This window comes from Triturus cristatus, chromosome 7 (genome assembly GCF_964204655.1).
Source record: "Triturus cristatus chromosome 7, aTriCri1.1, whole genome shotgun sequence".
In the NCBI taxonomy this organism is placed as follows: domain Eukaryota; kingdom Metazoa; phylum Chordata; class Amphibia; order Caudata; family Salamandridae; genus Triturus; species Triturus cristatus.
Window position 1 is genome coordinate 27,469,369 of NC_140590.1, and position 72,089 is coordinate 27,541,457.

Below are 72,089 nucleotides of genomic sequence, written 5' to 3' on the forward strand. Positions count from 1 at the left end.
TAGAGTAGAGTAGTGCAGGTGTTCATGGACAACACCGCCGTCATGTGGTACTGCAACAAACAGGGCGGGGTGGGGTCATGGACCCTATGTTAGGAGGCCCTCCGCCTCTGGACATGGCTGGAACATCAAGGCATATCCGTGGTGGCTAGAGCGGACGAACTCAGCCGCAGGTGCATGATGGATCACGAATGGTGTCTTCACTCAGAGGTGGTGCATGGTCTCTTTCAGCAGTGGGGAGAGCCTTGGTTAGATCTATTCACCACTGAAGAGAACACGCAATGTCAGCAATTCTGCACGTTGTAATTCCCCAGGCGGTGCTTGCTAGGCGACGCTTTCCGTCATGAGTGGAGTTGCGGACTTCTATACACCTTTCCGCCTATACCACTTCTGCCCAGAGTGCTGAAGAAGATCAAGCATGACCGGGCCCAAATCATTCTCATGGCACTGGATTGGGTACAAAGAGTCTGGTATACCGAGCTGCTCAACATGGCCATTGATCCTCTGATCAGACTGCCTCTTCGGGAGGATCTTCTGTCGCAGCAGGAGGGGACGGTCCTCCACCTGAACCTGTCCAGCCTCCACCTCCTTGCATGGAGATTGAGTAGCGGCAGTTGACGCCATTTGACTTGCCCCCCAAAGTCTGTGATTTAATCTTGGCAGCCAGGCGTCCCACCACTAAAACGGTATACGCCTGCCAAAGGAACAAATTTGTGGCATGGTGCGCAGCAAAGGCTGTGGATCGCCTTTCTGCCCCTCTTTCTGAGGTTCTTTTGTTCCTCCTTCATTTGGGCCAGCAGGGCTCTGCTCTGGGCACTATCAAGAGCTATCTCTCGGCCATTTCTTCCTTTCTAAGCCTTCTTTCTTCAAGTCCCCCGGTAGTAAATCGATTCTTAAAAGGCATTATTCATCTCTTTCCTCCTACCCCCTTCATAATACCTCAGTTTGGTCTTGACTTATTTGATGTGCACTCCCTTTGATCCGCTTCACAACTGTCCTCTATGACTCTTAACTCTTAAGACTGCATTCCTGGTAGCCATCACATCTGCCATAAGAGTGAGTGAGCTCCAGGCTCTGTTACCCAAGCCTCCTTTTCTGGCTGGACATCTGGATAAGGCTGTCCCAAGAACTCAACCATCCTTTCTTCCAAGGTGGTCACCTCCTTTCATATCGGGCAAACCATCACTTCTTTCCGCCACCGCATCCTTCTAAAGAGGAAGAGAGGCTCTACGGTCTGGACCCAAAATGTGTGCTTTCCTTCTATCTGGATCGCACCAAACAGTCCCGGGTGGATGACCAACTCTTTGTTGAAACGTGGGCGCCAAGAAAGGTCGGGCTGCACACAAGCGGGCCATCTCCAGATGGGTCGTTTTGTGTATTAAAGCCTGCTATTCTCTAGTAAAAAAGGAGTCTCCAGTGGGGCTACACGCCCATACCACCAGGGCGTCGGCAGCCACTACTGCTTTGGGACGAGGAGTCTCTCTACATGACATCTGCCAGGCAGCTACGTGGGCATCGCTGCACATGTTCACAAAACACCACTGCCTGGACAGCCAAGTATGGAGAGACAGCTTCTTTGGCCGTTCTGTGCTCCAGGACTTGCTGGTGTGAACTTGGTTCGCAGACCCACCTCCGGGGTTGGTATTGCTGAGGTATCCATTCTAAGGTAAGGAATCTATAATTAACTGTTTCTTTCAGATGAACAAGTTACTTACCTTCAGTAATGATATAGCTGTAAGAAACAGAGGTTGGTTATAGATTCCTTACTGCCCCACCCATCCTCCCCGTTCTGCGAACTGATTTCTAGGGTTAAGGACCTCCTTTCAGGGCCCTAGTTTTGTGCACCAGTGCTCAGTATCTTGCATGGCTCTGCGTTTCTGGCACGGAAAGTCGAGTACAGAACTGACATCAGTGTGTGAGGGCGGCATCTAAGTAGCTACTGCAACATCATCCCATTGATCACGACGCCAACGATGGAAGCGGAGCCATCAGACGCCACCTTCCGACGCTCAGAGGTACTGCTGACAAAAAACTTTCGGGATGCAGTCTGACGCCTGGGGGTAATTGTAAGGTAAAGAATTTATAACTAACCTATGTTTCTTACAGATATATCATTACTGAAGGTAAGTAACTTGTTCAATTGGGTCAGAGCCTTCCGAACCTTCAGGTAGACCATGTATACGAAGGTTGTTTCTTCTATTTCTGTTTTCGGGGTCCTCAACCGACTTCTGAAGAGAGAAAACCTGAGACTAATAGTAGTTGATCCAATTGACACAACATTTTGTTCAGCAGTTTTACGTCTTTCCTCCATCTGTGACCATCTATCCGTAAGGTGTTGTAACTTAGTATCAGTCTTGTCCATAAAATGGCGCATAACACATTTCTTTTAAGAAATGATCCATGGAGATCAATGGTGATTTTGGAGGAGATGGTGGATCTTTTTTCAGGCGTTTTGTAGACGCTTTCCCAGTTGCAGGTGGAGCTGAGGTCCCATTTGGACCACTCAAAAAAAGGTCTCACTACTGCTGATTCTGGAGCATTAAGTTGACTTGAAGAGTGAGTATTCTTTCACATTCAGAGCACAAAGGGGTTAAATGATTGAAGAGAGGAGCCGCTCAGAACACAATAGAAATTCCAGCTTCCCAAAATGTCAGGCAGGATTGTGAGAAGAGCCGGGCATCGTAGAAAATGCCCACTTCTGGTAGCAACAGAGGGAGGATAACGTAAGAGGAAGTTACCTTGGGCATCCATGGTGCTTATACCGCAAGTTCCTCTGTCGGCTGAAATGAAAAGACGCCGTAGTGCTGTCCGCACCAATGCTGTCCCGAGGAGTGTCACTCAGGTGCCGTCATCTTCCCTGGGCGAAAGCCACGTCCCTCCTTTCAACCATTTCTAAGCAGTAGGATCTGCAAAATTGTCTGCTGTTTTTTTAAATATTGTGCATTCATTGTTTGTATTACTTGTTTTTAATTTCTACAGGATATGATCACATTGTTGTGATGACCATCCCCTTATGTGAAGGAGTGGGGTAATTGGTCTGTATGAACTCCCTATCCCTTCTCTGATTATTGTCTCATTTCCTTGCCTGAATCATGTCTAGTAACATCTATTTGAACCCAGCCTGAATGTCTTTTAAAAGAATTTGAGAGAATATGTTGGCTTCAATATAAACAAAGACAATCAGATAATAGTTATATACACTGTGATCACCCTTCTTGAACCCGGGAGGCAGGACTGCCCCCATGAATTAGGAACAAACGCTGATTTAAGAAATGCACCAGCAGCAAGTCTATTGGGACTAGGACCACTATTATTATGCAGGAGTGGCCCGTGCAAGTAAGACTGGAGAGGCCAGGTTGGGGGGGGGGGGGCAGGGATTCCAAAGACAATGATGAGGAAAATGAATTATTTATTTAATTTCCCTCCGTCATCTGTCGAATCTCCCCCATCAGGCCCTACTGTCTCACCGCTCTTACCTGCACGGGCCGCTTCTGTCATTATGTAGTTATCAGCACTTTAATGTTCCAAAAGGAGGTCCCTCAGTTTGACAAAATCTGATAATGTAATTAGGTGGTCTCTCTCAATAAAGCTTACTTTGAAGGCTAGAATGATGTGCTTTACCCATAGTGTTGGGAGAACATTGTCTGATCCTAAAAATTGTGCAAGACTATATTCCTATCTCCTTTCCTCCAAATGTCAGTAATTGACACTTCCTGCACTCCCGAACAAGTTTTTTTGCCCTGCACCCAACAATGGTGTTGAGGAGTGTGGTAGTTGTTAATAAGTGTATCAGCAACATTTTTGCCAAACTTGCTTTTTAGCAGAAGCAAGATCTCCTCATTTGAACCCCCTGAGTCGGTCGGGCCCCTACAATTCCCAAAGTTTTAAAATAAAGAATTTCAACATCGGGGCACAATTGTAAAGTTTGTGTGTTAGCAATGATTGGTCATGAACAACCTGTCTTGGAATAGATGTGTGAGTGAATTTGATAGGGTAGTAAGATGGGAACCTTTATTTGAGAGAACAGAATTTGAATTCAGTAATTGATCTTATTAGGTCATACATAATGTAATGTCTGCTTGTAGCAGTCTGGGAGGAGACATTGCAGAATATCAAGTTCAACGTCCAAAGAACTGTAGTACTTTAAATTAAGTGAGATTTACATTAAAATCTCCAGCAAAGGTGATCTTATCATGGTGATATTTACTCATCAAATCGTGAGCACTTAGGCCAAAAGCCTGACACATTTCTAAACCATTTTGCCTGAGTTACATCAAGGCGCTGCCGTAGCATTAATACATGCACAGGATTCAGTGACCTATCATTAAAATGGCATTTTGAAGATCTCAGCTATGGATGGTGTGGGAGTGAGATATCATCTTTGCATCCCAGTTTTGTCTAGTGTCTCTCAAGGTTGTATCAGCAGTTGAAAGAATGCAGGGGCATATTAGCAACTCACAGCGATAAATATCGCTAAGCGCGCTTAGCGCGATTAAAGTTATCGCCGGCTATCGCTGGGTTGTATCGCTGAGATAGCGCGTTATTATCATTGGCTATCTCCAACGCGATAAAAATTCCAGCGATAGCGGCGGAATGCTGGGATATCGCTGGTAATCCAGCGTTAAAATGTCAGTGATAGGGAATTCCTTGCTAATAAGCTATGGTGGATTTAGTCTGGCAATCCACCTCCCATAGGGCAATATGGCTAAGTCAGAAATTTACCTGACGTTAGAAACCAGCGTTAATTGGGTCTTTGCGCGACTTTCATAGTCACAACGTGGGTATGGGGCATGCTTGTAAATAGCGCGTTATCGATGTTTTGCCATGTAGGGAATGTGAGGAATGCCTACTTTGCATCTCAGTAGGGATGAGATGCAAGGCGTTAGTGAAATGGGTGATGACACAAGGAAACACACGCTAAAGCCTGTTAGCGTGTCCTTGTTAATGCCAAGTTATAATTATCGCCGCTTTTCGGCCGAAAACGGCCACTAAAGCAGCGATAATTGTTTTGATAATATGCCCCACACAGTTTTGCTAATGTTATTGGTTTTACCAGGAAGGAGCTGTTACACGCATGTATGTTTCCTTTTGCTTGGGAAGTAAATTGTAAGCACAGGCTTTCCCACAAGACAACCATCAGGCGCTTAGGTTTAAAATGACAGTATGTAGAACATTACATCTGGCAAAATGTATTTCTATTTGTGTGGAAGCAAAGAACTGTAGAATAATATTGGTGTTAAAAAGACAGGTGACAGTTGCACTGTCAAGCCAGACCTAAACACCCATGTAGGTTAATGGCTGCCCTCCTGCCATCTGGGCTGCTGCAGAGAAATACATTATAAATGAATTAGTTATGTAGGACACTATAATTGCTTTACAATGTCATGTGTGCACCCTTGAATGTTCATACTTAGGCAGCTGGATAAATAAAAGGATTACATCTGTGTGGAGGGCAAGCACTTTTTTGTGGAAGCACACAATGTCTTGCCAATCAAACATGTACTCCTAGCTCCTAACACGTGAGTGGAGCCAAAGCTGCTCTCCTCTTGATTCTCACATAACTGACTGATGACAACGGCACTGTCAAGCCAGACCACAAAAACTACTATGGTAATCTGTGAGCTTCCATTAAAAAATACAAAATACCTGCCCCAGGCTTTACCATAGAGCAGTAACTCCAATCCACCATTGGAGGCCCATTGGATTTTATGTATGCTTTTACGAACCAGTATGTCTGTCCCTGCACCTTTGGTATAACTTTTCATAGTAAACAGATAAACAGGTCAGAGCTATGGCCTCTAGCCTACTTTTCCCAATGAACCAATCTGGCCTACAGCGATAATCATTTGCTTGTTACCATAAGCAACCCAGGCCTATTGCATTCCACACCTAAGCTCTCCCACAAGGCAACCATCAGGTCACAAAATTAGAAACATCTAGAAAGTTACATTGGGCAAAACAGCATAAGTTCACTGTTGAGAAGGCCTCAAAGTGTTTTTACAGTGAAAATCTTCTACTCTCAGGATTTGTCATAGGGCATAAGCAACACCCTTGCCTACTAATGTAACCTATGACCTTTCATATAACACAATACCCATCTACAGGCTTTAAGGTGGCGTAATACAAATATATCTTATAGCCACATTGACTTTACAATAATATTTTCAAAATACATAACTCATGCGTACTGCCTTGGTCATAATCAGACCTCTATCAATAAACATATTTGTTCCCCCGAACCAATATGGCCTGCAGCCTTTATTCCTTGGTTGCCACCAAAACCAACTCAGGATCGCTGTTTCAACCATTTGCTTCCCAGAAGGCAATCCTCAAGTATACAATCAAAAAAATACAAATGTGTATAGAATTCCAGTTGGCAAAGCAATCCACAGATACCTCTCCTCCCCGCAAGAGGGCCCAACAAGGAATCCCACAGTGAAATACTTCTATCCCAGGGCTTTTGTAGGGATAGCCAACACCAAACGATTGTCCACGGTAATCTGTGGCATTTTATCGAAAAAATACCACTATTTAGGCATTACCCAACTGTGAATGCCATCCACCTTCAAATGCCGATCGGATTTTTGATTTAACACATTTTTTGCACAATGAGTAAGCCAGACCTACTGTATTTTTCATAACCTTTCATCATAAACAAAGCACACATATGACATCTGACATAATTTTTCCCAGTGAACCAATTTGACCTATGGCCTTTATCGCTGTCATGTCAAATTAATGCAACACGAGCCTATTGCTGCACACCTTTGCTCTCAGGAGGAAAATGTGTCTTTTTTGCATAGTTGCCCCTTAGTCGTGAACTGATGCCGCTGCTGGTTTTATCACGGTGTGTATTGAGACCGCTAACTAGGCTCCACTGCAAGTGCTCTGACCCCTAAAATATGTCTAAGTTGGAAATTCTCCAAATTGCATATTTAGCTTACTTATGAATACCTAGGGGCAGATTTACAAGCCCCTTGCGCCTCTTTCACGCCGCTGTTGCGTCACTTTTGTGACGCAGCGGCAGCGCAAAGACAGGGCCATGGTGTGGGGTACTAACAACGTGACGCATCTGGGAGATGCGTCACGTTAGAAAGCCCCGCGCCACATGTAGGCGTTCCGGCGCGGGGGAGGCGTAACAACGCAGGAACGCCTTCTAAAAGTGGCTGAGTGAAATCAACAAGATTTCACTCAGCCACTTTTAAGGCCATTCTGAGTCAAAACCCTGAGCCTGCTTGAAGCAGGCGTAAGGATTGACACAGCATTTTAAAGATAGGGCACCCCCGAGCCTTGCTGGAGCTGCGTCACGCTTGCGACGCAACTCCAGCAATTCGCCGCCTTTACAGCAGCAGATGCGTCACGCATCTGTCAATTTTTTCCCCATGGTGCGCCACATTTACAATGCGGCGCATCCATGGTGGCGGAGCCGTGACGCACAATAACTGGTGCATCACTGCTTATATGCAGGGATGCGCCAGTTATTGTAAATCTGCCCCTCAGTATATGGTACAGAGTGTATCTGTATCCTGGTCCTGTAAGTTAAATATCACTAATAGAGTGAAGTGACCCACTACACTGGCAGGACAAAGATGACTACAGGCCTTCCATTACAGACTGTCTGTGCAGCTTTAAATCTGCATTTCAACCTGCCAAAATAACTCCTTTTGAAAAGCATAAACCCTCCTTTTAAATATTAATAAGTGAGACCCAATTGAGCTGAACTGCCCATAAGGCAGGGTGCATGGTATTTAAAAGCAGGATATAGAAAAGTTCAATGTCAAACTTTTCCTTTCAATATAGCAGGGTTAACTGTTCCATAGGAAGGCATTGAGATACAATATTACATTAAAAAATGCTATTTCCATGTAAGAAATATCTAAAAGCATAATTCTTAGACATTTTAAAATATTTATAGCAAATCCATTTTAATTATAAAGCCAGATTTGTAATAGATATTCTCTTCCAGGGGATCCTCATCAATAGTCATAAGCACTGAATATTCCCGCCCATGTGCGGTGACCCCGGAAATAATAAAAATGATATATGAAAAACACATATATATACAGCTCTGTATATGTATAAACACATATATTATTTTTTCCAAACCAATGCAGCCCCCATAGTAGGCTAGACAATGTAGATACAAATATCTAAATAAACACCATAGGTATACAAATGCACCTAAAAGATCTTTTTTTTACTGAGACAAAACTCATGAGAAAGAAAAGAAAAAACTGTGCCAAACACAGACAATGTTAGCCTGCAGGCTGCATTGTAAAACAATACCATAGAGACTGAAAAGCCTTGTACAGGTAAAAACTGGTACCGTGCCTTTAAGGCAGCTCTGATTCCAATATCCCATCATGCCTCAGGGGTGACAGTTGGGTCAGTTGTTCTTTCCGGCTCCTTCAGTCAGGACCCTGGAATTCAGCTCTCTTTATTTTTGACTTTCTAGTCAAGAACTTGCCAATTTTTGGTGATTTTGTTGCTTCATTCAAAATATTCTCCTGTTTGGTGAAGCATTTACTGAATTTCCTGACAGATTTCTAACTTTTTCCTGTCAGAAATGCCTTACTTGTTCATGCCCTGTCCATCCTGTGGTAAAAAGAAGGCTTCTTCGGACTCACATGATGTGTGTATCATTTGTCTACCTGACACACATTCTCCTGCTTCCTGTCGTCATTGTAAAAACCTTTCAAAGAGGACTTTGAAGGAAAGGGAGAGGATTAGGCTTTACGGCCTTTCTGAGATGCGGTCGACGTCGAAGCAGTTGATCCCCGTTTGTTCTCCATCGGTGTCGGGCTCGGCGTCGAAGACTCCAGCGGCGGGATCGTCGTTGAGAGGTGAGGAGACAAGGGAGAGTCACGCTTCCAAAAGAAAATCAGCGTCGAAGCAAGATCCGGCGGCGAAGCGCAGACGTTCGTCGTCGAAAGCATCGCCGTCGAAGAAGCATCGATCAGCGTCTAGAGAGAAGCATCACCGTTCGGCGTCGAAGTCAACATCTAGATGGAAGTCGACGTTGAGGGAAAGGTACAGACGGTCGCTGTCAAAATCAGCAGCGACGGTGAGACGAAGATCGACGTCGAAAGAACAAAGGCGATCGCCGTTGGAGAGAACATAGCCGTCGAGGCGCAGATCGCCGTCGAGGGAAAGACACAGGCGATCGTCGTCAAAGACATTAACGACGTCGAGGCGAAGATCGTCGTCGGAGCATGGATTGACGTCGAGGCAGATGCCTCCGTCGGTATCGACGTCGAGGCAGCCGCCTCCGTCGTCAAGAGTATCCTTGACGCCAAAACAACCATCCACAGCGAGGATACAGACGTCGAGGCGAAGTTCCCCGTCGGGTTCTAGGCCTCCGTACAGGATAAGCCCTCCGTCGACGACAAGGCTCTCGACGTCGAGGCACGACTCATCACCGTTTATCCAGTCGGCGTTGAAGTCTAGATCTACGGCGATAGGCTTATCGCCGTCGAGGCAGTCCTCCGCTCCTGGGGTTTCAGGAGACGTCAGGACGTAGATCGACGTCCAGGTCAGCGTCGAGTCGGAGGTCTCCGCATAGAGACACGTCAGGACAACGATCTCCACCTGATGTGGCATCGGAGCATGGTTCAGCGTCTAGGTCTCCACCTATTTCCACTTCTCCATCGGCCTCCACAGGATCAGGATCTCCTCTGTCTTCTTCAAGATCCAGATCCCCAGAAGTGATAAATTCTTCTCCAGCTCCTCTTTCCCCAGTAGAGCATCCTCAACCAGCAAGTCCTCAATTGAGAGCGTCACCAACACTCCAAAGGCAGGAAAAGGGACATCTACAGGGACAAAGGTCCCCCAGATTTCTACCTGAGTCCATACCTCCACGAATACCTTCTATGGCGCATGCAGTGAGCATCTCCTTGACTAGATTGAGGAACCTTGCCCAACGAATGAGACCAGCAAGATCTCATTCTCAGGAAAGAGATTATGGGCGACGCTCTCGTTCACGTTTGCCCAGGAGAAGATCCAGATCCACCTCTCGCAGAAGGAAGTTGGTGCGATCTGAGAAACGAAGGCGGAGGTCTCCTACATTTTCTTCATCCAGCCGATCCTCCAAGAGAAGTGACTCTCCCACACTGTCAGATACGCCGCAATCTCGAGTTTCTTCAGTGGATGACATCAGCACATTTCAAGAGGTTTTGTGCAGGGGAGCGGCCAAGTTGAACATTCCTATGCCTGTTCAGGAAACCACTTCCTCAGTCATCTTTGAGACCCTTCATGAAAGAATGGTGGCTCGTCCACTATTGCCTCTGGTCCCTGGGTTGCTTAAACCAGTGATGGACGTCTTCCTTACGCCGGCTACCATCAAGTCAGCTCCGGCAAGAATCCTTAAGAAATATCGTCCCGCTCTAGAGGATCCTCTGTTTCTCAAGGCAGTTCCTCCTCCTGATTCTGTAATCACGGCGGCCGCTAGAAAAACTCACTCAGTGGCGCTGTCGTCTACAGTCCCTCCTGACAAGGAGAGCAAAACGCAAGATTCTTGGGGAAGAAGAGTATGCGGATCGGCCGCTTCCAGCTTAAAGGTTGCCAGTGCCTCAGCGCTCTTGGGGCGCTACGACAGAGCACTTTGGGATTCTCTCCAAAGATTCGTAGACAGACTTCTTCAGGAGGATAGGAAGGATTTTGAGGAGATCCTGCAGGAGGGCAGTTTGGTTTCCAATCAGGTGAAAAGTGCGGCAGCAGACGGAGCTACTCTGGCAGCTCACTCCTACGCCCATGGCATTTCAGCCAGAAGATCCTCTTGGCTGAGGTTAACGGCGCTTAAACCTGAGTCTCAAGCTAGGATTCTCAACCTACCTTTTTGTGGAGCTTCTCTTTTTGGCTCACACACCGACGACAAGATGGCTCGTATGAAATCAGAGCTTGAAACCATGAAAGCTGTGGGTCTGGAGAAGAGGAAGGAGTTCCGTCGTCGTAGGGGATCTGACAAGCGTACCTTCCAGCAGAGGGTTCAAATCCATCACTGGCAAAAGAATCAAGACCAGCAAGGGCAGAAAAAGCAGCAATTCCAGTCTCATAGATCATCTAGAGGATGAGGGAATAACCACCAATCCAACAGCGGTAACAAAGCTCAAGGCAAGCAATGAGCAATCGCTTCCTCCAACACCGTCCACCGCTCCAGTGGGGGGAAGTATTTCGCGACATCTTCAAGAGTGGCAAAACATCACCAGAGACAAGTGGGTTCTAACTATACTGCGACATGGATACTCTCTTCGTTTCCGGAGTCTTCCTCCCTCAATCCACCCAGTGCATTTGAATCATCAGATCAAGATGCTACGAGAAGAGGTGGAGACCCTTCTTCTCAAATCGGCCATAGAAAGGGTTCCGAGAGCACAGAGAGGGAGAGGAGTCTACTCCAGATACTTTCTGATACAGAAAAGAAGTACAAAATCAGAGTTCAGACCCATCTTGGATTTACGAACGCTCAACAAACATATCAACAAGCATTGGCATAGCCAATAGGTCTCGCTTTTGGGATCTTATAAGTGTTTAGCCAAGTAACAGTTGACGTTTTTGCACAAAGGATATTGTGCTGCATAACTAAATACGTATAAGGTCCCAAAAGCGACACCTATTGGCTATGCCAATGCTTGTTCTCTCTCTTGCTCTGGGTCTAAGTCTGATGAAGAAAAATAGGTCCCGGCAACCAGTGGCACAAGTTAGGCACTGTTTTTAACTCATTAAGGGATATTATCCGAGTATCTTTTATTCAACAGTTGATGGACAGAATGCAGAACAATGTCATACATTCACCCCAGTACAGAGATCTGGGCCTAAATCCATCGTTTTTTTGCTCACCATGCCATTCCACTTGGAACCCAGCCATATGCAAATCAGTCTTGACCCTGTGCCTCATGGGAACAGTCCAGCCTGAACTGCCAAGCCAGGTCCTCCCTGGACTGGAAGCAAGCATCTTAGGACCGGTTTCAGGGTTTCACCCCTCTTCAGCCAGGATAGCTTGATTCCAGTGGCATGGAGAGCACGGGACTCACGTCTGAGCATACCCGTCCCACTCGGGGTGACAAATGCAAAAACAACAGTTGATGGACAGAATGACTGGGGGAGAATGGTTGCACTGTCAGCATTCCGTCCATCATTTGTTTGCTGTAACACTTTTCGCCCTAAGTGGAATGGGTATGCCCAGACGTGGGTCCCTTGCTCACTGTGCCACTGGATTCAAGCTAGCCTGGCTGAAGAAGGATGACATACCCTGAAACCGGTCCCAGGATGCTTGTTTCCGGTCCAGGGAGGACCTGGCCTGGCAGTTCGGTCTAGACTGTTCCCATGGGGTACAGGGTCAAGACTGATTTGCATATGGCTTGGTCCAAACTGGTGTGGCGTAGTGGGCAAAAGAACGATGGATTTAACCCAGATCTTTTGACTGGGGGAGAATGGTTGCATTATCAGCATTCCATCCATCATTTGTTTGCTGTAAGACTTTTCGCCCTAAGTGGGATGGGTATGCCCAGACATGGGTCCCTTGCTAACTGTGCCACTGGATTCAAGCTACTCTGGCTGAAGAAGGGTGACATACCCTGAAACCGGTCCCAGGATGCTTGTTTCCGGTCCAGGGAGGACCTGGCCTGACAGTTCGGTCTGGACTGCTCCCATGGGGTACAGGGTCAAGACTGATTTGCATATGGCTTGGTCCAAACTGGTGTGGCGTAGTGGGCAAAAGAACGATGGATTTAACCCAGATCTTTTGACTGGGTAAGAATGGTTGCATTGTCAGCATTCCGTCCATCATTTGTTTGCTGTAACACTTTTCGCCCTAAGTGGGATGGGTATGCCCAGACGTGGGTCCCTTGCTCACTGTGCCACTGGATTCAAGCTACCCTGGCTGAAGAAGTGTGACATACCCTGAAACCGGTCCCAGGATGCTTGTTTCCGGTCCAGGGAGGACCTGGCCTGGCAGTTCGGTCTGGACTGCTCCCATGGGGTACAGGGTCAAGACTGATTTGTATATGGCTTGGTCCAAACTGGTGTGGCGTAGTGGGCAAAAGAACGATGGATTTAACCCAGATCTTTTGACTGGGTGAGAATGGTTGCATTGTCAGCATTCCGTCCATCATTTGTTTGCTTTAACACTTTTCGCCCTAAGTGGGATGGGTATGCCCAGACGTGGGTCCCTTGCTCACTGTGCCACTGGTTTCAAGCTAGCCTGGCTGAAGAAGTGTGACATACCCTGAAACCGGTCCCAGGATGCTTGTCTCCGGTCCAGGGGGGACCTGGCCTGGCAGTTCGGTCTGGACTGCTCCCATGGGGTACAGGGTCAAGACTGATTTGCATATGGCTTGGTCCAAACTGGTGTGGCATAGTGGGCAAAAGAACGATGGATTTAACCCAGATCTTTTGACTGGGTGAGAATGGTTGCATTGTCAGCATTCCGTCCATCATTTGTTTGCTGTAACACTTTTCGCCCTAAGTGGGATGGGTATGCCCAGACGTGGGTCCCTTGCTCACTGTGCCACTGGATTCAAGCTAGCCTGGCTGAAGAAGTGTGACATACCCTGAAACTGATCCCAGAATGCTTGTTTCCGGTCCAGGGAGGACCTGGCCTGGCAGTTCGGTCTGGACTGCTCCCATGGGGTACAGGGTTAAGACTGATTTGCATATGGCTTGGTCCAAACTGGTGTGGCGTAGTGGGCAAAAGAACGATGGATTTAACCCAGATCTTTTGACTGGGGGAGAATGGTTGCATTGTCAGCATTCCGTCCATCATTTGTTTGCTGTAACTCAATACTTTTAGTGGCAGAGTATGGGCTCCTCTCATTAGCAAATGGTTATTCTGCGATAATGGGTATGTTGAATTTCATATTTCTATGTCAAGAACTTATAAAATAACCAGATATATTGGCTTTGCTAGTGCTTGTTTCAGTTCCACATTCTTGAATAAGGGTCACGAATTACCAGTGGTTGAGAGGAAACATTTACTGACATATGAGTGAATGTAGACGTTTCAAACTACAGTTTCAGTTTTCCTCTTCTCTTCCAGCCTGGCTCTGCATCTGGGCCCAGCGGACAGTGGAGACGCGGCCCGGGGCAGAGGTGGTGAATGGTGCGTTGGGACAGATGGCCATCCTAAATGCCCCGTTCAATACGGATATACTGACCTTCGCCTGGTACAGAGGGGAAGCGGTGTGTAACCCACAACTGATCATCAGTCACGTGGTGCCTAGCTCCACACACGCCACTGGACCCCTGTTCATGGACCGGGTGCGCGTTAGCCCCAACGGGACCCTGCACATCCGAGACCTGAGGATGAGCGACACTGGGAACTACACAGTGAATGTGGCACTAAATGATGCAAAAATAAGAACAGCCTACAGGCAGCTGAGAGTCTACGGTGAGTGGCCACGCTGGACAGTGGCATTTTTTCTTCTCCCATTATTTGAATTTATTTTTGTGTTCCCTATTAAATTGTAAAGGAAAACTAAGCAGCAGTTTTACAGTAAGAGTTTGAATAAATCACTGCAGCACTAATGTCATGTTACATGAACATATTTAATAACACTTTTTCTTAAATGCAGTTGTTTGGTGCAGAGTTTGAGCGTTAGCAGTGCGCATTTCACAATGCAGAGCCTGCTGCAGAGAATCGCCCGCTCTCTTTCTACCACATGCTTACTTTTCTAACATTAGCCAGAGTCACAGACTGTCTTTACCTCATGGATTGGAGGGTTGCATTTGCTTGCGGTGATACTCGGTGAAATAGTTCTGGAAAAGATCCTAGGTTGCCTTTCTACCACTAACTTGGTTTCTTATCTTCACAATTTTGGTACACTGGCGACAAGGGTGGGATAGTTTTAAATAACTTGTAGGGCTGAGCTACAGGTGAACTGGCTACAGAGATGCTTATCACAGATGCCACCTGACCTGGAAGGGAGGGAGGAGTTGAGATAAGTGTCCAGAGCTTGATGCATGGAGGGTCGGTGCAACTTTGGATAGAGACAGTTGGAGGAGGCTGCAGGGGTGCCTGGTTACATGAGGAACAGTTATGTTGATGCAGAGCAAGTTGGGCAGTTCATGAACACAGAAGAGAGATTGTTTTAGGCGAGGACACACCGTAATGTTGCCACGGGTCATTGATTGGTACCCAATGAGGAGGTTTGGTGGACTGGTCATAGATAACTGGACACCTAGATTTTCATTATGAGTAAACATACATTTTTAGCTTAATGTGCCTGACAAGGGAAGGACAGTTTTGCTCGCATTCAGGGACACCAGAGGATACATTTATTCTCTGCAGGAGAGTCAGTTAATCAGAATGGATTCAGGTCTGCTGAACCTCATATGATTCCCACAAGTATTTCTGACATTGTGAATGGTGAAAAAGTGGGTGTGGCTGAATGAATATGTGGCACACACTATTTTGCTACAGGTCTTTTGGTGCAAGCAAGGCCTTTGGATGCCAGATAGGGCGATGAACATTGAAGTTGATCAATAGGGGTGATTGGTTCTGCTGAATCTAGAGGTAGGACTAACAATGTTCTGTGATATCACTTTATCTGCCAAATTTGGACGGGACTAATTCCTTGGGGATACCACCGTGGAAATTGTAAAGAGTGGCAGAGGACAGGTTTATTATAGAGACAGACTCTAATACAGGACGTACGCAAGAGCAAGTGCTTCTGGAAAGGGGTATGCAAAATTGCATTTTTTTTCCGGACATTTTTGGGAAATTCCATAAAAGAATTATACTTTTAGAATTAAATGTGAGTTTCATTACAAAATTGTGAGATACCGATAGAGGTTTTTAAAATGATAAAATATTCTCAGCAAGATATTTTGCTTGTGAATGAGCCTCCTGTAAGCAAACGTTTTCCAAAAATGTGTAATGTGAATTTTGCATCATGTAACAACTGGGAATTTTGCCAACTTTGCTCTGGGGAAGTATCACGGGCTGGAAGTGACTTGTTAAGTTTATTCAGGCTCCCTAATGCCTGGAGAGACACATACGGTGATGAGACATGTTACGGTTCATTCAGCAGCATGCAGGTTTTACCTCTGCCTGGATCACTTTCTTTTAGGTGTCTCTTTGCGGGGTGAGACAGTAGAGAAATTAAATGGACAGTTGACGCATTTGAATTACTTACCTGCCACTAGAAACTTGATTTGTAGACCAAGTTTACTAACATAGAGCATGGAGACTTAAATCAAATTTACTAAAGGAGTCACTGATGTCAGCAGAGGTACATTAACAAATTAAGTTTTATTTTCCTAATGAATGGAATACACAGTCTTAACATTAGCTCGTCCTGGGATGTTGTCAAGGAGGTGATTGGAGGTAGGTTTTTTGAGGTATCAGCGCAGTTAAGGTGACGGTATTAGTCTGCATAATGCTTCAGACTGGATTGGTTGGTTAAGAGGTGCAGCACAAGGATACCCTGTTCCCGAAGCATGTGAGAAGGATCTGAGTAGGACTGAGCAATCCATAATCCTTTATGAGATTATGTCCTGCCTGGAATACTGCAATGGTGTCCATACAGGCCTCCCCCTAAGTACCCTTGCCATGCTCCAATAAATAAAAAGCTATGCTGTTCGGACTAAAACTCCATTATAATATCTCCTGCACTTGGATCTTTCCACCAGCGTCCGGGGTAAGTGAGGATGTCATTTAAAACAGTTTTGTCTACAAAGCACTAAGGGGCCTTCATGTGGAGTGCCCAGTGATCGTGCACCCGAAGCTCAAGGAAGTCTCAGCAACGCTGTGTGTGTGTGTGTGTGGGCCTTGTGGTAGCCTGAGATCTTTGTAACTGTAGCATTCCCAGACCGGCAGCCCCGGAGGAGCTGAGCCACCAGCCCTAGCCCGCCGTTGCCAATTCACAAAGATTGCATTGGAGGCCCAGCTGCTGGACAAGGGGAGGAGAGTGAGTTCACGCCCCTCAGGTAACCTGTGTCGACTCCTGGGGCGGGCTCGGAGGGAGACGCTCTCGGCCTCTCTCTCTCGTTCCAGTAGCGCAAGCCTCTGCTTCGGCTCGTATTGAGGCCCGTATAAGCCAAGGGAGTGGCAGTACAGGGACCGGAGTGCGGAGCTGCACTTTTTGATTACACCGTACCCGTGTTGGGGGCAACTGTTGAGAGGGTGACTGCAAGTCAGAAGGAGAGGCGGAGAGACCGCCTTAGGCAGAGGGATCGGTGTCTGAGTGTATCACGCATTATTCCATTTCTGCATAATGGAGTACCTGACTGTCGTAATACACATTGCATCAGTTCTGCATAACGAAGTACCTGATTAGAGTATTACGCATTGCATTATTCTCGCATAACAAACTACCTGATTAGTGTATGACGCATGGCAATATTTCTGCATAACGCACTGCCTGATTGTTGTATGACGCATTGCATTGTTTCTGCATAACAAACTACCTGATTAGCGTATTGTCCATTGCATTATTCCTGCATAACGAAACACCTGATTAGTTTAATACGCATTGCCTTATTTCTGCATAACGACGTACCTGGTCGTTGTATTACGCATTGCATTTTTTTTACCTTGCAAAGTGTCTGATTGCTGCATTACTCATTGCATTCTTTTTACATTGCAGAGTGTCTGATTGCTGCATTACTCATTGCATTCTTTTTACATTGCAGAGTGCCTGATTGTTGCATTACTCATTGCATTCTTTTTACATTGCAGAGTGCCTGATTGTTGCATTACTCATTGCATTCTTTTTACATTGCAGAGTGTCTGATTGCTGCATTACTCATTGCATTCTTTTTACATTGCAGAGTGCCTGATTGTTGCATTACTCATTTATTTTTTTTACATTGCAGAGTGTCTGATTGCTGCATTACTCATTGCATTCTTTTTACATTGCAGAGTGCCTGATTGTTGCATTACTCATTGCATTCTTTTTACATTGCAGAGTGTCTGATTGCTGCATTACTCATTGCATTCTTTTTACATTGCAGAGTGCCTGATTGTTGCATTACTCATTGCATTCTTTTTACATTGCAGAGTGCCTGATTGCTGCATTACTCATTGCATTCTTTTTACATTGCAGAGTGTCTGATTGTTGCATTACTCATTGCATTCTTTTAACATTGCAGTGTCTGATTGCTGCATTACTCATTGCATTCTTTTTACATTGCAGAGTGCCTGATTGTTGCATTACTCATTGCATTCTTTTTACATTGCAGTGTCTGATTGCTGCATTACTCATTGCATTCTTTTTACATTGCAGAGTGTCTGATTGCTGCATTACTCATTGCATTCTTTTTACATTGCAGAGTGCCTGATTGTTGCATTACTCATTGCATTCTTTTTACATTGCAGAGTGCCTGATTGTTGCATTACTCATTGCATTCTTTTTACATTGCAGAGTGCCTGGTTGTTGCATTACTCATTGCATTATTTTTACATTGCATAGTGTCTGATTGCTGCATTACTCATTGCATTCTTTTTACATTGCAGAGTGCCTGATTGTTGCATTACTCATTGCATTCTTTTTACATTGCAGAGTGCCTGATTGTTGCATTACTCATTGCATTATTTTTACATTGCAGAGTGTCTGATTGCTGCATTACTCATTGCATTCTTTTTACATTGCAGAGTGTCTGATTGCTGCATTACTCATTGCATTCTTTTTACATTGCAGAGTGCCTGATTGTTGCATTACTCATTGCATTCTTTTTACATTGCAGAGTGCCTGATTGTTGCATTACTCATTGCATTCTTTTTACATTGCAGAGTGCCTGATTGTTGCATTACTCATTGCATTCTTTTTACATTGCAGAGTGCCTGATTGCTGCATTACTCATTGCATTCTTTTTACATTGCAGAGTGTCTGATTGTTGCATTACTCATTGCATTCTTTTTACATTGCAGTGTCTGATTGCTGCATTACTCATTGCATTCTTTTTACATTGCAGAGTGCCTGATTGTTGCATTACTCATTGCATTCTTTTTACATTGCAGTGTCTGATTGCTGCATTACTCATTGCATTCTTTTTACATTGCAGAGTGTCTGATTGCTGCATTACTCATTGCATTCTTTTTACATTGCAGAGTGCCTGATTGTTGCATTACTCATTGCATTCTTTTTACATTGCAGAGTGCCTGATTGTTGCATTACTCATTGCATTCTTTTTACATTGCAGAGTGCCTGATTGTTGCATTACTCATTGCATTATTTTTACATTGCAGAGTGTCTGATTGCTGCATTACTCATTGCATTCTTTTTACATTGCAGAGTGCCTGATTGTTGCATTACTCATTGCATTCTTTTTACATTGCAGAGTGCCTGATTGTTGCATTACTCATTGCATTATTTTTACATTGCAGAGTTTCTGATTGCTGCATTACTCATTGCATTCTTTTTACATTGCAGAGTGTCTGATTGCTGCATTACTCATTGCATTCTTTTTACATTGCAGAGTGCCTGATTGTTGCATTACTCATTGCATTCTTTTTACATTGCTGAGTGCCTGATTGTTGCATTACTCATTGCATTCTTTTTACATTGCAGAGTGCCTGATTGTTGCATTACTCATTGCATTCTTTTTACATTGCAGAGTGTCTGATTGCTGCATTACTCATTGCATTCTTTTTACATTGCAGAGTGTCTGATTGCTGCATTACTCATTGCATTCTTTTTACATTGCAGAGTGTCTGATTGCTGCATTACTCATTGCATTCTTTTTACATTGCAGAGTGTCTGATTGCTGCGTTACGCCTTACAGTATTTTTACATTGCAAAAGTGCCTGATTCTAGTACTACGAACTGTATAACATTATATTAAAATTACTGGAGATTGTTTAAAAGTGCTCATTAATACCACCAGAATTTACAAGGGCTGGCCGGCCGAACAACCGGCCAGGAGAAATAGTACACATACTCATGTGTTGGATTTATATTGTGTGGTCTTATCGTATATCTTTTCATATAAAATGTATACTCGTTTTTATAAAACTTGTGTGGAGTTTATTTGTGTTGTCCTCATTGGGTCACTGTTAGCGTGGTTGCAATTACTTTACACATTTGCCTTGAAGATAAGCCTGGCTGCTTGTGCCCAGCTACCTAGGGGGTGAGCGAGGCTATCTCAAAAGGTGACCTTCCTTTCCCTGGCGTTGGAACGCGGGTCCCTACCCGGCCTAAGGTACCTACCTCAGCCAACCAGGGATCCCGGGTCTAACACTGATGTATAGGATTAAGCATAAAAGTGATACTTTGTAAGTGATTCATATTATTTGCACTAGCAATTTTTTATATAAATTTGGCATGGTATATATTTTGTGATCACTAAAGATTGTTATAATAGAATTACAAAATTATTTAAAATGTATATTTTATTATTTACGTTGTTTGATTTCTGTCATTGTGATTTTATATATAAAATTGCAAATTAATGTTCACTTTATATTTTGATTGTCACTATTACCTAATCATTTTTTATATTTTGTGGAATTCTTTTTTCCACATAAACGTATTGATTTCCCATAGTGCCGCATTGTAAAATTATTAGTTTAATAATCTAGTAGTAAAGGGAATTCCTAATTGTTGTTGATATATAGACCCCATCCCTGTTCCTTGTAGAAGGGTAACTTCCTTGTGGTTTTATGAAGCAAGGTAATATTGAACCTCTTCCTGACCCCAAGGAGTGGGATGGGTCAGTGGAGCTTGTCAACCTCTACCCTACCCTGACCCCAGAACATCAGATGTACTGTCACCATTTTTTTGAGAACTTTGCCTCACTGTTCTCCCTCACCCCTGGGTTCACACATTTATGTACCCATGGCACTGGCACAGGGGACAGTATGTCTGTGTAGAATAACATTGCCAGGTTATCTGATAGTTGAGGCTTGGCGTTAAGGAGAAAGTTTCCAACATGCTTAGATTGGGGGTAATTGAGCACTCTAATAGTCCCTGGTCCAGCCCAGTGATGCTGGTACCCGAAGCTGCCCCAACAGGTGCCACCCCAGAACTCAGGTTCTGTGTGGATTATAGGAGGGGTTCAAATCATTTACCAAAACCCATACTCACCTCATCCACTGAGCTGAGGAGCTTATATGCAGGCTGGGAGCTGCCAAGTTCCTGAATACCTTTGATTTTATATCAGGGTACAGGCAGATTGCCCCTAACAAGGGGGCTAAAGAGAGGGCTGCATTCTAATCTACCCCAGGAAATCAAAGTGCAGACAGATGCTTCTGAGCATGACATAGTACTGGCACAGTTAGGTGAGGATGGCTTAGGCCAACCTAAAGCCTTCACCAGTAGGAGTTTACTTCAAAGGGATGAGGTGGAGTGCTATTGAGAGAGAAGCCTTTTCTGGGGTCTGGAGTCTGATGAAGCAGACATAATGCATGTTTGGGGCTTACTTATGGTTTACACAAACCACAGGCTCCTTAGATGGCTGATGCAGATGAGGGGTGGGAATCCCAAATTGTTCAGGTGGTCCATCTCCTCACAAGGAATTGACTTCATGGTAGAACACTGCCCTGGGTCAGACCACTCCAGTGCTGATGGTCTATTCAGGTTCTTCCACCTTCTTGATGAGAACTCCCAAGAGGATGGATGATTCTCCCAACGTTCAGCTGGGGAGTACACATGTTGGACCTGTCAGAGTTTAGAGTGCTCTTCCCCCAAACGTTTTGCCTTCTATCCTCTTGTTTGTTGAAATTCATTATCTTTGGCTTTTAAGTCCCTAGTAAATTGGCTCTGTATGTATTCAGGGCCTGCTAAATTAAATGCTATTAGTTGGCCTGCAGCATTTATTGTGCCACACACTTCAGTAGCCCTTCAGAACTGATCCCAAGCCTTCCATTGCAGCCTGTGTGCAATGTTAAACTGCAATTTTGATCTGGCAAAATAAACATTTTCCAGGCCTAAACAGGCCCACATGGAAGGGTGTTTAAAAATTGTGACATATGTTTTTATGTGTTATATGTCTTTTTAGTAATAAACTCCTAAATTAATGTTTCACTACTGAAAGGCGTATCTCTTCCAGTAAATAACAATGGGTTACCTTATTACATGTAATAAGTGGACACATTTGATTAGGAACAGGTCGTAAAATCGTGTTTACACTGAAATGAATTGCATTTTAAAAAACCCTCTTCAATGGTAAAGTTGGATATTAAGTCACAATTCTTAAAATGCCACTTTTGGAAAGTTGGCTTTTTCGTGTCCGACCCATTTGGTGCCTCCAGTCTGTGTCCTGGGTGTAGATGGCATTTGTGTATTCATTTTGGAAATCCCTACACACTGTTTACCCACAATCAACAACTGTATCAAATTATACCAAATTATCAACTTGCATACAGGATCACAATTAATGCTCCACTCAGGATGTATAGGCACTTATACACGTATTTAATAAATCTTGCAAATAATTTTTTTTTACAATAAAAATATATATCACCATATAAAACAGCACATAAAAATGTTAAAAACACATTAATTTACAATAAGTACAAATTCATAATAAGACAAAATCCTTGGAAAGGAAAACTAAAAAAGACAATGTAATTGGACTTATGGTTGTTAATTTGAACCAATAATGGGCAGCAATCCGCAGGGGAATGGCTTCCCTGTCTTTGTGTGACCGCTGACTTTAATAAAAATTTAACAGAAGTACTCAGTGTCGGCACGTTTCGATGAAGCAATAATAATTAGGCCACCTTCATCAGGGCTCAAATTTTTCTTGCATCCTTTTCTTATTCACATAGCGTAGTGGTACGTATTTACACACCCAATGTCAAAAAAACAAAGGTAGGTCTACACATATAAAAGAGAGGGCATTCCTGTTTATAGAGACCCATTTCCACCCCCTTTCTACTCTTGATCCCTTGCTACCTCAAGCTCTAAAAGCCTCCCTACAACTGTCTACCATGCTTCACTGGACCTGTACGGACCTGCAGCTGGACGAGCCTCTGCTCGAGTGAGTTCCTGATTACCAAGAGATGCCTCCCCAGGTCCTCGTCCCTCGGCTGATATTAGTTAAGCTCCTCCTATAAAGAAAGGAATAAATCCGATGGACCCAAGTCTTCGCACTACAGCGACCACCAGCAATAACCAGGAACAGCATCAACAGCCTGTGATGAATGTCAATGCAAAGCTCCAGCAACGACTGCTGCAACGCCTAGCCTGCTCTTAGCGCTACAACAACGATCATTCACTACGCTCACCTCAGCATCACTCTGCAACACATCAGCACAAGCACAGCAGCAAATAAACACCACCACAGCACCATATAAGCACAACACAGCACAACATCATCAATGCACCACTAACAGTGCAGCACCAAAAGGGCAAAAGCACAGCGCTACCTCAGCTCCAGTGCACCAACACCTCCACATCAACACAGCACAGCACAACACAGCACCATCTCAGCATCAGTGCAGATCCACCCAGCATCAATGCACCAACACCAACGCAACCAAAATTCAAAAGCAAATCAGGACCAACCCAACACCATTTCAGCAATAGTGCTGCACCACCTCAGGATCAGCGCTGCTCCACATCAGCATCACTACAACACCAGCAATGCAGCCCCACATCAGCACCAGCACAGCCATACCACTGCAGCAATTCAGCACCAACAAAGCACAACTTCAACATAAGTGATGCACTACATCAGCATAATCTAAAACAACATTAACACAAAGCCAGCTCAACATAACAAAGCAACACAGCTGCACAGCAGCCACACTGCTCTACAACATAGTTTAACCTCTTCAGCGCTGCGCGGATTCCCGCGCGGTGCTGAAAGTTCTGAGCGCGGGCGGGGCCATGACGGAACGGTTCCGTCATAAGCACAGCCCAACCGACGTGCATGATGGAACCGTTCCGTCATCGGCGTCGAAGAGGTTAAAACAAAGGCCAAACCAAAACATCTGGCTAATCACTGATAAGGTCCCAAAGGCGAGACCTATTGGCTATGCTGCTGCCTGTTACCCTTCTTAGTCTGCAGTTAGGATATTGAAGCTCAACACATTGGCCTTACCAAGGTTTTGTTTATATTGTTGAAATTGTTAGGTACTTATTCATAGTTTTAGACCATTATTTGCATGGAAACCTTGAGCCCTGACAAGTGCCACACATCGAAGCCGAGAGTAGCTAATTTCAGAAAATGTTCTGCATCACATGAGCTCCGAAAACTTCATCCGCTGAAATGAGTTGGCAGGCATGTTGTGGTAAAATGTCTGTCTCTCTGTGCTTCATGAGACTGCCCTGTCCCATTGTGGGTGCATATCGCCCTGGAAATGAACAGCCCCTGAGTGTGTGACCTTATCAGATGGCATTGTAACCTTAGGTATCCATGCTCAGCTGACCACTCTGAGGCTTTGTTTAGATGTGGTATTCAGACTTTTCCTTTGCAACTGGCTAATCTAATCCGTGGCCAGAGGCCTAGGTCTTTCCTTGACATTGCAATCTTGCCTGTGACTTGGATGGGCGTACCAGGCCTAGCCTCATTGGGGTGAAGTTCAGTGTGTTCCTGGTCGAGTAAACACAGAGATAGGTGAATGCCTGAGATAGGGAAACCTGGTGCTGGAGTGGGTCTCCCACTATCTCTAGTGTTGAGAACTGCACATGCCCGGGTTGGGCTTAAACTGTCCTGATCCATGATTCCTCCATCGGCCTTTGTTGGTCTGCAACCACATCTCTATGTGATTCCTGCAACGGCCCGTGCTTTGCTACAATTACTATGCTGCACGAATCCTGCACCAGCAGTGGTGGCTCCTCTGCTAAGGCAGGGAAGTGTGGCTCCACTGCTCTTAGAGCAGTGAAAAGGGAAAAATCAAATGAGAACAACATCATTATTTTATTTTTCATTGCTGCTAGCTGGCTTGGGTGGCGTAAGGCTGCCGGCTCAGGGAGGGGGAGTGGTTTGTGCACACTTAAGTGCGCATGACTGCTTGGCCAGCCGTCTTGGCCTGCCAAACTATCATGCGCACTTTGGATATTCCCCACCAGTCTGTAATGCACAGCCTGGTGGGAAATATGCCCAGGCTCCCTGTCCTCATCTAAGCCCCGATCTATGGCGTTTAGACCAGTCACAATGCTGCATTGCACCGTTGTCATTGGCTTAGGGGAACCTGTGTGCCTGGGTGCTTCTTGATGCTGAAGCGAAGATGGGGAGAGACGGCAGAAAAGGTAAGTGGGTTTATTTTTCAACCGCACCATGCTCCCTGCCCCGCCACCCTGGTTCCCTACCAGCCGCCACTATGCACCATACTGTGTGAATGCTACACTAGCCTGTGCTGGGGTGCAACTGCTATGTTGTAGCTCGCTGTCCCAGAAGTGGGCCGTGCCTGCTGAGTCCTCTGAAGCTTGCTGAGTGTCAACTGTCAGCTCACTTGAGAGGCTGCACATGCTTAAGATGTGGGCTGCTCCGGGACTTCCATACCACTGCCTTCAGGACAGCGTAAAACAACTGTAAATCCCACCTACAGTCAGGACCAAGCGGATACACCGCGTGGAGGTCTGTGCAAGAACTAAAGATTGTTTTGTACCTCCATCAGTCTGGTGGGTGAGAACAGTGCTTAACTTGTAAAGTAATAAGTGCCGGGGCCCTTGTCAGGAGGTCACTGCAGTATGTTAGACTCGTTGCTCTGCCAGCGCTCTCAATGACAGCACCCACACAACTACTACCCATTGTGAGAAGTAGGCCTGATATGTAGTGCTCACTATTCTAGTGATCACTGTGTATCATTCCAAACGACCCTTATTGATGATTGGTTGCAAGTCAACCTTATAGACCAGCTATCCTAGTAGCGTGGATACAAGCAGTCTTAGGCTAAACTCTAGAGGGCGTGTTAAGCCAGCTGTTTACCATCACATATACCCCTTGAACACCACGTGAAAGGACACCACACAAGTTGTTATGAAAATAAAAGGATATTTATTTATAACAAGACTACCCTGGCTCTTTATGAGTCAGGGAGCTAAGCACACTACAAAACTCTTAGGAAAATACTTCAGTTGCACAATTTACACAAATGCCCGAGGGGCACGAGAAACCATCTACACCTACAGTGAAATGCGAATGGATAGAGTCTGGAGGTACTGATTCCGGAGTGTTCCGATCAGTGGGACTAAACGAAAAAGGAACTGGACACTTGTAGAGCGAACCTGCGATGGAGCACCGAAATGCTCGAGTTACCTAGCCCAGAGGCTGCGGCTGCGTGAAGTTCGGCAAGATGTCGGGAGTCCTCGTGTAGTCTCAGGAGCCTGAAAGAAGAAGTTGCTGGCAGGCGACCAGTGATGATGTTCAGCGAGATCCAAGCCTGGATCGGGGATGAAGAAAACCTGAAAGCAGAGGGGACTCAGTTCTCAACCGCTAGCCAGCGATCGTGTGGGTACCAGGAGGGTACCGGCTGAAGTCACCTCGACCAGGTGAGTGGGTGACGTCGGACTCGGCTGTTCCTCGGACCAGGAGGCGCGGCGGCGACCAGGATGGAGGGCGAGCTGTCCCACGAAGGTGTCTGCTGTCGATGATGCTGGGCCCAGGAAGGGGCAGCGGATCTTGGCAGTGGCAACCCAAGCAGGGAAGTCAAGATGGCGTCGGGAGTGGACCAGGAGGGTCCGTGGTACTCCTCTGTTGAAGGGGAGCAAGAGCCAGTCTGGAGCAACCAGACCGGTGATGAAAACAATCTTGGAGCGTCGTGAAGAGGGCCACAAGCCGGTCGGCAAGTGGTCGGACAACGCGGCGAACAGCAAGGAGCGGAAGGGCCCCCACGCAGATCTCGTGGATGCTGGGGAGACGGACTTCGATGCTGGAGCTGCTCAGGGTTAGGGCTTCTCAAACCCTAGGGGCACTCACTCGAGGGTCCCTCGGTGGGCGTGCTAGATAAGCGTCGTGCAGGTTCTGAAGATAGCCGGTCCCGCAGGTCTCGTCACACCTACGACTCTCAGCTGGGCTGATGAGGTAGGTAAAAGGTCTGAGATGGCAGGGAACTCGGGTCTCGTCGAGCTGGGCAGTCTTGATCCGTGGGAGAGACGTGCAGCAAACCGCAAGCGCTTAGGTGGTGCCTGCTGGTGCAGGGTGGCTACTCCTTAGCCACAAGGGAGAGTCTTCAGAAATGGTCAAGAGTTCCTTTCGTGGAAAGTAGTTCGTGATTCGGATTCATCCGATTATCTGATTATCCAATTTGGGAAGGGGACTCGCTCCTACCTTTATTCTAAGAAAAGGGGCTGGCCCGTGACTAGGTTCTACCTATGGGTGGAGCCAGGAGGGGGTGGTTACACCCCTATCCTTTGTCCGGCTTCGCCCCAGCTCAGGGGCTGGTGGGCCCCCGAAACTGGTTTGAGCCGGGCTATGCACAGTGAGCACCGGGGTGCCACTTGCAATCACCTTCCTTTCAGCCCTGCCTACCTGGGATACACAAACCCTGTCTGGGGTGGTGCTAACACCGCCCTCGACAGGAAACCCTTTGTCCAAGCTCCCCTCGCTGGAAGGTCTCCCAGCAGCAGGGGGTCAGACTTGTGTCTGGTGGCAGCATCCATTTTGTGATGCTGAGGCTTGAGTCAACTTTAACCGGGGTTCAAGGTTACTTCCATGTCGTGTCCCTCTAAAAGGGGGGAATGCTAACCACGTCGCCAGGACTGGCGAGGGGTTCGTATTCCCATTCGTATGACACCTTACTCGACATGTGTAGGTGATGCGATGCCAAAGTTAGCAAACAACCGCAAGGATTGTAATGCATTAAAAGTAGTTGGCCCGCGTCACCATGGAACGGCTATTAGGACTTGGTTCCGCAAGCCGTCGACGGGCTCAGCTCGCGCCAGAGCACCGTCCCACATGATTCCCGGCACTCGGCCTTCAGGATTGATAAGGCCTGCTATAGGAGTGACTGATAGGAATCCATGTGTCCATCTTAGGGTTAGGCGTAGGAATACTACACCTATAGCAACGGGTGATTACACCACGCTGCCCCAGCTGTCGTGCAGCCAGTTGTGTCAGATTTGGGCGGCCATCCAGGGGTGGCATAATACATGCTGCAGCCCCTGGTAGGCCCTGGGTACACCGATGCCCTGGATACCTGTGGTATGCTGAGACAGGGACTGACAAGGCGGCCCAGTTCCAATTAGTGGATGCACCTAATGTACATGTGTGTTAATTTCGAGAGAGAACAGCTAGGCTGTGGGTCTGATTGGCAGGCCCACAGCCGGAGAAAGTCGTAAACCAATGAAGCAAAAGCAAAAAATCTGGGTGATCATAGGATTGCAGACCCTACTCTCCTACATGACCCCCCCCAAACTTTGGGACAATAAGCTAACCTTGACCAGGTGAGTCTTCTTGCTCTAAGTGGAAATACCTGGAGAGCCCATCTGCATTGCCATGATCAGTGCCGGGTCTATGCTCCACTGTGAAGTCCATCCCCTGTAGGGAAATGGACCACCTAAGTAGTTTGGGGTTTTCACCCTTCATTTGATTTAGCCACAAGAGGGGCTTATGGTCGGTCTGAATCTTGAAGTGAGTGCCAAACAAGTATGGCCTCAACTTTTTCAGGGCCCAAACCACAGCAAAGGCCTCCCTCTCAATGGCTGACCAATTCTTCTCTCTAGGGGTCAGCCTTCTGCTAATAAAAGCTATGGGCTGGTCATGACCATCAAAATTCAGTTGAGATAGAACAGCTCCCACACCCAGTTCCGAAGCGTCTGTTTGGACAATGAATGGTTTGGAGTAGTCTGGACTCTTTAGGATAGGTGCTGTGCACATGGCCTGCTTTAGGTCATCGAATGCCTTCTGACAGCTCGCTGTCCACTGAACTTTTTTTGGCATCTTTTTACTTGTCAGGTCGTTTAGCGGGGTCACAATGGATCCATAATTTCTGACAAATTTCCGGTAATAACCAGTCAGGCCCAAGAAAGCTCGAACCTGAGTCTGGATGGCCTGTATTTTGCTCTCCAATGGTTGAACCTGGCCTCCACCTACAAGGTGGCCCAGGTATACAACCTGTGTCTGCCCTATCTGGCACTTGGTGGCCTTGATAGTGAGGCCTGCCTTCTGCAGGGCCTCTAACACTTTCCTCAGGTGGACCAGGTGATCCTCCCAGGTGGAGCTAAAGACAGCGATATCGTCCAGATACGCCGCACAGAAGTCGTCCAACCCAGTGAGAACTCGATTCACCAGCCTTTGGAAGGTGGCAGGTGCATTTTTCAAACCAAAGGGCATTACCACGAACTGATAATGCCCACCCGGGGTAGAAAATGCTGTTTTGGGCTTGGCCTCCTCAGCTAACCTGATTTGCCAATACCCAGCTGTCAGGTCAAACGTACTTAAGTAGTTGGCCGAAGCCAACCGGTCGATAAGTTCGTCTGCTCTTGGTATCGGGTGGGCGTCAGTCTTAGTGACTGCATTGAGACCTCTGTAGTCCACGCAAAACCTCATCTCTTTCTTACCGCCCTGGGTGTGAGGTTTCGGCACGAGAACTACGGGACTAGCCCAGGGGCTGTCCGAGGGTTCAATGACTCCCAGCTCCAACATTTTCTGCACTTCTGTCTTGATGCAGTCTCTGACGTGATCAGGTTGCCGATAGATTTTACTCTTTACGGGCAGACTGTCACCAGTGTCGACCTCATGGGTACACCAATTGGTCTGACTGGGCGTCAGAGAGAACATATGTCGAAAGGATTGAAGAACCTGTTTGCAATACTTTTGTTGATGTCCAGAGAGGCTGCCACAAAAGACAACACCATCTACTGACCCATCGTCAGGGTTCTGAGAGAGCAGGTCCGGGAGAGGGTCACTCTCCTCCTCCTGTCCCTCATCTGTGGCCATGAGCAAGCCCATGCCCTCCCTGTTGACATATGCCTTGAGCCTGTTTACATGGAGCACCCTGTGGGGGCTCCGGGGAGTTCCCAGGTCTACCAGGTAGGTGACCTCTCCCTTTTGCTCAATGATCGTGTGGGGCCCAGACCATTTGTCCTTGAGTGCTGCTGGGGCCACTGGCTCCAGCACCCACACCTTCTGTCCAGGCTGGTACACAGTCAGGACAGCCTTTTGGTCGTGCCAAGCTTTCTGTAATTCTTGGCTCGCCTCCAGGTTTTTAGACGCCTTTTCCATGTACTCCGCCATCCGCGAGCGGAGACCGAGCACATAGTCCACAATGTTTGATGCCGGCTTTCGGGGAGGTCTCTCCCATCCTTCCTTTACTAAACAAAGGGGTCCCCTTACAGGATGTCCGAACAGAAGCTCAAAAGGGCTGTAGCCAACCCCCTTCTGCGGGACCTCTCTGTAGGCGAACAAGAGGCAGGGTATCAGGACATCCCATCTCCGCCGAAGCTTTTCAGGTAGTCCGTGAATCATCCCTTTTAGGGTCCTGTTGAATCTCTCAACAAGCCCATTGCATTGTGGGTGATAGGGTGTGGTGAATTTGTAGTTGACACCACACTCCTTCCACATAGCAGTCAGATATCCCGACATGAAGTTTGCACCTCTGTCTGAGACGACCTCCTTAGGGAAGCCCACTCTGGAGAACACTCCAAGTAGGGCCCGTGCCACCACAGGTGCTGTAGTGGTCCTAAGGGGAATAGCTTCAGGATACCTGGGGGCGTGGTCCACCACCACCAGTATAAACTTGTGCCCTGATGCTGTCTGGGGTTCCATTGGTCCGACAATGTCGATCCCCACTCGTTCAAAGGGTACCCCCACCACTGGTAGTAGTATGAGGGGGGCCTTGGTCGTGCCACCTGACTTATCACTGGCTTGGCAAGTGACACAGGAGCGGCAAAACTCCTTCGTATCTTCGGACATGTGGGGCCAGTGAAAGTGTGGAACAATTCTGTCCCAAGTCTTATTCTGGCCTAAGTGACCTGCAAGGGGAATCTCGTGGGCCAAGGTAAGGAGGAAACCTCTCAGAGACAAGGGGATGACCAGCCGCCTGGTCGCGCCAGGTTTGGGGTCTCTTGCCTCGGAGTACAGGAGTCCATCATCCCAGTACACTTTGTGGGTACCTGTGGCGTTCCCAGCAGCCTCAGCAGCAGCCTGCTGTCTGAGGGGTTCAAGTGAGGGGCAGTCTAACTGTGCCTTCCCCAGGTCTTCCCTGGAGGGTCCCCCTGAGCCCAGAAACTCAACCTGACCAGGTTCAAGCTCTTGCGGCTCAGTTTCCCTCAGTTCTTTCAGGTCAGCCTCCTCGGAGACTTGATCCACGACCTGGGGCAAGGGGGAAGGCGAAGCCTTACCCTTACTGCTCCTTTTCTTGGAAGGTGTCTGGTCCGTTCTTCCAGGATCCAGCACCTGTTCAGTGGGGCATTTTTTGGCCTGTGACCTGGTCACAGCAAGGACATGTGCTGGCAAGCCTAACATCTCCATGTGAGTCCTCTGCTCCACTTCTGACCATTGTGACGTTTCCAAATCATTGCCCAACAGACATTCTACGGGGAGGTCTGAACTAACCACAACCTTTTTCGGGCCACTTACCCCTCCCCAGGAGAAATCAACAACTGCCATACTGTGATTGGTAGTGACGTTGCTGGCATTGGTTACTAGGTAACCGGTACCTAGCATGATCTGTCCAGGGTCCACAAAGTTAGGCGTCACCATGGTGACACTGGCACAAGTGTCCCTGTAGGCCTGAGCCACTTTTCCATTGATCAAAGGTGTCTGTCTGTATTTGCCCAAAGTATTGGGACTGGCATCAGGGGACATGTCCATATCCCCTGTACAGACAAGGACGGCCTGAGTGAGCGTGCCGACTAAGTCGTCACTCTCCTCGGTTCCCAAGGTTAACCCAACTAATGCCTTGGGAGGCGCACTACCACTGCTGACTGTACTAGGGGGCGCAGGTGCCTTAGGGGCTGCAGTGGCAGGAGTTTGCCCTCCTTTCTTGGTGCACTCACTAAACCAGTGAGTCTTACTTTTACTGTATTGGCACCACCTTTTTGACTGGCCTTCTTGAGTCTTCTTCTTCTGTGAAGCCTGACCCCCACCCTCTTTGGTTTGTTGGGGACCTGTCGAAGACTTCTGGTCATTTTGTTCGTTCTTGTTACTACCCTTTTGGTCTGCTTTCTTCTGACCACCCTGGTTCTGATTCTGGTTCTGCTTGACCCTTGTTCTGACCCATCTGTCTGCCTTCTTTCCCAATTCTTGGGGAGAGGTCAGATCCGAGTCGACAAGGTGCTGATGCAACAATTGGTTCTGACAGTTGTTTAAAATCTGTTCTCGCATGATAAGATTGTACAATCCTGTGTAATCAGTAACCTTGCTACCCAGCAACCAGCCTTCCAAAGCCTTAGTGGCACAATCGACAAAGTCAGCCCAATCCTGAGACTGAATTTTCTGGGTGTCCCGGAACAGCACCCGGTACTGTTCCGTGGTTAAGCCGAACCCATCAATCAGTGTGTTCTTCAGGACTTGGTAGTTGTTAGCATTCTCAGCTCTTGTAGTGAGGAGCTTGTCCCTTCCTTTACCTTCAAAGGAAAGCCACAGTATAGCTGCCCACTGACTTGGGGGGATGCACTGGACAGTGCAGGCCCTCTCCAAGGCAGTTATCCACTTGTGGATGTCGTCCCCTTGTTTAAAGGGGGGCACTATTTTACTCAGGTGTCTAGTGTCTATACCCCTGTCTTTCTCTCTATTGAGAATGCTGCCACCAGTGGGATCTAACCCACTTAATTTCTGCTCTCGGGCCAGGGCAAGTCTTTCTTTGGCGAGGGCAAGTTCTTCCCGCTCGATCCTCAGATTGACTTCCCGCATCTTCGCTTCATGCTCCCTTCTCTGAGGGGAAGTCATTCCTCTCTGAGAAGATGCTTGAGAGACATGTGTATGAACCGATCTGCCAGAGCCTCTGGAGAGAGACCTAGCTCGTCCGTTCCCAAGGTTATGCCTGCTTGAGCGTGGGCCCGGGGCTCCCCCAGTTCCATTCTCATGCCTGCTTAAGTTGGTCCTTGTAAGCCTGCCGACTACCACTGGACCTTTGTCTGCCTCGTCTCCCGATAACCCGTCCTCGTCCTCCTCCTCTGTGTGGAGGTCGAGGTCTGGGTCACCGAGGGTTCCCTCTAAGGGAGGCATGTTCCCATCAGCGCTGGGGGGACCTGGGTTAGAGGACCTCCTAGCATCGTACGCCTCCTAGAGACCTATCAGTATTGCGATGGTAGGGTTAGAACCCTGGTTTAGCTTCCTGGAGGCACACAGTTGTCTCATCTCCTTGAAGCTAAGAGCTGCATATCGTGACACGACCTGTGGAGGGTCACTGACCACTAAGGGAGTCCCTGCAGACTCTCCGTGGACCGACATGCTTTCTAGTGAGGTGTAAGTGATGCACCTACCTACACTATGTGTTTACCTACTGATCCCTTGCTAGGAGTTGTAGTCAGGGTGTGCTAAGCCCTGTTACACTACAACAGCCGGTTCAGTAGAACTCGGAGTATTCTAAGTTAAGTTATATGTACCTGGATACTTATGTGATCTTTCACTTCGATATTCTTAGGATACGTGTGTGGTAAAACAACAGCAAGCTCAAATCCCACCGCTGCCACCAATGTGAGAAGTTGGCCTGATATGTAGTGCTCACTATTCTAGTGATCACTGTGTATCATTCCAAACGACCCTTATTGATGATTGGTTGCAAGTCAACCTTATAGACCAGCTATCCTAGTAGCGTGGATACGAGCAGTCTTAGGCTAAACTCTAGAGGGCGTGTTAAGCCAGCTGTTTACCATCACATATACCCCTTGAACACCACGTGAAAGGACACCACACAAGTTGTTATGAAAATAAAAGGATATTTATTTATAACAAAACTACCCTGGCTCTTTATGAGTCAGGGAGCTAAGCACACTACAAAACTCTTAGGAAAATACTTCAGTTGCACAATTTACACAAATGCCCGAGGGGCACGAGAAACCATCTACACCTACAGTGAAATGCGAATGGATAGAGTCTGGAGGTACTGATTCCGGAGTGTTCCGATCAGTGGGACTAAACGAAAAAGGAACTGGACACTTGTAGAGCGAACCTGCGATGGAGCACCGAAATGCTCGAGTTACCTAGCCCAGAGGCTGCGGCTGCGTGAAGTTCGGCAAGATGTCGGGAGTCCTCGTGTAGTCTCAGGAGCCTGAAAGAAGAAGTTGCTGGCAGGCGACCAGTGATGATGTTCAGCGAGATCCAAGCCTGGATCGGGGATGAAGAAAACCTGAAAGCAGAGGGGACTCAGTTCTCAACCGCTAGCCAGCGATCGTGTGGGTACCAGGAGGGTACCGGCTGAAGTCACCTCGACCAGGTGAGTGGGTGACGTCGGACTCGGCTGTTCCTCGGACCAGGAGGCGCGGCGGCGACCAGGATGGAGGGCGAGCTGTCCCACGAAGGTGTCTGCTGTCGATGATGCTGGGCCCAGGAAGGGGCAGCGGATCTTGGCAGTGGCAACCCAAGCGGGGAAGTCAAGATGGCGTCGGGAGTGGACCAGGAGGGTCCGTGGTACTCCTCTGTTGAAGGGGAGCAAGAGCCAGTCTGGAGCAACCAGACCGGTGATGAAAACAATCTTGGAGCGTCATGAAGAGGGCCACAAGCCGGTCGGCAAGTGGTCGGACAACGCGGCGAACAGCAAGGAGCGGAAGGGCCCCCACGCAGATCTCGTGGATGCTGGGGAGACGGACTTCGATGCTGGAGCTGCTCAGGGTTAGGGCTTCTCAAACCCTAGGGGCACTCACTCGAGGGTCCCTCGGTGGGCGTGCTAGATAAGCGTCGTGCAGGTTCTGAAGATAGCCGGTCCCGCAGGTCTCGTCACACCTACGACTCTCAGCTGGGCTGATGAGGTAGGTAAAAGGTCTGAGATGGCAGGGAACTCGGGTCTCGTCGAGCTGGGCAGTCTTGATCCGTGGGAGAGACGTGCAGCAAACCGCAAGCGCTTAGGTGGTGCCTGCTGGTGCAGGGTGGCTACTCCTTAGCCACAAGGGAGAGTCTTCAGAAATGGTCAAGAGTTCCTTTCGTGGAAAGTAGTTCGTGATTCGGAGTCATCCGATTATCTGATTATCCAATTTGGGAAGGGGACTCGCTCCTACCTTTATTCTAAGAAAAGGGGCTGGCCCGTGACTAGGTTCTACCTATGGGTGGAGCCAGGAGGGGGTGGTTACACCCCTATCCTTTGTCCGGCTTCGCCCCAGCTCAGGGGCTGGTGGGCCCCCGAAACTGGTTTGAGCCGGGCTATGCACAGTGAGCACCGGGGTGCCACTTGCAATCACCTTCCTTTCAGCCCTGCCTACCTGGGATACACAAACCCTGTCTGGGGTGGTGCTAACACCGCCCTCGACAGGAAACCCTTTGTCCAAGCTCCCCTCGCTGGAAGGTCTCCCAGCAGCAGGGGGTCAGACTTGTGTCTGGTGGCAGCATCCATTTTGTGATGCTGAGGCTTGAGTCAACTTTAACCGGGGTTCAAGATTACTTCCATGTCGTGTCCCTCTAAAAGGGGGGAATGCTAACCCCGTCGCCAGGACTGGCGAGGGGTTCGTATTCCCATTCGTATGACACCTTACTCGACATGTGTAGGTGATGCGATGCCAAAGTTAGCAAACAACCGCAAGGATTGTAATGCATTAAAAGTAGTTGGCCCGCGTCACCATGGAACGGCTATTAGGACTTGGTTCCGCAAGCCGTCGACGGGCTCAGCTCGCGCCAGAGCACCGTCCCACATGATTCCCGGCACTCGGCCTTCAGGATTGATAAGGCCTGCTATAGGAGTGACTGATAGGAATCCATGTGTCCATCTTAGGGTTAGGCGTAGGAATACTACACCTATAGCAACGGGTGATTACACCACGCTGCCCCAGCTGTCGTGCAGCCAGTTGTGTCAGATTTGGGCGGCCATCCAGGGGTGGCATAATACATGCTGCAGCCCCTGGTAGGCCCTGGGTACACCGATGCCCTGGATACCTGTGGTATGCTGAGACAGGGACTGACAAGGCGGCCCAGTTCCAATTAGTGGATGCACCTAATGTACATGTGTGTTAATTTCGAGAGAGAACAGCTAGGCTGTGGGTCTGATTGGCAGGCCCACAGCCGGAGAAAGTCGTAAACCAATGAAGCAAAAGCAAAAAATCTGGGTGATCATAGGATTGCAGACCCTACTCTCCTACACCCATCACACTTCTACAAGTGTGACAATTCACACTATTCCAGGCCCCCAAAGCTATAAGAATGGCTTGGGCACCAGGTATTAGTTGCTTTTATGTATATTAAATGAATAAATAACTGTTGTTCTGCTCATCTTTACATTACCATACCATACAAATGCTTTATTTCGATCATCAAAGCATACAACAAATAAAAAGAAGATCCAAATAAAAACAAACCCGCTGTTCACAGAAAGGGAAATACAGAAGTTGAAACATACCAATCGATAAAACCATGAATATCGAGGAGGAAAAGAAACAACACTTCCTACTGACTACAGGCCGCACTCTATGCGTTAATGACTTGCTGAAACGATCTTCACATGAGATATAAAAGCAATAGGGCCAGGTTGGCTTTGGGGTCACAAATACAAAGCCAGTGTCCCCGTCAGGGCACACCATACGCGGAATGTGGTCCCAACGACCCATGTCCATATCATTTCATTGGCACTTGGTACTCCTAATCCAGATGTCCATAATAAATGTTTGCCACACAAACTACATGAATGATTCTAAAGGCAACCACGTGACTTCTGGTGCCTCGGCTCCTGCAAAGGGCACAATTCACTCGTTCCGAGGCCTACTCCACTGAGGTTAGAAAAACAATATGTGCTCCAGCGTTTCCTTATCCCCTGTGCATGCTGGTCACTGTTCACCTCCCTCCCTGTTGTCATGCTGGGCACTGGTCACCTCCCTCCCTCTTGTCATGCCGGGTACTGGTCACCTCGCTCCCTCTTGTCATGCCGGGCACTGGTCACCTCCCTCCCTCCCTCTTGTCATTCCGGGCACTGGTCACCTCCCTCCCTCTTGTCATGCCGGGCACTGTTCAGCTCCCTCCCTCTTGTCATGCCGGCACTGGTCACCTCCCTCCCTCTTGTCATGCCGGGTACTGGTCACCTTCCTCCCTCTTGTCATGCCGGGCACTGTTCACCTCCCTTCCTCCCTCTTGTCATACTGGTCACCTCCCTCCCTCTTGTCATTCCAGCACTGGTCACCTCCCTCCCTCTTGTCATGCCGGGTACTGGTCACCTCCCTCCTTCTTGTCATGCTGGGCACTGTTCAGCTCCCTCCCTCTTGTCATGCCGGCACTGGTCACCTCCCTCCCTCTTGTCATGCCGGGTACTGGTCACCTCCCTCCCTCTTGTCATGCCGTGCACTGGTCACCTCCCTCCCTCCATCTTGTCATGCTGGGCACTGGTCACCTCCCTCCCTCTTGTCATGCCGGGCACTGTTCACCTCCCTCCCTCTTGTCATGCTGGGCACTGTTCACCTCCCTCTTTCTTGTCATGCTGGGCACTGGTCACCTCCCTCCCTCTTGTCATGCTGGGCACTGGTCACCTCCCTCCTCTTGTCATGCCGGGTACTGGTCATCTCCCTCCCTCTTGTCATGCTGGGCACTGTTCAGCTCCCTCCCTCTTGTCATGCTGGGCACTGTTCACCTCCCTCCCTCTTGTCATGCTGGGTACTGGTCACATCCCTCCCTCCCTCTTGTCATGCTGGGCACTGGTCACCTCCCTCCCTCTTGTCATGCCGGGCACTGTTCACCTCCCTCCCTGTTGTCATGCTGGGCACTGGTCACCTCCCTCCCTGTTGTCATGCTGGGCACTGGTCACCTCCCTCCCTCTTGTCATGCTGGGCACTGGTCACCTCCCTCCCTCTTGTCATGCTGGGCACTGGTCACCTCCCTCCTCTTGTCATGCTGGGCACTGGTCACCTCCCTCCCTCTTGTCATGCTGGGCACTGGTCACCTCCCTCCTCTTGTCATGCCGGGCACTGGTATCCTCCCTCCCTCCCTCTTGTCATGCCGGGCACTGGTCACCTCCCTCCCTCTTGTCATGCCGGGCACTGGTCACCTCCCTCCCTCTTGTCATGCCGGGCACTGGTCACCTTCCTCCCTCCCTCTTGTCATGCCAGGCACTGATCACCTCCCTCCCTCTTGTCATGCCAGGCACTGGTCACCTCCCTCCCTCTTGTCATGCCGGGCACTGGTCACCTCCCTCCCTCTTGTCATGCAGGGCACTGTTCAGCTCCTTCCCTCTTGTCATGCTGGGCACTGTTCACCTCCCTCCCTCTTGTCATGCTGGGTACTGGTCACATCCCTCCCTCTTGTCATGCCGGGCACTGGTCACCTCCCTCCCTCCCTCTTGTCATGCTGGGCACTGGTCACCTCCCTCCCTCTTGTCATGCCGGGCACTGTTCACCTCCCTCCCTCTTGTCATGCTGGGCACTGTTCACCTCCCTCCCTCTTGTCATGCTGGGCACTGGTCACCTCCCTCCCTCTTGTCATGCTGGGCACTGGTCACCTCCCTCCTATTGTCATGCTGGGCACTGGTCACCTCCCTCCCTCTTGTCATGCTGGGCACTGGTCACCTCCCTCCTCTTGTCATGCCGGGCACTGGTATCCTCCCTCCCTCCCTCTTGTCATGCCGGGCACTGGTCACCTCCCTCCCTCTTGTCATGCCGGGCACTGGTCACCTCCCTCCCTCTTGTCATGCCGGGCACTGGTCACCTTCCTCCCTCCCTCTTTTCATGCCAGGCACTGATCACCTCCCTCCCTCTTGTCATGCCAGGCACTGGTCACCTCCCTCCCTCTTGTCATGCCGGGCACTGGTCACCTCCCTCCCTCTTGTCATGCCGGGCACTGGTCACCTCCCTCCCTCTTGTCATGCTGGGCACTGGTAACCTCCCTCCCTCTTGTCATGGCGGGCACTGTTCACCTCCCTCCCTCTTGTCATGCTGGGCACTGGTCACCTCCCTCCCTCTTGTCATGCTGGACACTGGTCACCTCCCTCCCTCTTGTCATGCTGGGCACTGGTCACCTCCCTCCTCTTGTCATGCCGGGTACTGGTCACCTCCCTCCCTCTTGTCATGCTGGGCACTGTTCAGCTCCCTCCCTCTTGTCATGCCGGCACTGGTCACCTCCCTCCCTCTTGTCATGCCGGGTACTGGTCACATCCCTCCCTCTTGTCATGCCGGGCACTGGTCACCTCCCTCCCTCCCTCTTGTTATGCTGGGCACTGGTCACCTCCCTCCCTCTTGTCATGCCGGGCACTTTTCACCTCCCTCCCTCTTGTCATGCTGGGCACTGGTCACCTCCCTCCTCTTGTCATGCTGGGCACTGGTCACCTCCCTCCCTCTTGTCATGCCGGGCACTGGTCACCTCCCTCCTCTTGTCATGCCGGGCACTGGTCACCTCCCTCCCTCCCTCTTGTCATGCCGGGCACTGGTCACCTCCCTCCCTCTTGTCATGCTAGGCACTGGTCACATCCCTCCCTCTTGTCATGCCGGGCACTGGTCACCTTCCTCCCTCCCTCTTGTCATGCTGGGCACTGGTCACCTCCCTCCTCTTGTCATGCTGGGCACTGGTCACCTCCCTCCCTCTTGTCATGCTGGGCACTGGTCACCTCCCTCCTCTTGTCATGCCGGGCACTGGTATCCTCCCTCCCTCCCTCTTGTCATGCCGGGCACTGGTCACCTCCCTCCCTCTTGTCATGCCGGGCACTGGTCACCTCCCTCCCTCTTGTCATGCCGGGCACTGGTCACCTTCCTCCCTCCCTCTTGTCATGCCAGGCACTGATCACCTCTCTCCCTCTTGTCATGCCAGGCACTGGTCACCTCCCTCCCTCTTGTCATGCCGGGCACTGGTCACCTTCCTCCCTCCCTCTTGTCATGCCAGGCACTGATCACCTCTCTCCCTCTTGTCATGCCAGGCACTGGTCACCTCCCTCCCTCTTGTCATGCAGGGCACTGTTCAGCTCCTTCCCTCTTGTCATGCTGGGCACTGTTCACCTCCCTCCCTCTTGTCATGCTGGGTACTGGTCACATCCCTCCCTCTTGTCATGCCGGGCACTGGTCACCTCCCTCCCTCCCTCTTGTCATGCTGGGCACTGGTCACCTCCCTCCCTCTTGTCATGCCGGGCACTGTTCACCTCCCTCCCTCTTGTCATGCTGGGCACTGTTCACCTCCCTCCCTCTTGTCATGCTGGGCACTGGTCACCTCCCTCCCTCTTGTCATGCTGGGCACTGGTCACCTCCCTCCTCTTGTCATGCTGGGCACTGGTCACCTCCCTCCGTCTTGTCATGCTGGGCACTGGTCACCTCCCTCCTCTTGTCATGCCGGGCACTGGTATCCTCCCTCCCTCCCTCTTGTCATGCCGGGCACTGGTCACCTCCCTCCCTCTTGTCATGCCGGGCACTGGTCACCTCCCTCCCTCTTGTCATGCCGGGCACTGGTCACCTTCCTCCCTCCCTCTTTTCATGCCAGGCACTGATCACCTCCCTCCCTCTTGTCATGCCAGGCACTGGTCACCTCCCTCCCTCTTGTCATGCCGGGCACTGGTCACCTCCCTCCCTCTTGTCATGCCGGGCACTGGTCACCTCCCTCCCTCTTGTCATGCTGGGCACTGGTAACCTCCCTCCCTCTTGTCATGGCGGGCACTGTTCACCTCCCTCCCTCTTGTCATGCTGGGCACTGGTCACCTCCCTCCCTCTTGTCATGCTGGACACTGGTCACCTCCCTCCCTCTTGTCATGCTGGGCACTGGTCACCTCCCTCCTCTTGTCATGCCGGGTACTGGTCACCTCCCTCCCTCTTGTCATGCTGGGCACTGTTCAGCTCCCTCCCTCTTGTCATGCCGGCACTGGTCACCTCCCTCCCTCTTGTCATGCCGGGTACTGGTCACATCCCTCCCTCTTGTCATGCCGGGCACTGGTCACCTCCCTCCCTCCCTCTTGTTATGCTGGGCACTGGTCACCTCCCTCCCTCTTGTCATGCCGGGCACTTTTCACCTCCCTCCCTCTTGTCATGCTGGGCACTGGTCACCTCCCTCCTCTTGTCATGCTGGGCACTGGTCACCTCCCTCCCTCTTGTCATGCCGGGCACTGGTCACCTCCCTCCTCTTGTCATGCCGGGCACTGGTCACCTCCCTCCCTCCCTCTTGTCATGCCGGGCACTGGTCACCTCCCTCCCTCTTGTCATGCTAGGCACTGGTCACATCCCTCCCTCTTGTCATGCCGGGCACTGGTCACCTTCCTCCCTCCCTCTTGTCATGCTGGGCACTGGTCACCTCCCTCCTCTTGTCATGCTGGGCACTGGTCACCTCCCTCCCTCTTGTCATGCTGGGCACTGGTCACCTCCCTCCTCTTGTCATGCCGGGCACTGGTATCCTCCCTCCCTCCCTCTTGTCATGCCGGGCACTGGTCACCTCCCTCCCTCTTGTCATGCCGGGCACTGGTCACCTCCCTCCCTCTTGTCATGCCGGGCACTGGTCACCTTCCTCCCTCCCTCTTGTCATGCCAGGCACTGATCACCTCTCTCCCTCTTGTCATGCCAGGCACTGGTCACCTCCCTCCCTCTTGTCATGCCGGGCACTGGTCACCTCCCTCCCTCTTGTCATGCCGGGCACTGGTCACCTCCCTCCCTCTTGTCATGCTGGGCACTGGTAACCTCCCTCCCTCTTGTCATGGCGGGCACTGTTCACCTCCCTCCCTCTTGTCATGCTGGGCACTGGTCACCTCCCTCCCTCTTGTCATGCTGGGCACTGGTCACCTCCCTCCCTCTTGTCATGCTGGGCACTGGTCACCTCCCTCCTCTTGTCATGCCGGGTACAGGTCACCTCCCTCCCTCTTGTCATGCTGGGCACTGTTCAGCTCCCTCCCTCTTGTCATGCCGGCACTGGTCACCTCCCTCCCTCTTGTCATGCCTGGTACTGGTCACATCCCTCCCTCTTGTCATGCCGGGCACTGGTCACCTCCCTCCCTCCCTCTTGTTATGCTGGGCACTGGTCACCTCCCTCCCTCTTGTCATGCCGGGCACTTTTCACCTCCCTCCCTCTTGTCATGCTGGGCACTGGTCACCTCCCTCCTCTTGTCATGCTGGGCACTGGTCACCTCCCTTCCTCTTGTCATGCCGGGCACTGGTCACCTCCCTCCTCTTGTCATGCCGGGCACTGGTCACCTCCCTCCCTCCCTCTTGTCATGCCGGGCACTGGTCACCTCCCTCCCTCTTGTCATGCTAGGCACTGGTCACATCCCTCCCTCTTGTCATGCCGGGCACTGGTCACCTTCCTCCCTCCCTCTTGTCATGCCAGGCACTGATCACCTCCCTCCCTCTTGTCATGCCGGGCACTGGTCACCTCCCTCCCTCTTGTCATGCCGGGCACTGGTCACCTCCCTCCCTCTTGTCATGCTGGGCACTGGTCATCTCCCTCCCTCTTGTCATGCCGGACACTGGTCACCTCCCTCCATCTTGTCATGCTGGGCACTGGTCACCTCCCTCCCTCTTGTCATGCCGGGCACTGGTCACCTCCCTCCCTCCCTCTTGTCATGCCGGGCACTGGTCACCTCCCTCCCTCTTGTCATGCCGGGCACTGGTCACCTCCCACCCTCTTGTCATGCCGAGCACTGGTCACCTCCCTCCCTCTTGTCATGCTGGGCACTGGTCACCTCCCTCCCTCTTGTCATGCTGGGCACTGGTCACCTCCCTCCCTCTTGTCATGCTGGGCACTGGTCACCTCCCTCTTGTCATGTCGGGCACTGGTTATCTCCCTCCCTCTTGTCATGCCGGGCACTGGTCACCTCCCTCCCTCTTGTCATGCCGGGCACTGTTCACCTCCCTCACTGTCACCTCCCTCCCTCTTGTAATGCTGAGCACTGGTCACTTCCCTCCCTCTTGTCATGCCGGGCACTGGTCACCTCCCTCCCTCTTGTCATGCCAGGCACTGGTCATCTCCCTCCCTCTTGTCATGCCGGGCACTGGTCACCTCCCTTCCTCTTGTCATGCTGAGCACTGGTCACCTCCCGCCCGCTTGTCATGCAGGGCACTGGTCACCTCCCTCCCTCTTGTCATGCTAGGCACTGGTCATCTCCCTCCCTCTTGTCATGCCGGGCACTGGTCACCTCCCTCCCTCTTGTCATGCCTTTTGGCACTAAAGACTTTAACTGGGAGAGTGCCATATCTGAACTCCAGGTATAGTTTGTGAGCTAGATTATGTGGTAAATATTTAAATTACCTGTACTATTTTTATGCAGTAAAGTCTAATAAGAATAACTCAGAAAAATAAGAGGCAGAATCCGTGGTATTTGAGGTTATAAAAGGGAATTTATTCCTTACAAAGGAATTATGGTTCGCCACATTAACATATTCGGGGGCTGCATCGTCTAAATAGGAAGAAAGGAAAATATCTTTTGCGGTCTTGGGATGTATTTTAATCGGAAGTAATGGAGGTGGCAGATCTTTTGGTACCTCCTGTGTGGCCTTAGGTAAACCCTCGGCCAGAAGAGGATACATACCATTCATAAGAGTGTTTCGTTGCCTGTCTACTTGTTCTGTTTTTACTCGGATACCTTCCTCAATTAATAGGTCTTCTCGGGCTTTGTCTGAATTCTCTCTACTTTTCTCTTCTTTTCTGAACGCTTTCTCTGCGCGTCTGTGCGATTCTTTACGCCATAATTCAATGGCATCTTTCTGTGACTGTCTGGCTTTCTTTTTCCATAATACTTCTTCTACTCTCATGATGCAATCTGCATCCCATGTCCCAGCAGCGGGCCATCTCTGACTTTCTGCTAAATCCTTGGTGTAGTCCACCCATAGATCAAGATATAATACGGCATCTAGGCCATGTTTATGGTACATAAAGTACCCTGGAGTGTCCCTAGGTGGAATGGGAACGGCTTCTTCGAGTATCCCTTTTCTAGTTTTTATCTGTCTTAATTTTGAAAAGAACGGCATCTTTAAACCTTGCTACTTAATTCTTACTCGAACTTAGACACTTGGACTTGAATACAATTGGTACGATAAAACAAAAAATGAGAAATTGAACAATCATTCATACCACGACATTTTTTTTTAAAAACATATTATAACATTTAACATTTAACACGAACAACGATAATTAGAATAAAACTAGTTACGGACATAATACTAGATATACTGGATATACTGCTAAACAGTACAGATACACTGCTGAAACAGTGCAGACCGGATCTGTGTACCCAAACCCGTCTTGACCGGCACAAACTAATGTGCACGTCTAAATGCGTCCCCAGCAACGGTACTCACCGGGAAGCACGGAACGGAAGGCCTCGGAACTGAACTGGACTGGATCGGACTGGACTGGACTCGACACGGAACTTCGGAACCTCGGAATCTGGTGGGCCTCTGTATACCTCGGATCTTGCTCTCTCAGCTAGGCTCTGGTCGGGATTCTTCGCACTTCTCACCGCCTCGTCTGGGTGTTGATCGCAGCCTCAGTCACCCCCGCTTGGTCGGAGGGAGATACAGGAAATCCTGCGGGTACGCGTAGTTGTCCGTCCGGCTGTGGCAGGAGACCGGGCCTGCAACGCACCTCCGGCGCGTGAGATGGGGAAGGTGTCCCTGTTCGGGCGCCAATTATGTGGTAAATATTTAAATTACCTGTACTATTTTTATGCGGTAAAGTCTAATAAGAATAACTCAGAAAAATAAGAGGCAGAATCCGTGGTATTTGAGGTTATAAAAGGGAATTTATTCCTTACAAAGGAATTATGGTTCGAACCAGGCAATCGAATTCCATCACCACGAAGGTTCAGGAAGGGATAGGCAATACATTATTGACAAGTAATTATATATATATGAATTGCAGTACAGTAAGACAGATGCAGGAGGCGTAACAGCTGATAAGAAAGATAAGAATACACATACGTAATGAAAAAGGCGTTACAATAGGCGTGCATAAAGGCGTATACTGGAAACGTCATTAAGAGGATGTCACAGGTGGGTGGATCCATAAGAGAATCCTGCAATGTCAGCAGAAATACATGGCAGAGATGCGCGCGCAGCCGCATGACGTGTGATTGACGTGTAACTAGAGGGTGAAGGGGACTTGACATTTAGCCCTACGTGAGGAGACAGAAGTCTGGGGGGTCAGATCAACCTAATCCCAAATCATATCTAATATCTTGTGTTTAAGGAACTGTATTATCTAAAAGGAAAGGTCTCTCGGACAGAATCTATTCTATAGTGACTGCTAGTGCGTGTACAAGCGTCTATGTGTCTACATGAGATGCGAGGGGGCATGGGCCTACCATGGAAACGGAGACTATGAATTACTTGCACGGAGACAGTAAGGCCGGGCCCTTTGCTCTGTAGCTGGAAGGATGTTTACCTAAAACTACTAGACAGGAATGTATTGGATGAGGAGCGGAGCAGATAACTTGAAGGTGAAATACAGTTTTTGGCAGGCAACAGGCCGAGTCAGGCACCGTTAGCCGCGCAGGGAGTAGGACAAAGTTCATGGATACAGATGCAGGCTCAGGCTGGAGCTTTCAGAAGCAGAAGGCAGGAAAAGACTTGATGACAGAATTCAGGGCCTACTCCCCTGAACTGTAAAACGTGAAAGGTGTACCATATAAAGTCGGTGGCCAATCATACTTAGGAACGGAATATCCGACCCATTCATGGCGGATCTGAAAGAGGACATGTTAACGTTGGACGCACATGTATTTGCGTCTTCATAGCTGGAAGTGGAGGGAACATACATGTACTTGTAGCACGTACATGGAATCGTTGGGGTCTAAGATAGGGGACATAATTGATCATAAAAATTCATATTTCCTCATTCCCTCCTTGTCCCCTACGGACCCTTCATGAAATATCGATCTTCATTAATCCATCAATCTGTTCATATAGCATCATTTGTTCTTCTTTCTTCTTACGGGATCTTGAATGAAAACTTGAATGCGGGATACACGATGTGGCACACAGGCCGCAAATCGCTGGCCCACACTGTAGGCACAGGCAGCAACTGAATAGTATGAGAAAGCCAATACCTAGGAAGGATAGGATCCTCCATCCCCAGGCTGACAACACGCTCCAGAACCAACCGGACAAGGTCCAGGTGCCTGGACTCTGGTGTATCTGGCTTACAATCTTATGAAGGCGAGTTATGGCTTTGTATACTGAAGGCGCGTTTTCTGGAATGAAAACACAGCAACTTGATCCGATGACCCTACAGGCTCCGCCCCTATCGGCTAGGATGACGTCAAGGACAAGACGATTTTGAAGAACAACAATCCGCATCGCAGACTGCTCCTCTGTTAAGTTGCCTAGGGCGGAAGTAGTTTCATTCACTACTGCTTCAAGGGTTCTTGTTAATCTACGTATCAGTTTACTATTCGTGACAACCCCTATGTAGGGAAAGAAACCTTTATTGAAATCTGTGTATTGTTCCCATGCCGTTTCAGTGTAGTCGACAATCGGGAGATCTCTCTGCTGTCTATTGTGTACTAAATGGGTATTCCTATGGTAATCAGGAGGGGCTAGGAAAACAGGTGGCAGAAGGAATGCAATGTAACAGGTACCATCCCAATCTAGAGGTAAACGTATATATGCGGTCTGACCACATATGAAGTAGGAATGACGAGAAGCTCTAAATGTAGACTTGCCTTGATCACTGAATTCGATCACAGTGGTACATTCACTATGACCCATGTGTACTGAACCATTCTTTCTTACACATAATTCACCTTTAACTGGAAATACTGACATAGCAGGCAAGACTGGTGTAGCTTCAGATTCAACATTCAGAATCATGAGGTTAAGTGTAAAGTTACCTAATCCATATACTTCATTTTCTAGATCAGTTCCTGTTCTTTTGGGAAGTCCCTCCTTGTTAGGGTAGCAGACTTTAAGTAAAACTAGGTTCAGGTTTCCCCATACCCAGTTGTCTTGGTAAACTACAGAATTTGAATCTAAGGAATTAATCAAACTAAACCATGCTCCACAGGAGCCATTGTGTGTGAATGGATACGGAAAGAGAGGCAGAACTCCCTTGTAGTTCTGGTAGGGAGGGAGTCGGCCACATATCCAACAGTTTGTAGCATTGCTGGTCTGATGGGAATGATGTAACATACTAATGAATGTGTTGTTGCGCAGTGCAAATCTGTAGGACAACTCATGCGGAGGTAATTCGCTAAAAGAGTGTTCGGCAGTAGAATTGAAAGCACGCTTAGAAATAGGGTAATACATGTGTAACAGTATACTTGCAACAATAATCAGAATACTTAGAAAAAACATAATTAATAATGTCACTATACAGTGACTACGAAGTGATTTACAGTATGCATGTTTCTTGAGCTGTTTCTGTCTATTTCTCTCTCTATTTTGGTCTAGAGGATACATGTCAGAGACTAATTCAACCGATTCACCTTGGAGAGGACTTAAACAATCAAATTGTCTGACTTGCTAGACCTTAGTTTCAGTTTGTAATTTTGTTGTTCCGTTTTTTCAACCAGGGGGAGTTTTGAGTCAGTCTGTGAGGAAATGCAGGGCTGAGAGTTCAGGTTAGAAAGTGGTCCATGAAATTTCTTGATATGGCTCGAATGTAGCCAACCCTTGCGACCCTCAATCTTCACTGCTGTCCTCGTCGTGAGAAGAACCAGTTTTGGCGTCTGCCAGCGAGGCTCCAGCGGGCTCCTCCTGTCGAAATTTCTTACGAGTACATGATCCCCAGGAACCACTTCATGGGGCTTTACCTCAGTATTATCGGGAAAAGCTGCAGCTACCTGTGAACGACAAGATTGTAGTGCAGACATCAAGGAAGCAAGGTAATCTGTCAGCATATTACAATCGACATCAGTTATTTTTCGAGGTATAGGCGTCCCCCACATATTTGGTGGCCTACCGAAGACCACCTCGTACGGGGATAGCCCTGTTCGAGAGTGTGCTACCATTCTCATGTAAAAGAGAGCAACTGGTAAGGCTACTATCCAGTCGACACCTTTTTCTCTGCAGATTTTGGAAAGTCTAATTTTCAGAGTCTGATTATGGCGTTCCACGAGACCTGCTGCCTCAGGATGCCGAACACAGTGGAATTTCCATTGATAGCCTAACAGGAGTGAAATGTGTTTCATTAACTCGGATGAGAATGGCTGGCCGTTATCTGAGTATACGATACGGGGCAAACCATACCGTGGGAAGAATTCGCGAACTAACTGTTTGGCAGTAGTCGGGGCAGTGTAATCCGAGACGGGATATGCCTCTGTCCAACGGGAAAGAGCACATACAACTACGAGAACATTTTTGAATCCTCGACATCGTTCCATCTGGATATAATCCATCTGGAGTGCTTCAAAAGGGTGATCGGGAGGTTGAAATCCACCTTGCTCTACAGGAATGCTTTTACCGGGATTGAACTGACAACATATCATGCAGGTACGTACTTTCTGTTTGGCTGCTGCTCGTAAGTGTTTGTTGAACCAAATGTGTTGGATACTATCTAGCATAGCTTTCTCTCCTAGGTGTGCTGGACTATGTATTGTGTTAATGATGACTTGAACCATGGAGTCGGGGAGAAACCATATAGATTTTCCCTTCGTCATCCATCCCTGATCTGTTTGGATCCCTCCTTATTCAGTCCATTTCTTAATTTCTTCTGGTGTAGCATGTGTCTGTATGTCAATAACATCAAGGGCGGGATCCTTAACTGTCATGCAGTGTGTCGGTGTCGGAACTATGGTCTTTGTCAAGTCAGTTATATGAGTCTGATTCTGAGCAGTCTGTTTAGCTGTTCGGTCAGCTAGATCGTTACCCTGGGAAATGATATCGGTAACTTTTGTATGGGCTTTGCATTTCATAATAGATATCGCAGTAGGCAAATGTATTGCATCTAGTAGGGCTTGAATGAGGGGTCCGTGTTGAATGTAGGCACCGTGAGAAGTTAAATAACCTCTCTCTCGCCAAAGCACGCCGAAGTCATGGACGACTCCGAATGCATAACGTGAATCTGTGTATATGTTAACTTTCTTATTTTTGGCTTGAATACAGGCTTGTGTCAGAGCGATGAGCTCTGCTGCTTGAGCTGACAAGGTGTTAATACAATTCGTTTCAATGATTTCAGTGTCTGTCGTGACTGCATAAGCGGCCACTAACTCTCCTGTACTTGTTCTCATGCATGAACCATCTACATAGAATGTCAGGTCTGGATCTGATAATGGAATATCTGTCAAGTCTTGTCTGGGTTTCTTCGTAATAGTAATGACTTCAATACAATCATGTGCTAATGGGTCTGTTCCACTTAATGGCAAAAGTGTGGCAGGATTTAATGTACTACAACGTCTTATTTCTATATGTGGTTGGAACAATGTTAGCTCGTAACCCGTCAATCTTGCTATAGTCAAGTGTTGTGTTTGTGTCCGGTTCAAGAGAACCTCTACTGCATGTGGTACTTGTACTGTCAATTGATGTCCTAATACTATGGCATCGCTTTGTCTGATCGCTAAAGCTGTCGCTGCGACTGATTTCAGGCACGCAGGAAGAGCCTGAGCTACGGGATCTAACGTGCTAGAAAAGTAAGCACATGGTTTGTGTGATCCTGCTTGTTCCTGAGTGAGTACTGACAAGGCAGTACCTTCTCGTTCTGTAACAAAAAGTGTAAAAGGTTTACTGTAACATGGTGTTGCTAGAACAGGTGCTTAGCATAAGGCTTTCTTTAAGCTTTCAAAAGCTTGTGTATGTTCTTGAGTCCAAGGGAGGACAGTCGATGTCGCTGCCTCCTGTGTTGTCAACTGAATGAGTGGTTTTGCTAGGAATGCATATTGGGGAATCCACTGCCTGCAGTACGAAGTGAGGCCTATGAAGGCCCGTACCTCCTTTTGTGTCTTGGGTGGTGGCATGTTAACAATTAACTGGATGCGGTCAGGTGTAAGCTGTCTTCCCCCCTTGGACAGCAAGTGCCCAAGGTACACAACTTGCTGGACACAGAATTGCAGCTTTGAAGGGGACACCTTGTGCCCCTTGTCGGCTAGGAAATGCAAAACCGTCAGTGACGCTTTTTCACATTCAGGTTCGCTTCGGGCGGTGATCAGCAGATCATCGACATATTGAAGCAGGGCAGTGTTAACTGGCATGTGGATACTGTCAAGTTGTCTTTTCAGTGCTTGGCTATAGATGCTGGGGCTTTCTGTGAATCCTTGAGGTGCACGTGCGAATTTAAAACTTCGTCCATTTAAACAGAATCCGAACAAATATTGGCTTTCCGGATCGATTGGGACGCTAAAGAAGGCGTTCTTGAGGTCAATTACAGTGAAGAACGTTGCTTCGGAATCAATGGCTGTTAGTAATGAAGAGATATCTGGGACCACGGGGTATTGTGGTACAATGCATTTATTTAATTCGCGCAGATCAATAACTAATCGATATACTGGCGGTGCTTTTGGATCAGTTCGTTTAAGAATCGGAATGATCGGAGAATTACATACATTGGAGTCGGTTTCCACAACCACTCCTTGTGCAATGAGCTCGTCAATGATTTGCAGCAAAGCCACTACAGCATCTGGGGGTAACTTGTATTGTCGCATTCGTGGTAGTACCACTCCTGCTTTGAGTGTGACTCGATATGGTGTAATGTGCATGCAACCAACATCAGTGGGGCCTTGTGCCCATAAATGTGCAGGTAGAGTCTGTAACCGATGATCCATGTCTCTTGACACGTAGTGACCTTTAAAGTCACGCAAAAATAGCCGTACTCCTTCCGGAGAACAACATATTACAGCTCCTAGAGCTTTCAATGTCTTTATACCTAACAAGTTTTCTGGACATGATTTCGTAAGCAATAAATCTGTAGTTCGTGTCAATGGACCAACTGTAAGTGGAAGAGGTTGCGATACTTCATTAATAATAGGCTTTCCTGAAAAACTAAGGGAAATATTCTGTGAGCCTGAGAGGGGTGCCCCTGGGACTTCGTCATGACTTATAGTAGTTCTGCTTGCCCCTGTATCAAGTAAAAACTTTCTGTCTTTCCCTAATATTTGACTATGTACATAAGGACCTTCCTGATCTACAGGAACCTCAATAAGGGGTAAGCCAACTTCCTTCTCTAGGCTATTTCATGTGTATCGCTGATAATCGGGATAATCACTTTGTGCATACTGGTACATCTGTTGTGTCGTGTTTTGTGTTGCAGCAATAGGCTGTGGCTGTGATACTGCTACGGTCTGTTGTGGAACTGGCATAGGCTGTACATGCTGAGGTACTTGTTGGATCTGATCCTGTCTAGGTGCACGTGGTCTCTCCTTTGTTTTACCCGTAGAGATATTGTGTTTCAGAACCGTACACTCGTTTATATAATGACCTGGCTGTTTACAATAGTTGCATGTCCCTTTTACAGGAACCGCTGAATTGCTGGACTGTGTCGCACCCTTTTTATGACCGTCATCTGGAACTGTCTGAGCAACAAGCATTTTCATTTTCGTGTCTTTCATACGCCTTTGTTCATGTTCTTGTTCTTCTCTAATTCTATTCTGGTGATACTGTAACATTTGTAACATCTGTGAAGGGGTATTACCTTGCCAAGTGCTCTCTACTTTTAATACTCTGTTCTTAACTTGGGGCAGGGAATTTTCGACTAGTTTTGTCACAAACAGATGTGGATACGACTCGCTATTTGCTTTTAGACCACTATTAATACCAAAACATTTTTCAAATCGGGAATAAAAATCACTAGTGTCTTCATCGGGTTTTTGTTTACAGGCTGAAATTGCACCCCAGTCTTCCTTTTTCGTAGTTAATAAACGTGGCAATACTTGCACTAATAATCCTGGTAATGCTGTAATTTTTTCCCCAAGCCCTTTGCCTGCAGTTCGGGCCTTTTCTTCGTTTTCTAATGCTGTCCAATCAATCTTTTGGTCTCCCACCTCCCATTCCTTTTCTTTGAGTTTCTCGTAAATACCGGCAGGCAATAATACTTTTAATATTTTCATAATGTCAGGATAGGTATAGTCACCCATGAGTAACATGTCCTTTATTTCACGGTGGAAACCTGCTGGGTCTTTGTCATGGCTGGGTCCTAATTTTTTCATTTCTAATAGCTCTATTTTAGTTATGGGCGTGTACACAAACACGCGTGAAAAAGAATCGTCTGTATTTTTAATTGGGTGCACTTCACGTAAGGGATTCTGTCTGTCTATGTAATACGTTTTTCTTTCCATGGTGGGAGCTGAATCATGCTCTGGGCATACGAAGACACTGTATTGGTGCCGATATTCTAGAATTTCTTTAATTAGATCAGTACCCAAACCTCTCCATTTATTCATTAGTAATTCTATTAGGATATCAGGTAGGGGACCAGGATCGGAGTGTTGGCTTTTATACAATATAAGGAGGTGTTGTATCATGTATATACCAGCTAAACGCTGTTCGTCTGGGGTAAGATTCAGGAACGTGTGTGCTAGCGCATCATCACTGTATTTTTCAGAACTGTCAGCCCATTGTACTGCTGACCTGGCTAATTCTTGTTCATCCATAGAATCGAGCACATGGTACCCCCTTCGTTCTCGGAGTAATTTATCAGTAGCCTGGAATAAGTGTTCAGGGGACCTTGTATTTGACATAGCGGCTTGAAAATTTCTGTTACATTCTGGACGTATCGGACGTATTGGATCATTAAAGTATCTGGTATTATTAAAAGATCTTCCCTTACCTACATAAGCTATCGTTTCTCTAGTTGGTGATTCTAATTGTCCTGTGGTCATTTCTGATTCTTCCTCCTCCTCTCCATCTGATTCAGTTTTGTCAGCTTCTAATCTGTTTTCATGTATTCGTTCTACTTCTTTTCGGATCTTTCGGCACATAACTTCTATACTCTTCTGTTTATCATGTCTACTGTCTGCTATATTCTGACCCCATTTGGTAAGTACTTGCATTTCATCCGGATCAACCTCAGGCCTATCTCTGTTTCTGATCAAGCAGTTTATGAAGAAGCGTAACAAGAGTTTCTGTATATCCACTTACTGGTATTCCATGGCCTCGTCAATACTTTCAGGGCCTTGCCCTGTTTGGACAAAGCGATATATATTGTCTAGATGAGCAACCATTCCTGGTAGTGTCATTAAATACATTGAAGCTCGTCGTATACGTAGTGATGACAGCAACATTCTGTCCTTTTTACCGGGCACTGGATCATATCTACAATCTGCAAGAGGTTCCTTAAATATATCGGAATTTGCTGTTTGAGGTGTACGTTGGTATGCTAAATCTCTAAAAGTCAATTTATTTCCTGGCGGTGGCGTGGAAAAACCTCCTGTCGCACCTCCTGTCGCACCTCCTGAGGTGCCAGGCCCAAAAAGGATTTGTTGAATGTAAGGTAGAGAGTGTAGATGCCGGAAGGGCTGTAGAAACCGGCGGAACGATTGGAATGTGAGGAGGTGCTTGTTGCTGTGATGGTGGGGGCAGATGATCTTGGTGTTGAGCGTTGTCAACCGGTGATGCGCGTTGATGCGCCACATTAACATATTCGGGGGCTGCATCGTCTAAATAGGAAGAAAGGAAAATATCTTTTGCGGTCTTGGGATGTATTTTAATCGGAAGTAATGGAGGTGGCAGATCTTTTGGTACCTCCTGTGTGGCCTTAGGTAAACCCTCGGCCAGAAGAGGATACATACCATTCATAAGAGTGTTTCGTTGCCTGTCTACTTGTTCTGTTTTTACTCGGATACCTTCCTCAATTAATAGGTCTTCTCGGGCTTTGTCTGAATTCTCTCTACTTTTCTCTTCTTTTCTGAACGCTTTCTCTGCGCGTCTGTGCGATTCTTTACGCCATAATTCAATGGCATCTTTCTGTGACTGTCTGGCTTTCTTTTTCCATAATACTTCTTCTACTCTCATGATGCAATCTGCATCCCATGTCCCAGCAGCGGGCCATCTCTGACTTTCTGCTAAATCCTTGGTGTAGTCCACCCATAGATCAAGATATAATACGGCATCTAGGCCATGTTTATGGTACATAAAGTACCCTGGAGTGTCCCTAGGTGGAATGGGAACGGCTTCTTCGAGTATCCCTTTTCTAGTTTTTATCTGTCTTAATTTTGAAAAGAACGGCATCTTTAAACCTTGCTACTTAATTCTTACTCGAACTTAGACACTTGGACTTGAATACAATTGGTACGATAAAACAAAAAATGAGAAATTGAACAATCATTCATACCACGACATTTTTTTTTAAAAACATATTATAACATTTAACATTTAACACGAACAACGATAATTAGAATAAAACTAGTTACGGACATAATACTAGATATACTGGATATACTGCTAAACAGTACAGATACACTGCTGAAACAGTGCAGACCGGATCTGTGTACCCAAACCCGTCTTGACCGGCACAAACTAATGTGCACGTCTAAATGCGTCCCCTGCAACGGTACTCACCGGGAAGCACGGAACGGAAGGCCTCGGAACTGAACTGGACTGGATCGGACTGGACTGGACTCGACACGGAACTTCGGAACCTCGGAATCTGGTGGGCCTCTGTATACCTCGGATCTTGCTCTCTCAGCTAGGCTCTGGTCGGGATTCTTCGCACTTCTCACCGCCTCGTCTGGGTGTTGATCGCAGCCTCAGTCACCCCCGCTTGGTCGGAGGGAGATACAGGAAATCCTGCGGGTACGCGTAGTTGTCCGTCCGGCTGTGGCAGGAGACCGGGCCTGCAACGCACCTCCGGCGCGTGAGATGGGGAAGGTGTCCCTGTTCGGGCGCCAATTATGTGGTAAATATTTAAATTACCTGTACTATTTTTATGCGGTAAAGTCTAATAAGAATAACTCAGAAAAATAAGAGGCAGAATCCGTGGTATTTGAGGTTATAAAAGGGAATTTATTCCTTACAAAGGAATTATGGTTCGAACCAGGCAATCGAATTCCATCACCACGAAGGTTCAGGAAGGGATAGGCAATACATTATTGACAAGTAATTATATATATATGAAATGCAGTACAGTAAGACAGATGCAGGAGGCGTAACAGCTGATAAGAAAGATAAGAATACACATACGTAATGAAAAAGGCGTTACAATAGGCGTGCATAAAGGCGTATACTGGAAACGTCATTAAGAGGATGTCACAGGTGGGTGGATCCATAAGAGAATCCTGCAATGTCAGCAGAAATACATGGCAGAGATGCGCGCGCAGCCGCATGACGTGTGATTGACGTGTAACTAGAGGGTGAAGGGGACTTGACATTTAGCCCTACGTGAGGAGACAGAAGTCTGGGGGGTCAGATCAACCTAATCCCAAATAATATCTAATATCTTGAGTTTAAGGAACTGTATTATCTAAAAGGAAAGGTCTCTCGGACAGAATCTATTCTATAGTGACTGCTAGTGCGTGTACAAGCGTCTATGTGTCTACATGAGATGCGAGGGGGCATGGGCCTACCATGGAAACGGAGACTATGAATTACTTGCACGGAGACAGTAAGGCCGGGCCCTTTGCTCTGTAGCTGGAAGGATGTTTACCTAAAACTACTAGACAGGAATGTATTGGATGAGGAGCGGAGCAGATAACTTGAAGGTGAAATACAGTTTTTGGCAGGCAACAGGCCGAGTCAGGCACCGTTAGCCGCGCAGGGAGTAGGACAAAGTTCATGGATACAGATGCAGGCTCAGGCTGGAGCTTTCAGAAGCAGAAGGCAGGAAAAGACTTGATGACAGAATTCAGGGCCTACTCGCCTGAACTGTAAAACGTGAAAGGTGTACCATATAAAGTCGGTGGCCAATCATACTTAGGAACGGAATATCCGACCCATTCATGGCGGATCTGAAAGAGGACATGTTAACGTTGGACGCACATGTATTTGCGTCTTCATAGCTGGAAGTGGAGGGAACATACATGTACTTGTAGCACGTACATGGAGTCGTTGGGGTCTAAGATAGGGGACATAATTGATCATAAAAATTCATATTTCCTCAAGTCGGTGCACTTTCTTCAATGGTTGCCTCATCACACATACAAGGTTTGAAATTAATAAATGACATTGTGAAGCTGCCTTTGCTCTCGGTCACAGAATTCACAGCTACAGCCTCCCGATACAGGTTTTATGTCTCGCTGAGCCCAGCGCATGCGCTGGCTCGGAGAGACATTTTGTATGTGGGATTTTCAAAGTGCTGCTGGCTGGCCTAGCGCTTGCATTCACGCGATCGTGCATGCGCGCAGCCGGCCGCCTGGTGTCAACATGGGCTTCTATGGGAATTCTCTGCGGCATATTATCAAGCCCATTTTCGCCGCTTTAGCGGCAGTTTTCTGCTGTTAAAGCGGCGATAATTTTAACGCCGTGCTTGATAATATGCCCCACAGTTTTTCGGTGATGGCCTCCACACTCGGTAATTCCTTTCCACTGCACTTGCCCTCGGAAAATAACCCCATTCAATTCAGAAAGCACTTGAAAACCAGGCTCTTTAGGCAGCCATTTATGGATTAAATCTCATCCCAGACTTTAGTGACCTGGTAAGTCTTCCCCATTCCAGTTAATAGCGCTGTGAAACTGATGGTGATGGTGTGGTTTACTAGTGGAGAGAAGGTTATCCCCGGTTACTTTTAGGTCCAAGAGGGGGGAAAAGGACAAATATATGGAATAAAAACCTCTAAACCGACCTATATCTCTTTTGGCGTCAATAAATGCTCAACAAAAGTCTTGATATAAATACATCAATAACTCCCCATAACCAAAAGACTCATTGTCTACAAAACCGTTTTCCTTTTTGTCTTTTGATTTTATTTATCAAAAAGATCAAAATATATCATTGTTTAATTTCTATATTTTCTCTTGTAGTCTACAATGAATCATAAAACATATATGTACATACAATCATTGGTGTGAACATAGTACTCATAAGTGTCAAATCACAATTATTTAAACGAATAAGAAGGCCCCAAGTAGCACCATAAGTTCTCCATTCTCACCTCACAAACGTTCTTGCATTCCAACAGTCATTCCGCACGAAAATAGGAGAGGAAAGAAAAGAAAAAATGGTGTGGTTTACTAAAGGAACATTAACATAACATAACTATAGATTCTATAAGAGCTAGGGGAAGAACATATTACTGATAGCCCATCTAAGATGTTGCAAGCTCAAAAAGTAGCAGGAATTCCAAACACCGGGTACAAATCTGTGTGCAGATGTACCCATCCCCAGGCCAGACAATTCATTGACAAAGGGACACAACATACAGATTTCATAGGGCCCGATTCACAGAATTAATTTAAGACTAAATCCTAAACTTACTACTTGGTGGTATTCACAGAATGCACTTACTACTTTTGGTATTCACAGACTGCACTTACTACTTTTGGTATTCACAGAATGGATTTACGACTACTAACTTTACGTCCGCACTCGGGCCGAACATTCTGGCATGGAGGCGGAGCTTCCGGCCCGGAGGCGGGGCTTCCGGCCCGGAGGCGGAGTTTCCGGCCCGGAGGCGGAGCTTCCGGCCCGGAGGTGGAGATTTCGGCCATGGCTAAATCTCCGCCACTGCCCGGAATCCCCACCTCTGGGCCGGAAGCTCCGCCTCCGGCCTGGAAGTCCCGCCTACGGGTCGGAAGCTCCGCCTCCGGGCCAGAAGCTCCGCCTCCGGGCCGGAATTTCCAGCCCGAGTGCGGACGTAAAGTTAGTAGTCGTAAATCCATTCTGTGAATACCAAAAGTAGTAAGTGCAGTCTGTGAATACCAAAAGTAGTAAGTGCATTCTGTGAATACCACAAAGTAGTAAGTTAAGGATTTAGTCTTAAGTTAATTCTGTGAATTGGGCCCACCGTTTTCAGAATGTCTTACACGTGGCCTGCCTGCTCTTCAAGTGGTGTATCTCACTGTTGCTTCATTTCTTAATCACCATTTACAATGGCATTCTGTGGGTTTGTTTGTGCAGAGTCCAATAATGTAGCAAACTATTTGATAGAAAAGTTGTTTAAATGTTTTTGTTTGTAAGTGTTTTCCATGAAGAGTTCCATTGCCCAAAAGCTATCTTAACCCCAACTCCTATGCAGTAGCTTTCAGATCCTCTTCCAGAAGCACTGATGGATGCGCTTGGTTTCTTGCAAGCAATTTAAAAAGTACCCCATTGCCCTTTTTTGCAACACAAATTCAAATATTTTTAGTAAAAACTAAAGTCTTTCAGAGCAGACACATAAAGGACAAAGTGATGCTAATACTATTATATAATTTGTGTTTATAATATATGCATTGTGACGCTATCCAGGTCCAGGAGTGCCAGCGTGATTGAGAGGTGACTGTACAGTAGATGAAAACACATCACATACATTATATTCCAGCTAGAAGCCATTGTTACAGATTGTAGGGACGGCCCCAAGATATAACAACTAAACGGGTACAGAGGAGTTTAGAGGGATCTCCAAATCCAAGACAGGGCAGGGACACAATAGCTCAGTAAGGACTCCAGAAGCAGCTTGAAAGAAGGTCCAGGCACGGGGTACTAGAACACCTCATAGATCTCTGCCCAGATTGATGCATTTTAGGTCTCTCTTCCAAAGGGTCTCAAACTGCCCTATTTGTGCAGATGGAGCAGCACTGAATATATTGATATTAAACATGGATCAAAGAGCACGGCCAGAAGCAGGAAGTCAAGAAAACCGACAAGCACACCCCAGTTCAATGCTGTTCTTTCCAAAACGCGCTATCATCAGACATTTAAGCCAGCCATTCATTTTCTGGGCCTTTAGTTATGTTTCAGCTAGAAACTATGATTGTTGGCAGACTATGAAAATAGCAAAGTAGGCACCAACATAGGTGCTGGGTAATGGTTTCCAGCAGTCGCCTTCTTTTAAGGGATCACTTTTTCTAATTTTACATTGAATGATATATTTTTTTTTGGGGGGGGGGGGGTTTATGATAGAGCGTCACGATATTCTGAAAGTTGTAGGGGTGCATCATATTCATTGTTAGTCCACACCCACATATTATTTGAAGTCATTTTAGGTGTGCCATAGAAATTGTACCATTAGTCCATTAGTATCGTTTAACATAGGTGTGATTAGAAATGTAACCATGCTTTCCATGAAGAATAATGTCGTAGATTAGTGCAAATGTATTTTTGCAAAATGCATATTGTTGATTTGATGTAATGCAATGTGTTAGTTAACGTGTGCCATGTTAAAGTTACATGTGTACATGTGTAGTTGCTTATTTACGTTTAAGAAAATAATGAACTAATGCTTAATGTGTGATTTAGTAATGTGTTTAACAGTGTACAGGCCTGATCGCATATACGCTTAAAGAGAAAGGCCTGTTCATTTCTTATGTTAGCTAACGTTGTAGGTCGAAAATGGATTTCCCTTGGTAAAGGCTTTGAGTTACGAGATGATGGAAAATCTCAGAGAAGAGAAAAGTTTTTTGTTCCCATGTTTCTGTTGCAGGTGCAAGGACATTTAGCTCATTAGAGAGACTAGGTCTTTGTTTTAGGAGTTAGGATGGTTCGAGAAGCCGACAGGAGAGTACATTGGAATTTGAGGATGATACTTTCAGCGAAGAAGGTGCCTGGGACCAAAGGTCAAGCTAACCGTCGTTGGATGGAATACAAGTCTTGCTGGAAAAGTACTGGAAGAAGGCCTGGCTGAAGAGGTGTGCCAAAGGGCGTGTTCTACGTTTTTGGGATTTTGTATTAGGGACAGTGCCCCGATGGTGGAGCAGTTGAGGTTTAGATGGGAAACTAGAAGTAGCATCTTAGAACGAGCTCTGACTAAGTGAATGTACTTCTAAGGAAGTCTTCACTTCTCACACCTTTTTATTCTCTTGCCTGGGAGGGGAATGTTAAGTAGAGATGTCACTTTAGAGTTAGAGTAGGGATAGACTAACCGATTTTTTTTTAGGCTAATGATTCCTAATGTAGACATTGGCTTAACCACTGCTTTTCTTATGTTATTGGAGTTGGTTATTCTTTTTGTATTGAGTCGTATAAGAATCTTACGTAGACTTGCATTTATTTTAGTGCCCATTTATCTTCTTCACCTTGTGCTGAGGTGTCTGTATGCGCAGTTATTTTTAGCTGTAATAAAATCCTACAAATTTTAGATTCGGAGTCAGTGGTCCTTCCTAAATGAAATTTGATGCTGGTGATTATATTTTAAGAATTGGGTTTTCTCCCCTCCACACTATTTAGCAGATAAAAAGATCCTGGTGACCTGAGAGGATTCTTGGAGAGAAGCAGGTAGGCAAGAATCCGGTCCTATCAGTTGGTAGCAGAGTAGGAAGGTTATCTCTGATAGTGAGGGGAGATCTAGATCAGGATAAGAGATCTTAGAGGCCCACAGGAGTCAAGTGATGGTGATCCATCGGATGGTGAGCGGTGGACAACGGCGGCTGATGGAGATCGATGGAGAGTAGCGGTGCGGCGGATAGCAGAAGTTCGTGGAGGAGTGAGTATGAATAGTGAGATGTTTTGTAGATTGCGGTGTTGATTTGAATGTGTGATGTCTTGCGGAGTTGGAGTGAGTGTTGAGTGATTGTGAGATCAGGCTCTGAGCGTGCGCAGCCCGGGAAAATCTTAGGCTCGACGAGTAGCTTAAGTAATTGTGGTGTAGAAGACACCCGCGGTAGATTTTGATGACCACCGAAAGGGGATCGTGAGACGTCATCGATTACCCAGACGAGATAGGGGGTGCGAATGTGTGAGTAACCGACGCTGATCGTGGGTTGTTGTATATGGAACATTGAGTGATTGTAACCTATCAGTTGAGGTGACTGTCCGGTCGTTTCGCGGACAGACAATTGCCAGTTGCGGTCGACAATTTTGAGAGACTGTGAACGGACAGTCAGAGAAGTAACTTGTTTGGGACAAACGGTTATTTCAGCGTTTGAAAGGGACGTGTGAGTGAGTATGCGAGTTGTAAAGGAGGGGAACTGCTGCGAGCGGAGGAAGTGTGACGTCAGAAGGTGTCGCGCTGCGATAGGTCGGTTGGTGTGAGTTGCGCTGCTATTGGTGGATTGACATCAGGAAGTAAATGAAAATATTGTGTGCGATCGAAAAATTGTTCATCATGAAATGTTTTAAGGTTTTCAGAGAATTATGTAGAGGTGATAAACATGTGGTTACTCGAGGGGGTGAAGAAGCTCCTCCCGAGTATACTCCGGTGCATTATATGGCAAGAAATGTCATACTATAATTTGGCTTGAAAATTGGCATAAAATGACCCAGGGTGAGGGAGAATTGGCTTTCTCACGATATGGCTCCTTCAGGTTGGAAGTGTTGTATCAGTTGAAATCTGTCATGGCGGCACTACGACCTTTGCCGAGATCAACTCAGTTTGAGGCGTTGCATGCATGGATTAGAGCAGCGCATGACAGGAAAAGAGATCGAAGTCAAGAAAGGGTGAAGAAGTAAATTAAGGCATTTCAGGATGCGAGGTGGGATGCAGAAGAGAAAAGGTGGAGAGTACAAACGATAGAGGGAGACAGGTTGTATCCGCTACTGGTAAAAACAGATGACTCAAAGGCAAAGAGTGTGGATGACGATAACAGTGATACAGATGACAGTCTAGTGGAGAGGTTGTTGTCTGAGAGACCACCTCCATACAATCCAGATTCTTATCAAGGGAAGTCGCCTCAAACAGAAGGGACTAGTGGATCACATACTCAGTCAGAGGAGAGAGTAGAAGGAAAGATCCCGATGGGAACTGAGAGCACAAGAGATCAGCCTGTAAGAAACACAGAGGTTGGAAGAGGTATGAGGTTACCGGATGCTCTAAAGGTACCGGTTACCATTGGACCCATTGTCTCAGTTTACGATCCAGATCAAGAGAGAGTTGGAAGTCTAGTACAGTCAGCTGTAGGAGCGAGGAATGTGGTTGAGGGAAATGGATCAGTGAGTGGAATGGAGCAGACTCCAAAGCCTGCCACCGCAGACTTCTCTAGGGGATAGGTGGATGCGAAGTCAGTGAGGCCGAGGTCTTTTGCCGAGTCAAGATCAGATTTGCGGATGTGGGCACCGCCAGTGAGAAATCGGAATCAGAGTGAGAGAACTGTAGAAAGTGAACAAGGCAATTTAGCAAATCGTTCTGTTCCTATGAGCATCTCAGAAGGGAGTAGACCTCAGGAACAGGAATGCGAGTACGGTGAATGGAATGGAGCAGCTTGTCGAGAAATACTGAAGGGAGCTTTGAAAGGGAGGATGCTAGATGTCGTTAGGTTGAAAGCGGAAGTAGATGAAATAATAAGTGGAAACTTGCCTATTGAAAGGGTATACATGTACAAACAAGATGAGTTACTTTTTGTAGCGAAGGATGTGACTCGCAAGGCAAGAACTGCACATGAGAAATTGTCAGAATTGGGCAAGAGGTATGATGTGGATCTGTCCAAAACAAAGTCATTTCATAGGTTGCAGTATAACGACCAGGAATTGAAAGAGAAGAGGGTTATGGGATTGAGGTCCCGTATCAAGGATCTGATTATAGCAATGCCTGCATGGACCATGCTTGTCAAATGGGAAGAAAGGTGGTCTAAGAAGAAGAGTTCTAAGAGAACAATAGGAGAAACGCCACCTCCAGGTGGGGGGATGGTGGATGTAGGAAATTTCCCTTTGCGAGAGGTACAGAATGGAGGTTACGTGCATGTGCCTTGGAGTAGGGGTGATTTGGCTGCATTTACGAACGATTTTACCCACTTGAGGGAAAAGCCTGTGGAGTGGTATAAGCAGGTTGATATGTTTGTTAAGATCTCGAAGGTGTTATGGATTGATTTGAATACATTTTTTGACATTGTGGTTCCAGGTGATTTATGGTCCGCATGTAAAATTGCTGTTGAATGGCCAACTTCAGAGCCCGAAAGAGACCCTGTTTCAAATGGTCCGTCACCCATAGTCATGAAAAAGTTTGAGCAAGTGATTACATGGCTAAAGTCGAAAATTTCACCTCAGAATATTGATTGGGTTAAGATAGATCGGACAGTACAAGAACCAAAGGAGACAGTGCATGAATCCTACGAAAGGCTTTTACAGGCCTTCAAGCAGTACAGTGGATTGGATGCCTTAGAGACTAAAGACATGGGACAGTTTGTTTGAAGTTTGTGTTGGGGTTGAGACCGGAGGTTAGTCTTATGATTCAGCAGCACCTGATTTGCTGGCAGAATAAGCCTGTAGATGAGATATTACGGTATGCCAGGTACTGTAGTGATGAGATGGAATCGAAACACAGAAAATTGAAGGATAAATTGATGCTTGTTCAAATGCAAACGGTTCAGGGACAGTCTGGTGGAGGGACGTTAGGAAGGAAGCAAGGAAATAACCACGGAGGAAATCAGAATGTCCAGAATCAGGGAAGACTAAAGTCAGTAGACCCCAAGACAAGGATGTATGTGGCGACATTGAAGAAGACCACTGCGTGCCATCTTTGTTATCAGGTTGGACATTGGAAACGCGAGTGTCCCTTGAACCCCCTAAATCAGATGCAGCAAGAAGTAGAGATAACTCAGGTGCCTATACCTGAGTTAGTTCCCACAGTGACTAGACCTAGGATGGTCAAAGGGGGGACTAGTGTTCTACAGGTGCAAGTTCTTCAGCCACCTAGGATTCAAAATGCTCAGCAGGGAGTCCAAACTTATCAACAGATGCCCTTGTTCGAAGGGAGTGAGGAGTTCGGCTCAGACCCGTTGGCATGATGGTGCCTGAGAGGGGAGGAAGACTGCACACTTGGAGCAGTCTTGGAGGTAGACCAGAGGGGACCATTTGTAGCAGCAGATGTTGATGGTCACCCTACCACCTTTTTGGTTGACACTGGTGCTACCCGGTCTACTGTAAGATCAGCAGTAGTTTCCAACCTACCCCTCTCGGGACATTCGATCCAAGTTGTTGGCATAGCAAATAAGAGAATGATTAGCCCATTGACAGCCAATTCCTGTGAGAATAGGAACATTCCGAGATGGACACCAGTTCATATTGTGTCCAGTTTGTCTGTTAGGAAGAGATCTGTTGTGTAAATTAAATTGCACCATCTATTGCACATCAAAGGGAGTTGAAGTACAGACGAGAGATGATGATGTGACCTTTAAGGTTGCAAATCAGCATGTGTGCATAGAAATGTACCCAGCGCTGACAGTGGAGGAACTTTCATTTGACTTGAGGGACTCTGTGTCGCTTGAAGTGTGGGATTTCACTGGAGAAGAGATTGGATTGATCAAAGGTGTAGAGTCAGTGAAGATTCAAGTCAAGCCGAATGTAGAGTTCCCTAGGACAACCCAATAGAATTTGTCACCTGAGACTATTGAAGGGATCAAACCTGTAATCGAGTCTATGATCAAGCAGGGAATTCTGAAAGAGATCATAGGTAGCCCATGTCATTCACCTATCATGGGACTACAGAAACCAAGTGGGAAATTCAGGATCGTACAAGACTTGCGAAAGATCAACACGATAGTTGTTCCATGTTGTCCGGTGGTACCGAATCCGTCTGTGATACTGTTTCAAATTCCATGCAAAGCTGAGTGGTTTAGCGTGATTGATCTGTGTCAAGCATTCTTCTCGATCCCACTCCATGAGGAAAGCCAATTTCTTTTTGCTTTCCGGCTGGAGAACCGTGTGTTATACAGAGAGTCCATCGATCTTTAATCAGATCCTGAAGAAGAATCTTGAAGGTCTTGTGTTGCCTCAGAACTCTGTTCTGGTGCAATACATTGACAATTTGCTCGTCGCCTCAGAAACAGAAGAGGCTTGTAGAATTGATACTATTGCTTTACTGAATCATTTGGCTGAGAATGGACACAAGGTGTCCCCGAATAAGTTACAGTACTGTTTGAGTGAACTACAGTATTTGGGTCACAGAATTGAGAAGGGCAAGAGAAAGGTGTCACCCGATCGCATTGAGGCTATTATGAACATGCCTGTGCCTACCACTCAGAGGGAAGTCAGAGGGCCCGATTCACAGAACTAACTTAAGCCAAAATCCTAAACTTACTACCATTTTGGTATTCACAGAAGGCACTTACTCATTTTGGTATTCACAGAAGTTAGGAGTCCTAACTTTAGGACTCCTAAATGCCTTCTGTGAATACCGAAAGCCTTAAAATTAGGATTTTTCTCAGTTTAATAGTAGTATAGTTAGGACTCCTAACTTTAGGACTCCTAAATGCCTTCTGTGAATACTGAAAGTCTTAAAATAAGGATTTTTCTCAATTTAGTAGTAGTAAAGTTAGGACTCCTAACTTTAGGACTCCTAAATGCCTTCTGTGAATACCGAAAGCCTTAAAATTAGGATTTTTCTCAGTTTAGTAGTAGTAAAGTTAGGAATCCAAACTTTAGGACTCCTAAACTGAGAAAAATACTAATTTTAAGACTTTCGGTATTCACAGAAGGCATAAGTGATCGTCTTCTGTGAATACCAAAATGAGTAAGTGCCTTCTGTGAATACGAAAATGGTAGTAAGTTTAGGATTTTGTCTTAAGTTAGTTCTGTGAATCGGGCCCAGTATGTTTTTGGGAATGTTTGGTTACTGTCGCCAATGGATTCCCAATTTTTCCTTTGAAGCGAAGCCCTTACAACAGCTGACGCACAAGGATGTGAGTGATTCGGTACCATCGGACGATGACTGTCATGATGTTTTTATTTAGGCTTTATTATACATGGGTGGGGGAGCTCAAAGGCCCCCCAAGCCCCAGGGACCACCACCCCCCGGAGCTTTATGTCAATGTATGCGGGGGGGGGCTAATGGCCCCCCCGCAGCCCCGGGGACCGACACCCCCGGGGCTTGTTTTAAAAAAAAAAATCCCTGTGTGTGTGGGGGGGGGGGGCTTAAGCCCCTCCCACACTCCCCGAGGACCGTCACCTCCCCGGGGCACTAATTATTTAACATAGGGGGTCCATTACGGACCCCCAAGCCCCAGGGACCACCACCCCCCAGGGCTTTAAATTAAGTGTGAGGGGGGCCACGCGGCCCCCCCCGGAGCCAATGATGGCCCTGGGGACCGCCACCCCCCAGGGCCGGCTCCTGCAGTGTCCCGGGGTGCCCACCCCCGGGACACTGCTGTTTACAATGGCAGGGCGGGAGCCTCACGGCTCCCACCCTGCCATTGCAAACTGCTTTGCTTCATTGAAGCGAGAGCAGGGAAACCTGCTCTCGCTTCAATGAAGCAAAGCAGATTGCTTTTCCACATGGGGAGCAGCATGTTAGCTGCTCCCCATGTGGAAAAGCAATGCCGGCTCCCGCAGGAGGCGGGGAGCCGGCTGGGACCGTGGGGGGATTGGGGACCCCCCCCATGGTCCCTAACGAGGTGGCCATCCCCCGGGGCCAGTAGTGGCCCGGGAGGGGGGCCACGTGGCCCCCTCCTAAACAAAAAAAAAACGGCCCTGGGGGATGGGGTCTCCGGGGCCAAAAGGGGCCACAGGAGGGGGGCAAGGCAGCCCCCCTCCAAAATACAATTTTTTTTTAAAAAAGGGCCATGCCCCAGGGGATGGGGTCCCCGGGGCAAGTTATGGCCTTGGGAGGGGGCCGACGCGGCCCCCTTCCTGATTTTTGTTTTTTTTTATAAAAAGAAAAATTGGGGGCAGGCCCTGGGGAATGGGGTCCCCAGGGCCAATAAATTAGAAAAAGAAGGGGGGCTACACAGACCCCCTTCTCAAAAAAGAAAAAAAAAAAGACGGGAGCTTACTTACCATAAACTTGTATTTTCTTCCATAGGAATCCATTGTGTGGTTTTCACCAGAAAAGTTTCTAAGTGTCCATTTTTGAAACGTACAAATATTCCTCTAAAATCAGCCGAACTACAAATTCCGATTTACTCACCTGTTATCAGGGGAGATCCCAGGGCTGCATCTTTTAGCCCAGGACTGACTCTGAAAAGTAAGTCTAAGCGTACTTACCAGTAACTTGTATTTCCTTCCATAGGAATCCATTGTGTGGTTTTTACCAGAAAAGTTTCTAAGTGTCCATTTTTGAAACGTACAAATATTCGTCTAAAATCAGCCGAACTGCGAATTCCGATTTACTCACCTGTTATTAGGAGAGAACCCAGTGCTGCATCTTTTAGACCAGCACTGACTCTGAAAAGTAATTCTAAGCGTACTTACCAGTAACTTGTATTTCCTTCCATAGGAATCCATTGTGTGGTTTTCACCAGAAAAGTTTCTAAGTGTCTATTTTCACAAACTAAAAATATTCCTAAAAAATCGTCTGTATGACTTAAACACATTCTTTCAACTGTTTACAGGAGATTGGCCAGTGCTGGATTCTGGATCCACCACTGAGTAAGAAAAAGTAACGATAACACTACTTACCTGCTAAGTGAATTTTCTGCCATAGGATAACATTGGTGATCCTATGTGAAACATTTTCTAAGTGTCAACTTTTAAAATACAATAATATTCCTTAAAAATAACTACTGTAACCAAAACGCTTTTACTCAACTGTTTACAGGAGATGTCCAAGGACTGAATCTAGGATCCAGTACTGTGGTTAGAACAGTAATCCATAAAGTAACTGATTGCATTTGACTAGAAATTCACATTGAGCTCAATGTTGCATTGCGTTTGAAATTGTGTTGCCCATTGCAACAACTGTAACTACTGTACTTAAAAGTCTATTGCCTATTTGCAAAGTATTTAAACTAAAGTAATTAATTCTGAGAAGGTATATTTTGTATTGTAATGTATATTGTAATTATAATGTAATTAAAAAAAAAATATCTAAAAATAAATAGTTTAAAAAATGTAGTAAATCCGTATCGAAAAAATCAGTATAAATCATTTGAAATTCACTGAAAAAACCATAGGTTTCAGGCCTGATATAGTTAGGAATTAGCATTTAAAAAACCTTTGAAATTCACTGAAAAAACCATAGGTTTCATGCCTGATATAGTTAGGAAATAGCATTTAATAAACTTTAGCAATTCACTGAAAAAACAATAGGTTTTAGGGGTGTTATAGTTAACTGGACATTTCACTCGAACAAAACCATTGAAATTCCTCCGATATAGTTAGTTGCACTAACTACATCTCGCGCGCCCGCAATCCACTGCTGATGATGTCACATATTACATCATTCATGACATGGTCAGTGACTGCTGATGATGTCACATATTACATCATTCATGACATGGTCAGTGACATTACTGATGACATCTCAAATGACATTACTGATGACATCACTGATGGCATCATCCACGTGACAATCAGATACACCTCATCATACACTAGTATAACCTTTCATCACTCACTGTAAAATACAGAGTGCCAGATTTAAAACCATTGACACACCAATACAAGTTTGTAAACACCCACTCAGTGATTCCTAGATCTATACACACATCTAATCACTTACCTATAGATTCACTCATACATGCTGTCAATGATCAATAGAACACTATCAAATATACTTATACACCTATATCGACATTACACACCAGCACACATCCTAATCACTTATGAAGTAATCCTACTCACTTATGCAAACAATAGCTCATACTTACTTTTACTTAGCTATACACTTATAAAAACACCACTTCATCTATTCATATAGATAATAACTCATACTTAGTGTGTTATAAAAACACTATTACAAGTATACAGTTATCTATACAGTCACTCATACAATCACTGAGTCTTATGTATACTTATTTATATACAACAACTGACATATACACTGGCTTTTATTTTCCTAGTTTGTTGGGCATGTACATTGAGACATATATTGGCTCATCCCCACACTCATAAAGATATTCACTCACCGAAACAACTGTTATAACATGTAGTTTTAACTTCATATACCTACTGAATCAACTATTCACACATCTTTGGGCAGTCACACCCCCCCCACCGAACCACACACACATTCACTCTCCCATACAAATACTCAGTTAACTAATCAATAAATAATATAGACTTTCACGTAGCTAGTAACCAACTGGTGCAGCAGTTTACAAAACAACTGACAAAGTGATACAGATATTCACACAGTTTAGTCACTATCCAATATATTTAGTGAGTGAGACACTATAAATTAGTCAAGTAAACAGTCAATCACACTTCTACTAAATCCTCCATCCAGATATTTATATTTATATATCCACTCATTCTTCAATGCAAATTGCTATATATATAATACATATTTAAATAACGAACCAAACCACATTCACTGGATGATGTCATCAGTGATGTCATCAGTGATGTCATTTGAGATGTCATCAGTGATGTCACTGACCATGTCATGAATGATGTAATATGTGACATCATCAGCAGTGGATTGCGGGCGTGCGAGATGTAGTTAGTACAACTAACTATATCGGAGGAATTTCAATGGTTTTGTTCGAGTGAAATGTCCAGCTAACTATAACACCCCTAAAACCTATTGTTTTTTCAGTGAATTTCTAAGGTTTTTAAAATGCGAATTCCTAACTATATCAGGCCTGAAACATATGTTTTTTTCAGTGAATATATATATATATATATACAAATTCACTTAAAAAACCATAGGTTTCACACATGTTATAGATAGCTGGACATTTCCCTCGTAAAAAACCAATGAAATTCCCCCGTTATAGTTAGTGCAGGCAACTATAACTCACGCGACCGCAATCCTCTGCTGATGACGTCAGATATTACATCACTGTATTTAGACACCTATTTACCCATGTCTTCTTCCATTAATCTTTAGCTATACATATATTACAAATATTTATTTTTCAGAAAGACACATATGTAATCAGTGATGTAGTATCTGACGTCATCAGCAGAGGATTGCGGTCGCGTGAGTTATAGTTGCCTGCACTAACTATAACGGGGGAATTTCATTGTTTTTTTACGAGGGAAATGTCCAGCTAACTATAACATGTGTGAAACCTATGGTTCTTTAAGTGAATTTGCAAGGTTTTTTAAATGCTAATTCCTAACTATAACGTGTGTGAAACCTATGGTTTTTTAAGTGAATTTGTACGGTTTTTTAAATGCTAAGTTATGTATTTATTAATATTTTTTTTCAGGTTTTTCACCTTGCGCGCACCGTGCGCGTCCTGTGGGCGCCCGGTGCACTTCGCGCACCGAGCGCCCACGATGCGTTGTGCATGCCGTGCGCGCACGGTGCGCGCACCCCGTGCTTTTTCGGAAAAAAAAAAGTTTTTTTCACCCTTGGGGGTCCTTTGGTGACCCCCTGACAAAGGCTAGGGGGTCAGGAACTGTCCACCCTGCCCCCTTTTCACGTTCTCCACCTTTGTTTTTCACTGCCTCAGACTGCGAGAGACAAAATGGCGGCTGACACTTCCTGATTTCGACCGATTCGAATGTTTACTGACATCTAACAACCAATCAGAATTGCACTTGCGCACGTCAAAGTGCGCGCACCGCGCGCGCACGGTGCGAGGCTATAGATATGTATGTACTTTTAACTGCAATTTTCTCAGGAACTAATGAACAGATTGACTCCAGATATGCAAAAGGCACATCCCTGACCTGAGGACTACCTCTTTGCCAAATTTAAAGTAATTCTGTTCAGACGTTTGGGCTGTACCTTGGACTAAAGGTCCCTATGGAAAATTGCATGGGAAAAACGCGTTTTGGGACCCCCCTTTTATCTCAGCCCCCGCTTGACGAATCCCCCCGAGACTTTCAGGGTAGGAGCGGAGCGCCCCACCTATTTTGAAAATTTCACGAGGATTCGTCAATCGGCGCCAAAGTTATTCCAAATAGAATGTTGCGGATTTCCTATGGAAACACGGTCCTAACTATAACTATCTACTGGCGACCGCCAGTAGATAATATATATAAATATATATAGAAATATATATATATCTATATATTACCTACTGGCGGTCGCCAGTAGGTAGTTATAGTTAGGACCCTGTTTCCATAGGAAATCCGCAACATTCTATTTGGAATAACTTTGGCGCCGGTCGACGCTTCAAAATAGGTGGGGCGCTCCGCTCCGCTCCTACCCTGAAAGTCTCGGGGGGATTCGTCAAGCGGGGGCTGAGATAAAAGGGGGGTCCCAAAACGCGTTTTTCCCATGCATTTTTCCATAGGACCTTTAGACACAGCTACAGACCGAACGGCTGAACAGAGTTACTTGAAATTTGGCAGAGAGGTAGTCTACAGGTCAAGGAAGTGCCTTTTGTAGGTTTTGTGTAAATCTGTTCAGTAGATCCTGAGAAAATAGCCTTTAAACCAATATATATATCTGTGGCAGCTTACGGTGCGCTTACCGTGCGCTTACCGTGCGCTTACCGTACGCGTACGGTGACGTGTGCGAGCGCGATTCTGATTGGCTGTTAGATCTTAGTAAACATTCGAATCGGTCGAAACCAGGAAGCGGCGGCCGCCATTTTCTATCTCGCACTCTGAGGGGGTGGAAGAAAAACAAAGGCAAAAAACATATAAATGGGCTGTTTATACTGCTCCCAACCACCTAGCCTTGATGAAGGTGTCTTCAAAGAACCCCCAAGGGCAAAAATGCAATTTTACTTTTTTTCGAAAATTCGCCGATTACGCTAACCGTACGCGTACGGTTAAAAAACAGCAAAAAAAAAAATATCCATATTCTCCATACCCCGTGTGCAAATGGTGGCCGAAGCGCACCATTTGTGCATGGCTTATTATTGCTCCATAGCACTACAAAAAATCAAACATTACCTTTCACAACGAAGCGCATAATATGTCCTCCATGTGCGCACGGTGCGCGAAGCGCACCGTGCGTACATGGCCCATCCAGCGTAACGTGGGCACGCGGTGTGCGTAGCGCACCGCGTGCCCACCCTGCGTGCACAGCACTAACTGCGTAAAGTGGGCGCGCGGTGCGCAAAGCGCACCGTGCACGCACGGAACGAACTACGTTAAGTGGGCGCGCACGCCACGAATGGCGTAAAGTAACTTAGCATTTAAAAAACTGTACAAATTCACTGAAAAAACCATAGGTTTCACACAAGTTATAGTTAGGAATTAGCATTTAAAAAACCTTGCAAATTCACTGAAAAAACCATAGGTTTCACACATGTTATAGTTAGCTGGACATTTCACTCGTGCAAAACCATTGAAATTCCCCCGTTATAGTTAGTGCAGGCAACTATAACTCACGCGACCGCAATCCTCTGCCGATGGCGTCAGATATTACATCACTGTATTTAGACACTTATTTACCCATGTCTTCTTCCATTAATCTTTAGCTATACATATATTACAAATATTTATTTGTAACACATATGTCATCAGTGATGTAATATCTGACGTCATCAGCAGAGGATTGCGGTCGCGTGAGTTATGGTTGCCTGCACTAACTA